General features: G+C 32.0%; 9 protein-coding genes and 1 long non-coding RNA gene across 13 annotated transcripts; 7 read left to right on the top strand and 3 right to left on the bottom strand.

The window, feature by feature from the left end:
• Positions 1 to 3,779: 3,779 nt before the first annotated feature.
• On the bottom strand, positions 3,780 to 10,091 carry LOC149094660 (metabotropic glutamate receptor-like). 2 transcript variants are annotated; one of them, XM_089265928.1, is made up of 3 exons: positions 9,494 to 10,091; positions 8,537 to 9,353; positions 3,780 to 6,283 (listed from the first exon to the last, which is right to left on the bottom strand). In XM_089265928.1, the coding sequence occupies exons 2-3, from the start codon at positions 8,742 to 8,744 to the stop codon at positions 5,889 to 5,891; spliced, it is 603 nt and encodes a 200-aa protein (XP_089122054.1). In that variant the 5' UTR covers positions 8,745 to 9,353; positions 9,494 to 10,091; the 3' UTR covers positions 3,780 to 5,888. The 2 variants fall into 2 exon arrangements, with proteins under 2 accessions (XP_089122054.1, XP_089122053.1); XM_089265927.1 differs by having other exon boundaries at positions 5,876 to 6,283; positions 8,537 to 9,130; positions 9,494 to 10,059.
• Positions 4,222 to 6,765, top strand: LOC107370281 (uncharacterized). Of its 2 annotated transcripts, none has more exons than XR_016197760.1 (5): positions 4,222 to 4,360; positions 4,450 to 4,754; positions 4,874 to 4,958; positions 5,285 to 5,425; positions 5,715 to 6,765. It is a non-coding gene; the product is annotated as an uncharacterized LOC107370281 (long non-coding RNA). The 2 variants fall into 2 exon arrangements; XR_001570586.3 differs by having other exon boundaries at positions 4,433 to 4,754.
• Positions 10,092 to 11,048: 957 nt separating the features above from the next.
• On the top strand, positions 11,049 to 16,147 carry LOC107370278 (uncharacterized). The gene is made up of 2 exons (XM_015938269.3): positions 11,049 to 11,732; positions 11,799 to 16,147. The coding sequence occupies exons 1-2, from the start codon at positions 11,355 to 11,357 to the stop codon at positions 14,931 to 14,933; spliced, it is 3,513 nt and encodes a 1,170-aa protein (XP_015793755.2). The 5' UTR covers positions 11,049 to 11,354; the 3' UTR covers positions 14,934 to 16,147.
• Positions 16,148 to 16,238: 91 nt separating this feature from the next.
• LOC107370279 (uncharacterized) lies at positions 16,239 to 22,323 on the bottom strand. 2 transcript variants are annotated; one of them, XM_015938270.3, is made up of 6 exons: positions 22,118 to 22,323; positions 21,895 to 22,059; positions 21,734 to 21,836; positions 18,329 to 18,612; positions 17,707 to 17,865; positions 16,239 to 16,896 (listed from the first exon to the last, which is right to left on the bottom strand). In XM_015938270.3, the coding sequence occupies exons 1-6, from the start codon at positions 22,311 to 22,313 to the stop codon at positions 16,352 to 16,354; spliced, it is 1,452 nt and encodes a 483-aa protein (XP_015793756.2). In that variant the 5' UTR covers positions 22,314 to 22,323; the 3' UTR covers positions 16,239 to 16,351. The 2 variants fall into 2 exon arrangements, with proteins under 2 accessions (XP_015793756.2, XP_089122052.1); XM_089265926.1 differs by having other exon boundaries at positions 21,734 to 21,827.
• Positions 22,324 to 37,439: 15,116 nt separating this feature from the next.
• On the bottom strand, positions 37,440 to 38,324 carry LOC107370670 (uncharacterized). Its single transcript, XM_015938639.3, has 2 exons — positions 37,789 to 38,324; positions 37,440 to 37,593 (listed from the first exon to the last, which is right to left on the bottom strand). Exons 1-2 carry the CDS (start codon positions 38,257 to 38,259, stop codon positions 37,504 to 37,506), a joined length of 561 nt encoding a protein of 186 aa, XP_015794125.2. The 5' UTR covers positions 38,260 to 38,324; the 3' UTR covers positions 37,440 to 37,503.
• Positions 38,325 to 45,803: 7,479 nt separating this feature from the next.
• LOC107370667 (ganglioside GM2 activator) lies at positions 45,804 to 46,683 on the top strand. The gene is made up of 2 exons (XM_015938635.3): positions 45,804 to 46,382; positions 46,459 to 46,683. Exons 1-2 carry the CDS (start codon positions 45,912 to 45,914, stop codon positions 46,546 to 46,548), a joined length of 561 nt encoding a protein of 186 aa, XP_015794121.1. The 5' UTR covers positions 45,804 to 45,911; the 3' UTR covers positions 46,549 to 46,683.
• A 499-nt stretch (positions 46,684 to 47,182) lies between these two features.
• On the top strand, positions 47,183 to 48,447 carry LOC107370273 (ganglioside GM2 activator-like). Its single transcript, XM_015938262.3, has 2 exons — positions 47,183 to 48,020; positions 48,135 to 48,447. The coding sequence occupies exons 1-2, from the start codon at positions 47,553 to 47,555 to the stop codon at positions 48,222 to 48,224; spliced, it is 558 nt and encodes a 185-aa protein (XP_015793748.1). The 5' UTR covers positions 47,183 to 47,552; the 3' UTR covers positions 48,225 to 48,447.
• A 669-nt stretch (positions 48,448 to 49,116) lies between these two features.
• LOC107370267 (uncharacterized) lies at positions 49,117 to 50,015 on the top strand. Its single transcript, XM_015938256.3, has 2 exons — positions 49,117 to 49,651; positions 49,792 to 50,015. Exons 1-2 carry the CDS (start codon positions 49,187 to 49,189, stop codon positions 49,879 to 49,881), a joined length of 555 nt encoding a protein of 184 aa, XP_015793742.2. The 5' UTR covers positions 49,117 to 49,186; the 3' UTR covers positions 49,882 to 50,015.
• Positions 50,016 to 52,104: 2,089 nt separating this feature from the next.
• On the top strand, positions 52,105 to 53,000 carry LOC107370268 (uncharacterized). Its single transcript, XM_015938257.3, has 2 exons — positions 52,105 to 52,636; positions 52,790 to 53,000. Exons 1-2 carry the CDS (start codon positions 52,169 to 52,171, stop codon positions 52,877 to 52,879), a joined length of 558 nt encoding a protein of 185 aa, XP_015793743.2. The 5' UTR covers positions 52,105 to 52,168; the 3' UTR covers positions 52,880 to 53,000.
• Positions 53,001 to 68,044: 15,044 nt separating this feature from the next.
• On the top strand, positions 68,045 to 69,637 carry LOC107364322 (uncharacterized). Its single transcript, XM_089270377.1, has 3 exons — positions 68,045 to 68,084; positions 68,466 to 68,698; positions 68,762 to 69,637. The coding sequence occupies exons 1-3, from the start codon at positions 68,045 to 68,047 to the stop codon at positions 69,434 to 69,436; spliced, it is 948 nt and encodes a 315-aa protein (XP_089126503.1). The 3' UTR covers positions 69,437 to 69,637.
• Positions 69,638 to 69,870: the final 233 nt, after the last annotated feature.

The following is a 69,870-nucleotide window of genomic DNA, read 5'->3' as shown; positions in this document are numbered from 1 at the left end:
GGTCAACTTGCAACAACATAAATGAAGAGCTGGCCACTCAGCCAATCCCGAATCAAGCTATTTGTTTGCTTGTTCAAAAGTGTGATTAATAGTTGGCCACAAAAGGCCAAAAATGTGATTCAATTTTCCTTTTCTCATCCAATTGTTTCCTCAACTTTTTTATTGCCTCTCACTTTATTAATAACTTTATTATTAACATTATTATTATCAATACAATAATATTATTGATTGGTGATTATATGTTATAAACGAGATAAAAGGAAGAATCAATTTTCTCGTTGCAACTCTTCACCAAACTCTTTGTCCAATCTATACCCGAATCTGAATCTTATTCAATTTTCAACTTAATCTTGGAATTGAGTGAAGCCAAGAGAAGGAAAAACAAATGATTAGATGTTGATTCAAGAAAAGACTTTCATTCAAGAAACATTGAAAAATTGGTGGATTGAAAGTTAAACACTGAATAAGGTCAATGAGATGAATTTGAGGATAAAAAATGATGAAAGAAGGAAAATATCTTTCAATTCATCTTCTTTTTCCTTTGCATAAACAACTTGTTCTATTTTCCTTTTGCATTCAAATATTCTTCAATGGTCAATTTCAACTTTCCGATGCTGATCCATGTTATTACCAAATTGAGGGTAAACTAAAAAGATGATAATATGGTGAAGTTTATCGCACCAGAAAAAGGAATAACAATAAATAACATTTTTTCTTCTTCTTCTTCTTGTGATAACTTTTCACTCCCAGTGCAACCGTTTTATCATAAAATTGGAATAAAATTCAATGATAGACTTGCATGATAACAAGTAGATTTAAAGGCAATTAAGTAAATTGTCAACTGAAAAGGAATTGATTTGTTGGACAGAAGAAGAAAAAGAAAAGGCAAACAGTTTGTAAAGAGATAGTTAATGATCTGGAATTGATTTAATAGTTCAAGTTGATAGGTTAAAATTGTGTGATTCAATTAGTGATTTATCGAAGGTTCAATCAACCAGAATAGATGAACATCATTATGATCAGACAATCAGGTAAAGTGTGTTCATTACAAGTTTGTCTGTAAATGGATGAAACATGATAATATTTTTAAACTTGAATAAGTTCGGGTTTCAATCTTTTTTTGAGCAACAAATGACCGTTAAAAGGTTTCGATTGATTAATGATAGGAAAACATGAAAAATGGCAAGAAATGTTAATTGAGTTCTATTGGGATTTCAAATTATTATATTTCAAATCCATTTGTGTTAATTATTTATAATAAGGAAATGCATTCGCAAAGAATAATCGAACAAGAACATTTTCTCCTCATCTCCATGTTTATCATTTTGTTGCTTTTTTTAACCATTTTTTCATCTCTATTGCATTCACTTTACCAATCAGCATTTGCAGAAGTTTTTTTTTCTCCATCCAATTCTCAATGGATGTTGATTAGTTTTTTCCACTTTGATTCATTGTAAAGAGGAAAGAAAAACATGAAACTCTGTGAATAAACTCGGAAATTAATGTTAATCGTGATGATAATTGATGTAATGCCATCATCGAACTGGTAATTCGTTAATGAAGGTTGAAAATAGATGAGAATCATAAGGGTATTTTGATATTCCTTCAAACCAGAGAATGAGTTATCAAAGAATTCACTCCGACATGATAACTTCATCTTGAATTAGGCAGCTTTACGATCTGAATTTATTGAAGTCATTCGATTCATCATTCAATTTCTTTCTCCAATCATGTTTAGGAATTTTTCAGTATAATCAAGCTTTTCAATTTTCGTTGAGAGCGTCGAGTTTGCTTTGTTTCAGAAAGTTGTGTTCAGGACCCGAAGATTTGCTGAATACTATTCTTTCAAAGTCTATTTTCTCGTGAAAATAATTCATGAAACTAAACCGAATTCATTCAATAATCTCTGTTTTCATGAGTTCTTTTTTTCAGTTTGAACAATTCAGAGTTTTGCATATTTTTATGAGATTTTTAGGCATTCAACGCTCAGAACAATCAAAGTTTTGTTTGCCAAAAGTCGAGTTAACTGCAAAATTTATTCATAAAAATGATCAAGATTTTTTATCCAAAAACTTTGAGACAAAAAGTTGTTAATAGAAACAATTAAGAAAAGAAACTGCAACATTGTTAGGTTCATGATGATAAGATAATAATGAGTAACCTTTGAGACTTGTTTTCGACAGATCAAAGTGTGAATACATAATCAGATTAACATCCATACAAACATAATTGTAACCTTAAAGGTGAATATTTTTACGGTTAAATCTGATCCGATGAATGTTTTTTAATCAGTCAAGTTTAAAAAAATGAAATTTCATTTCGCTTGATTTCATTACACATGGATATTGAATTGCATATTTAGCGTTATTTCGATGAAACCAGAGCACAAGAGATAAATTTCGACTCATTTTGTGATTAAAGTTGATTTAATTCTAATAAGCATTTTACTCGTCCAAATATTGTTTCCAATTTTCAAAGTTTCCAGAAATAATCGGATTACTTCTTCCATCTATTAACTGTAACTAAAATTTTCAGTCTATTACAGTTGATGAGTAAAATGGGAAAGTCCATCACAGAAATGAGTTGAATGTTATCTGTTAAAGCACACAAAAGACCTGAACTGAAAATCATTTCATCGTCCAAAAATGAACAGTAAAAGAAGAAAAAATTAGCTAAATTGAATTTTTTTCACACAAAATTCATTTGTTTAAAGAAGCTCAAAATAAAGCTCAAGTTAACCTTAAAATTTAGTTAAACCACAGTCAAGTTGGCACATGAAACTTTTTCACAACTCAGGTAACAACAAATAATGCAACATTATTAAATGTAAAAGAAGAAGAGAAAGTTATCTGAAAGAAAAGTGAAAAACAGTTTTCCAGTTCCATTCAACTCCTCTTCCATGTCTTGATCCTCATCATCATCCTAATCATCATTGAACATTTGAATCACTAAAGCAACAAAAGAAGAAAAGTTAACCCAAAAGTGTAAAATATAACGAAAAGAGAAAAGAAGAAGAAAAAACTAAAAAAAAAGTTGACGATCAAAATAAATTAGCTTGCAATATGTGATAGGAATAACATTGTTCATCTTGTTCAATCTTGCTCATCTTCTAATGCCAACATGTTTCAAAGTCAACTTATTTAATTCCAAGTGTTTCATGGGATAATCATGAAAAGCTGATAAGTAAAGATGAAAATATTCAACTGATTTTGTTCACTTTTCTAATCGCAATTACATTTATCAAGATCAATGTTTTTTCACTTTTCAACTTGCAAATGTAAACTCGAGCTCAACATTTGTAAATGACGTTATCATGATGAATCAACTCCCAGTCAATTCTTACTTGTCTAGTAAAGACAATTTAGTCAACCCATATTTGTTCATCATTTTTCATCTGTCGCTTTGTCTTCCTATGAATCAATGAGAATCATTATCGGAATCAACAATCATGTTCTAAGATTTATATGAATATCTTTGTACAGATTTACATCAAAAATTCATATTATTATTGTTATTAACATTTCTTTCTTGTTCATTCTTGGTACATTATCATGACAAGGTAAAAGGGTGATAATCAAAGAAATATTATCATTAGAAGAATGAAATTATCTTCTCTATTCACACTAATAATATATCAATATCAATAAGAATCAATTGAATAAGGTCAATGAATAAGTTGAAAGTTGTCATGATAATACACATTTGGACTCTTCACTTCACTTGCTTTGTTTTGTTTTCATCGTTTTCTCTTCTTCTTCTTCTTCTTCTTTCTTCCAATCTTGACATTCCCTATTAATAATATTAATAAATAATAACATGGATTACATTAACAAATGTCTATTATTATTGTGATCATTATTATTTCGCATATTATCAAGGATATCATTTTCATTTTGAAAGCAAAATTCAATTTGTCTGTCAACTTGAGACAACATTAGCTTCTTCATTTTGTGAGGACTCTTTGACCAGACAGATGGATATTTTCAATTAAAATGGTCAACAGTTTTATAAGTACTTTATAGTTGATTAAATTTATAATCGTGATGCAAATTATAATCAACATAATTTAAATTTACCTCATAAACCAAAAATTGATACTATCTGGTTTAGTATCTGATTAATCTTTGGTATCTGTAGTGGATATCTGTGTAAGGATTCGGATATTTACTTGCCGCCTTTTGTTAATGGTTGGTTTAGTTACTGTTAATTGTCTTTTGGTAAAAATTGGTAACATTTAAATTATTTCTTGATTCTTGTGTTTCAGAATTTGACTCTTTAAAAGATTAGTCTGGGCACGGTATCCAGATTGTCATGAAATAGCGAAGCGATGCTTATTAACAAATATATTGATTAATAACTGGTAAGTTAAACCATTAACAAGCCATTGTAAGCCTAATGACCAATTGTTTTATCTTATGCTTTTTGTGTTTAGCTTTCATATTTCTACAGGACAAGTTCAATGGTCCATTTGAGTCTTTTTTCTTGCTCATGTATACAATGCTGTCGTGAACTTGAATGACCTTCAACTGTACCAATGTGTCAAGCTGGATTATTGTTACACGAGTTGTCAGACGATTTACCTTCTGCTTTGTATCCAATGGATTTGGAACCTGATTTATATCTTTCCACATTTTTCTCCATCAATCTCAACCTTTAAAACTTTGAAAAGATGTCTTTTAAAGGCTATGTATCAGTTTTGCTATTAGACCCATTTCATGTTAAATTTTTATTTTTTAGCAAAAATAATCATTTTGGTAAGTAATTTTTCGTTTTTCTTAAAAATTGTTCAAATTATAATCCTATTGATAAACATTATTGATTATTTATAAAGGGTTATTCGTGTTTTACTTTTGTTTTCTTGTCTTCTTTCCAGATGTACATTGTGTGGCCATGAAATGAAAAGTCTACATGAAATTGGACGATTAACAAGACCAGAAGGAAAAGGCCAGATGATAGAGGTAAAGGGAAAATGATTCTTCAGTAATTATATTGTTGAACATTGTTGGAGACAAATTAAAACCTATTAATGTAATCTTCCGAGGGTAATATTTCATTAATAACGTTTATTAGTTGATAAAGTAAAGTTTATTCAAGTTAGTCTCTGAATTTTTCCAGTTTGAGTCTTCAGGTAAAGTAATCTTCAACAATCATTCAATAATATCAAGTCTTTTATTCCTACTGTGCCTGGTAAAAGCAGTAATTAAACTTTTTATCATTACTATTTCTATCATTTTTAACTTTCTATCTAATATATATTTTTCTTTCCCTTCTTCTTGCTTTCCAGCATAAAATTTAACCAATCAATATTATATTATCGATATCGATCAATGTTTCAAAGAGCTGAAGGCCCGAGTTTAATTTACTTTGGTAAAAGGGAAAAAAGAGAGAAGGATAAAGACTTGGAAAGGATGAAAAAGAAGAAAATGTAATAAAGTTAATCTTTTTTTTCGCTTTCTCTTTCAACTTGCAAAGTTGTAGATTGAAAGTTAAATTATTCAGTCAATTCAACACTACAAGAATGAAAGATAATATTCAAATGTAATAGATCATCATTCTGGCTAGAATCATGATTGATTGAAGACTAGTTGAAATTCACAGGAATCCAAAATAATCTAGTTTCCTTTTTTTCTTCCCTTTTTTTACCTTCATTTTCTCATTCTCATTCTGATTCTCTTCCATTTCAATTGGTTTCAATTTTCTAAACATGGCATCAGTAAGCCATCAAAATCAGATGACACCAAAAGGTGCAGGTAAAAGGTTACTTGGGAAAGACACTTGCCAAACCTCTGGAAAAACAAAAGATTGAAATTTATTGAATGGTACAAGTTCCCAACGAAAAGATGAATACGATTAAATAGAGTTTTTGGAAATTGAAGGAAAAGAAGGAATCAAAGCAATCTTACCTGAGGTATACGAAAAAGTCTAAGAAGATTGGCAACTTGAAGGGAAACTTCACTATATGAACCTCCAACAACACCATATATTGTCTTCATACCGTACTTTGGTCTTGGTGGAATCCCGTCCTTGCATTCAAAGGCTGAAGCCTCAAAGGCAGTGTTTATCGAGGCTCGTATAAATTCAAGTGATTGATTGAGTGCATACGAATCACTTGAACAAGTATCCAAAATGATGGCTCCCATTTTAATATTTGGTAATAAACTTGAATCATTATTAATCTTGTCTATGGCAAATAACATGGCTTCCACCCTTTGTACACCACGGTCCATGTTGAGTCCTCCACAAGCTGAATGATAATTACTTCCCGAGTTACCAGCTTTGGTCCCTTTTTTGGTTTGATTTTGGGTTAAAAGCAAGAGAAAGACAAAAAAAGGAAGAAGGTTTATTAATCATTAAACTAATTAATCAGTACAAGAGAAGTGAGAAAACCCGAAAAGAGAAAGACAAAAATGAATGGTTAAAAAGATCACATTTATCATTGTATTTGAATAATGACTAGGAAATAATTTGAATCATTTAAGTTTGATTACATTTTTACTCTTCTTGCCCACAATTTTGTCCTGCTGTTCTAGTCTCGTTAAATATTCAATATTATTATTATGTTATAATTATCATGAAACAAATGTTAACTCTTTTTTCCTAGTTTCATCTATAATTTAATGTATTGTTATGGTTTTTTTATTTTCAAAATTGCTGATTGCTTTTATGTTTAATTTTTACATTTGTTTTTTGTTTCTCGTTGATGGGAAAATGTTTGATGTCAAAATTGTTTTCAATGTAAATTAATATTAATTCAATTTGCTTTGACATTGATAACCTTTTAATGTTAAACATCACTCGTCTCAACATGAGCCTTTCAAAGCTCAATAAGTCATCATCGCCATTTAAAATGCCATTAACATGAAAGTTGAAGAAGCAAGAGTGAAAAAGATTACATCATAAAATTCCAATATAAAAATAATATCATCAACATGAAGTCTATCAGAATCAAAAGGAACCTTGAACAATGCCATTGCACCCATAAGGACATTCAATATTTCACAGTGACAGGGATTGAATCTTTTACCAAAAATGTAATTCCATTCTAACAAACCAACTAAATTGTGATTAGAGGGCAGTTTAATAAATGTAATATCAGCTGAATAAAAATATTTTCAAGCTGTGAATAAAAGAATTGAATTCTGAAGTTGCCTTCAGAATTCAATTCCGACAGTCAAGTAACTGTCTAAGGTTAGGTTACAATTTCATGTCACTTCCACAAGTCTTAGAACGGTTTCGAACCTGGTTCGCATTCGTTCTAAGACCATACGGCTCACCCATCTAAGCCATGGGCCTGGCCAAAAAATTAACTGCAAAAAACAAATGAATTTTGAAACCAATACAATCGATTCGATACATTTAAGGATCTATTGATTGTTTACACATGGTTTTATCTGTAAATTTTCAATAAAGTCAATCAAGTTAAAGTTACTGAATGGTGAATATAAAACTATTCATATTAACTCCGTTCTAACAAATCAACTAAATTGTGACTAGATAAATTGTATAATTAGAAAAGGAATAAAAAATATTTTCATGAAGCTATTGCATAAAAGAGGTGAATTCTGGAGGGACTCCAGAATTCATCTCTTTGCGAATTATAATTCGGCTTTAGGTCAGGTTACTCGTTATGTTAACAAATAGACTGGTGTCTTGGATAGGGCTCGAACCCGAGTTGTTTTAATGCCTTTGGCTTATCCAGCTTGGCCATTGGCTTAAGCCTAACAATTAAGCATTAAAAAAAATATATATTTTAGAACCAATACAATCGATTCGATGCATTTAATGCGTTATTTGTATTGGAAATTGGGTTCTTTAGATTGGGATAAGAGAAAAATTGGGTCAAATTAAGCTTATAAAAAGTATAAATTGAACAATTTTCATGAAAAATGCAAATTGGTTGTGAATTATTTGATTTTTTTTCGGGTAAAAGATACATTTTTACTGATTCAAAATAAACCAGCAAGTTGTAAGATAAAGAACCCAAATTGAAAATAGTCAATCTAATGCATAATCAATCTTGGGTAACAATAAAATTGACAATTGAATGTGTTTTGGTGAATAGCAGAGGAGTAGAAAGGTTAAACCATTGTAATTGTCAATTAAGATTAAGGTTTGTCTAAAGGACCAAAAAGCTAAACCCAAAACTAGATTAACAATTGGACAACAAGACGATCTGAATCATTTTTGCCCTTCAAACAACTTGAAAGCAATAAAAAAGGTAAACGAAGGTTGAAAAGCCAAGTAAATACATCGATTTATTGTGAGTGTGTGTGTCAGCAAGTCTTTAAACTGTCTCGAGTCTTAATTGATCTTTATCATGTCGAGTAAAGTTTGAATATGCCAAAATTTGTAGAATCAGACAAACACAAATTCTGGTGTCTATGGCTACCAACTATTGTAAGCATAGTAAGCTAAAGGAAGACAAGATTGGAAGATGCAATGAAGATTATTGTAATCAATGGGTTAAGTCTAGTGAATACAAGAGTTAATTTTTTGGGGTTTTGTTTCTGTTTTGTTTCTGGTTAAGATTGTTTACCTTTTTGATGAATGGGAAAGATTCCACCAAGAAGTATGTCACCATGAAGTGATATTTTGTCTGTTGATTGAACTACAATAACATTATTTCCGGTTGACAATATAAATACAATGGCAATGATGATTAGAGTTACTTGATTAGTTACTTGGTAACTGATCATATTTTTTGCTTTTGGCTTTACTGTTGAACAGTTGAACAAGTTAAACATTGAAGCGATTCAGGTTGCGATAATGATGATTTCAGGATAGAATGGACAGTCAACGGAATAATCAATGGCTGACCAATTAAGATGATGATAATGATGAATGTTGATCAGCAGCAGCTTTTGTCTTCATTTGCGTTTCACACTTGGCTTCATCTTATTCCTTTTCTTCAACTTGATTTGAAGTTGCAGTAGTTTTGCTTAAACAATAATCTATATTGATTAACCTTTCATCTTTGCCTTTAATTGTAATTCAATTGCAATGTAAAGATGACAAACTTGAAACACAAGAAATCAGGTAATGATTACTCTTGATGTACAGCTAATTCAATTAGAAGTTTATTTGAACCAACAATTTGGCTGATCATTGTGATTATGGTCATCTGATGGAGCTTTGATTGTGATTATGATGAAGATGGAGATGATGATGTTATTGAAGATTCATTGATGAGTAAAGATTGAGCATGTAAAACGTGAGAACACTGTTGATTAATTGATAATTATTCAACTATTACATTTGTTTTGGTTGCGACTCTTCAACAGTTTTAGCTCATTAAATAATCATTGTGATTAAATGTTGGTACAACAAGATGAAATCACTGTCAAATTGGTAAACTGATAATTATAATAATAATTAGGAAATGAGAAAGTTGCAATTGTATTTACAAGTGAAAATACAATTGGAAAAAAAAGATACGAATGAATGTAAAAAAGAACGATTTGGATGAGGGAAAAAAAGGATTTTACTGTCTTACCGTTTGCACTGTTTTGCCTCTTAATTTGGTTTGGTTAATCAATTAATTGTGAACAGATGCATGTTAGTTTCCTCCTGGTTTTTTGGGTTAAACAGTCTTCAAGTTGGTAACAGTTTAAATCCAGTGTTGATGGTGAATATGAGGGAAAATATTTTTGTTGTGAAAGTGAAGACAATTATGACACTGGAAATGTGTAAGATTATGAAATGAGGTGATGATGTGATGTTGATGGTAATGTTGATGGTTGATGGGATGTTATGAAAGGCTTTCAATGTAAAGTTTTGATGTTTTGTTTTGTTAGGAAAGACAACGGACTTGGAGTTACTCAGAGTTGAACTACCATGTAACTGTGACTAGGAGTGACAAATTATGAAATGAAAAAAAATATATGTTAAGCTAATTGTTTACCGGGTAAGATGATAAGAGTGAGATGATGAGAAGAAGGAAGATAAAGATAGAGTGAGTGAGAAGAGGGTGAGGGAGATAGAGGAAGGAGAGAAGGGATGAAATAGGGAGAAAGAAAATATCAAAACATTTTCAAAGTAGTCTGATCATATTCATTGTTGTATCACCTTTTTTTTAAGACAAGACATGATCAGAAAGTAACATGGACAGGGTTAGCTGAGAGAGAATGAAGATAACGAGATGATTTTGTAAGGAGAGATGAGATGAACCGGACATGTTCAGTCTTATTCATGGTTTCAATATCATCATCATTTTCAGGTTTAGTTTTCCAATTCCGAACAATCTGAAGATGAAATTGTTTCAACATTTGCAGTGTCATCTAGTGGCTGTAGAATTAGTTTACTCAAATCTTAAATCTTAATTTTCGACTTCAACTCAACTGTCATTTTTGAATTTATTAATTCTGTTTTTTGGTTATTTGGTCTCATTTGTGCAAAATAAAAGGGTAAAACCTAAGTGTGTCCTCTACTGTAGTTTAGATTTATTTATTTTATGATAAGAACAATTGAAAAATATTATAAATTGCAATAAAAGTTGAAAAAATCTACTTTACAGTAAATGCAAATTCAAGTTTAAATTTTCTCGTCAACCAGCCGCAATTGGATTTATTAATCGTCTCTTTTATAACCTGGCTACATACAGACATTTTTTTCTTGATATCCTTTAATATATTTTGATAAATTATGCCTGATTCTGTCCAGATTTACTCATGTCACAAAAAATTTACCGATGGTCTCCGAGGCCACTCCGTTCTGCATTAAACTGAACAATTCTTTAGTGGCTTGCATCCAAAGATGAAAGTGTAATTGCGAATTCGTAATTCTTCTTGATTATCGGCTATTAAATCAGCCACTTTACGTACACTTCAACACCTTCTTAGTCCAGTCCGACTTCATCAATAATGATACAATTAAATTGGTAAGGATTGTGATCAATCCTAACAGTAACGACAGCTGTTTAAAGTTGACAGAATGACATCAGCTCTTTTGAGGATACATTTGTATCAGTTTTAAGACTTAATCTTAAAATGTTAGTCATGAACCATTTTCTCTTAAATTGAATGATTATTAGCAAAATTGAGTTGAGTGCAGTGACCAAGATAATCGGTTATTAGTTTATCTTGGTAAATATCAACCATTAAGAAATAGACCCATGGTTACTTTTTTTCTTACTTCAACCATATAACCGGTTGCCGGTAACCAACATCTTCAGTTTGTTACAGTCTCTTTGTTTATAAACCGCGTAAATGTAACCATAGATACCAGTTTTTAGCCAAAAGCAACACTTTTATTTATATTTCTGTGAATTAATTTGAGTTTTGATCTTATTTTCGCTTATTTTGTTCTCTCTTTTTTTGATCTTTTTACTAATTGCTTCTATTCTTCACAGTGACCAAATGATTCGTTTGAAAGGAGCACGTGGTGATGGAGCATCGCCTTTTGATGTCATTCTTGAAAAAGAAGCAACTCTTGGTCGATCAAAACAATCCAAAATTCCACTCGTTTCTCTTTATATTAGCCGTTCTCATTGTAAATTTGAAAAGGAGAATAATGTCTGGTATCTCACCGATTTAAAAAGTTTCAATGGTACCTATCTGAATGGTGAACGTTTGCCTCCGCACAAAAGATCAGCGATCAAGTATGGAGATAAGATTAGATTGAGTTTTCCAGTCCAAGGAGATGACTGTTGTTTCGAGTTGCAAGTTATGAAGCCATCTAATGCCAATGAGAAATCTATTGAAGTTAAAAAAGAAAAAATAAACGAAAAACCTAATGTAAGCATCGTGACCTCCACCCCTAAGACTAAGACTCCGGATACTGAAAATGTTATTGTCATTCAGGATAATGCTGTCGATTCCTGTTTTGACCCTGTTGTAGAATCGCCTAGGAGGACTAAAATACTGGAAACAAAAAGAGCTAAAGACTTGAAAATGCATTACCTTAAACAAAAACTAGCTAGAAGTGCAAATGACAACTTTAACAAGAACAAAACCAAAACTGGTGGGCTGAAAAAACAAGTTGCCGCATCCTATGGTAATCGGATTCCGATTCCTGGTGGTGGCTCCGCTCGTGTCATCCCCTCTACCAACAAACCCGAGATAACAATCCTATCCACTAAACCGAAACAACCTGGTTCAGTGCAGCCTGCGCCTAAAATTAAAATAGAAAAAGACGAATCTAAAAAATCTAGTCTTGATATAGATTGTATAAATTTAGTTGGTGACGCGCCTACGGTCAAAAGGCAACCAGTTCCGACTAATGTGTCAAATCGCAGTAATAGAGTTACATCTCTTGTTGAGTCCATAATTGCAGCTCAAAAGAATAATGTTAATATTAAACCTGGACAGACTAACAGGCCGAAGACTACCATTTCTAAAGTAAGTGAAGAACCATCCGTTTCTGATACTACTAAATCAGCTGAATCCGGAGCTGCATCTAAATCAACGGAAACTGGAAGTGTATCTAAACCTGTGCCCAACAAAAGACCTGTGCCTGAAAGTGTTCCCAACAAAGCTACTAATCCATCTAAAAAAGTCAAAATTTCTGATGGAGGAATCGCACAAATGATTGCTGAGAAGCGAAGTAAACATGATAATATCACGGTCAGCCCAATGAAGCCTTTAGGACCACCACCAACCACATCTAAAAAAACTAACCAAATACCTCAACCAACTTCATCTGTATTACAAAACCATATAAGTTTGCTTCCAAAAGAATTGCAGGTCAAAAATTTTTCTACTGATAATGTACTTTTAAAAATTCTCGAATGGAGTGTTCAATGGATCAGGGAGAGCAAAACATTGTCCAACAAACCACCTCCTATTACAGATAAACCTCTCATTAAATTGAGTTTATCTTATTCAAGTTGGCAAAAATATTACGATACTTATGAGCCATTGGTGCTTCACGAAATCTGGTCTCAAATTATGCAATCTTATGAAAGTGAGAAGCAATCTAATGTTCTAATGGTAGCTGTCTCTAGCTATGAACTCATCGATGGTTTTCTCAAACTTGACTGTCAAGCTACAATGCTTCCTTCAGACTTTCGTGATCAATTATATTTGAATGAAGGAGATTTAGCTTTGGTCGAATTACAATCTGAAAGCTGTGAAAAAAGAGTCGTTTTTGGATACATCGAGACAATGATTTCAGAAGATATTACTGATAGGACGCCAATTCTACGGACTTATCGAGTGCCTCCTGGTCATAGAATTTTCTTAAAATACCAGATAAAAATAAAGTTCCGCCAAGTGAAATTGGACTGTGCTTCTCTGATGAGAGTCAGAAGTATATACTACCTCAAGCCATTGCTTAGAAATATTGAAGCCATTTTAGCTCTTCAAAATTCCAAGTTGTGTGAAGACATTCTTTCGCCTAGGATGGTTACTTGTCAAATGGCTGTTCCATCTATTAAATTTAGTAATCCTGACTATAACGAGTCCCAACTGAAAGCCATCTTAGCATCTGTCGAAGCTGTTCAAAGACCTTACACTATGCCTAAATTATTAATGATTCAAGGTCCTCCAGGAACTGGTAAAACAACAACTCTGGTAGGAATAATCAAAAAAATATTCGAAACTTGGGAAGAATCTAATTCTCCACCTAAAGTTTTGGTCTGTGCTCCTTCGAATGGAGCGATTGATGAAATTGCCAGGCGACTTCACAGTGCTCGACATTTTTTAACCTCAACTCAATGGAAAAGACCTTTAAGGTGTGTTCGTGTCGGAATGCCCAATCAAATGCATCCCTCTGTTCGTAAAATGTCATTAGATGAGTTGGTTACTGAAAATATCTCAAGACAAAAGTCTGATCACCAACGTGGTATTCAAGAAAAGATTGATAATCTGGAAAGAGATGTTGCTTGTAAAGACCGTCTAGTTGCTGACTATCGCGCTAAAAATGATAAAAATAATGTTGATAGATGTTTATCAGAAATGTTTATTTGCAATCGAGAGATTGAGTTCTTAAGAAAGGAATTGAAAAACAATAATGAGCAAATGAATGATATCAACAAGAAAAAAAGTCTTAGAGCTGATATCCTCAAAAAAGCTGATGTCGTTTTGTCAACTTTAAACAGCTGTCGTCAATCGTTGCTAGAAGGATTATATCTTACTGATCGAGATCCTTGCCAATTTAATTGTGTCATTATTGATGAAGCCTCGCAATGTTGTGAACCTGAGATTTTGATGCCTCTCACTTATACCTCAATTTCAAAAATGATCCTCATTGGAGATCCTATGCAGCTTCCAGCTACTGTCATCTCTCCTGTTGCCTCAGAATATCATTATGATAGATCTTTATTTGAAAGATTTTTCCATCATTTTGGTGGTTATTCATCTTCTAGTCCAGTATTGATGCTTGATACTCAATATCGTATGCACTCTTCAATATGCTCTTTTCCATCGAAAAAGTTTTACAGCAATCGTTTAAAGACTGCCCCAGATCTCGACAAAAGACCTTTTCCTCTCAAACCTTATTTAATTATTGATCTTAAAGGCACCACCTTTGATCAATCCAATTTCAAAAATATCCACAATGAACTGGAAGCCGATTTTGTTATTAACCTGTATTCAGCTGTTCGAGAAATTTGTCATCGTGATACAACAGTGGGTATTATTACACCGTATCAAGGACAGAAAAAATTATTGTCTAATAAATTGGAAAAAAATTATCCCAATGTTGATGTCAACACAATCGATGGGTTTCAAGGGCAAGAAAGAGATGTCATTATTATTTCTTTGGTTCGTGATTTTTCCAAGCGCGACTGTGGCATCGGTTTTCTCGGCTCAGCTAATCGTTTAAATGTTGCACTTACCCGAGCTCGGCATTCATTAATAATTTGTATATCAGACATTTCAGATGTAAATAACGATCTATGGAAAAGTTTAGTAGATAACGCCGCTTCCAGAAAATTGCTTCTTAAAACTTCATGTAGAGTCAAAAATGGACTCAAAAACCTAATCAAGGCTGAATGAGTGTTCAATTGTATAAAAACGTGATACCGAATTTTACCATTTTCTGATGTCGAACCTGTCTTTTGTCAATATTCAAAGTTGATTTTTAACTTTTTTTTGGTTATCCCCAGCCTGTTCAACAATTCTTGTAAATTTTTTATCCATCTATAGTATTCCGTCCTTCAAAGACTCAGAATTCATCAGTGAATCAAAGACAAATGCGATTTTCTCCTCAAATTTGTAAATTATTGACATCAATATTCAACTCAAGCGCAAACATTTAACCAAAGTTTCCCGATGAACACTGGACGACAACTGTGACTCTAGATGCCAGAAACATTTTTAAACACAAAGAAATGTAAAACACATGTCCTTCCATTAAGCCTTTAAACAATTGTGATTGAAAGAAATTGTGCTGTTTAAGATGAAACCTTAATCATCCTTTTCATCATTATCTGTCTCATATTTTTACTCTTGTTAAGTTTTGTAAATTGACTCACTTGAAAATAACTCATCGAAAAACAAAACTGTCGACACTTTTGCAAAAGAACTCCTATCAAGCTCTTCTTCCTTTCCGGCTAATCTAAATGATTTACACTGTTTTCTTGTCTTGAAAATGTATTTATAAATGGTTCAACACTCAACAGGCTGTACATGAGGAGGGCAACAAGAAAGTTAATCTTAGCCTGATTTCAAAATTTGGCGATAATGAAGATTGTAAAGCAACAGATTTAACTTTGTTTTCATTGTCTCTGTTGTCTTGTTATTATTTTAATCAATATAACCAAAATTTGTGATTAAGGTAAAATTAACTGCCTTGTTGCCTCCTTGATTTGGCATATGTTAAGTGTTACACTGTTTATCATGTGGATAAGTTGATACAGACAGGGATGAAAATGAAGAGAGTTGCTGATATGTTATTTTATCATCACAACCATATGGAAAAACAATTTTTCAAAGTAAAACATCGTCTTTATCTGCATCTTTCAACATCTTTCCAATTGTGATACCATGAAAACTTTCTTAAGTATTGGAGAGAAAGAAATTGAACCCGAATTTGCAGCAAAATTGATGCTTTAATGAACGGAAATTTCATTCTCCATTTAATCTTGAGGCCTTAACCAAAGCAAAATCAACTGTCTCTAACTATATTTATTGTTGAAACCCTCTTCACTTTTTTATTGTCTTTTATAATCACCTATTTATATCATAATAATAATAATCTTTAATAATCATGTTCTTAATGTTCAGTTTACTTAATTGATGATCATCAATCCATCTTAATATCTCAACGGCAATCTTGAATGAATTTTGATGATGAATCTGTTGGTTATTGGTGTTTTTTAATCTTGATGACGAAAAGAAGAGAGAAACGAAATCAAATTTTAATCTTTTCCTTCGGTCGAACAGGATTTAAGATTATTTGACTAGTCTAACAGTTAACAAGCTTGATAAGTGTAACTTGATTTACTCGATTGTTCATCAGCTTCCAAAATGGCTCTCATTGTTGAGCAAATTTCACTCAAACTCAAACTGGATGGAATAACACTGGATGATATAACATTGGATATGCGATTACCATTAGAGTCAACACAGAAACATCTTGAACCCGATTCAAAGCATTGGTTGGCCTTAAAGTTTCCATATAAATCACAGAGCAGTTTATCATACGGTTTACCCAAAGTTGTTATTTCATACTCTTGAATGGCACAATCACATTTCATTGTCCGATCATCATTGCCATATCTGTCGATGCGATAATTGGCAACATTTTCACCGACTGAATTTACACACGAACACTCTGAATCTGTGCATTGTCTATGAACAAAATTACCATCCAAATCACATTGCATTGAGTTCAAGCCAATCGCATCGATTCCTTTACGGCCCAAGAAGCTTGTTAGATTGGCCAATGGTTGTAACAGTTGTTCACACATTTTATTGTAATCGGCGCCAATCAAGTGCAATGACTCAATGTAATCGACTATATTATTCATCAGAATTCATCGGAATGAGGATGAGGACAAGAAGCGTCAAACATGACAAACAAAAGAGATAAGAGAAAAGATAATTTGAATTCATGAGAAAAACCCATCTTAAGAGCAAGTACAGGTATTCCTAAAGGAGGCATTTAAAGGAGGTAAAAGATGGTTGCGATTGCTTGAGTAATACAAACAATGAAAATGGAGATTCAATGTGTTTCATTGCTAATTGAAATTAGAGCTTCTAAAGGCCTAAATTTCAGGTCTAAATGACTAGACATTAGATCAAGGCTCTTACACTTTAGTTTAGGCTTGAACATTTAAGAAAAATTTTAGACTTTTTAGCCTTTTAGATGTTTAACCTTATGTCTAATTTTCAATCAATGAAATTATGGTTCCATTTTTAAACATATAAGCTTGATACACTAACACTGGTAATTTAACTCTGCATTAAAGAGTCATAGCAATTTCTTTGTCGTTTTATTCAAATATTGAATTCGTTTCGACTGATGAATTCAAAAAATAATTTTGAGGAAGATTGAAATGAGTCAATAGCAAAAAGAATGTCAAAAATTAATTCGCATTAATGAAGTCTAGACAAAAGTCTAAACATTAGACTTTAGCTTCAGAGCTATTTTCAGAGTCTAGATCTAATTTTCAAATTTGTTGACTTTAGACTTGACTATAAGTCTAATTTGACATGAAGCTAAAATCTAGACGTCTAATAATAGAACCTCTAATTGGAAGAATCACAATCAATCTTTTAACTTTTAACAATTGCTTTGCCTTTTGATTTACTTTGATTTACTTACAGCAAACTTTGAGATCGGCCTTAATCATTTTCCACTTTTGTCCACTATCATGGTCAATGCAATAACATAAATCCTTCAACTTTTTATTGCCATCGTCATCGGTATATTCAACTTTCTCATCACAATTAACTTCAACCTGTCGTTGGTAAGTATCATAATCTGTAAACGTGTTTGTGTTGATTCATATGAAATAATGGGAAATATCAAGAATAAGAAGAAAAAGAAAAACAATAAATAACTCAATCATCGATAAAAACTTGATCTTGTTTTCTTGTTTCATCTCAGATAATTTATTTTATTTTTCGTCTAATATCTTTCATGTTTATCTTTAGATTCTTTACCATGTCAAAGACTATGAGATAATTGGGAAAACAAAATCACAGTGGATTTCATGATGAATTGAAGAGCCTCCAAGATGACATAATTACGATTTGTGCATAAAATTAAAAACATGAATAATGATGAGAGGGAAAAAAATTGTTAAAGTACGATCAAACATGTTCTCAATGAGTGAAAATACTTTTTTTCACTCCAAACCCAGTCTTGGAAAATGAATATTTAAACAAATTCAATTTCATCTGCATTTCCCAATTGGACATTTTCTGACTTGCCTGATACTTACAACAAGAAAGACTCGAAACAGCATCAATAAGAACCAAAGGTGAAACCTGTTGTCCCGTTGATGGATCAGCACAAAAGCACAGTTGATCATGACATTGGAGTGAAGCAAAGTTGCCATTCTCGGAACAATGTAAATGTCTTGATGATTGATAATCAAGATAATTATCTGGATCACTCGTGTAACGGCTCAAGGCGACACTGCATGAACAAGTCATATTGGAACCGTTTACTGATTCCACTGTACCAAACGTCTTTTCACCCGAATCAGGATCAACGCAATAGCATCTATTAATGAAACCAGAAATGGAACATTGAGTAAATATGGGAAAAAAAGGTGAAACAGTAGCAGTTGAAAGGAAAAAAATACTTAAGGAAAAGGAATATTTCCATCAATTGAATCAATTTCAATCTTCCTACTCAATGACTTAATCATGCATAAATATTGCTCTTTTAATTATTCCAATGTTAATTAGCGATTCTCAATTTAAATGGAATCATCGTCTCCAGTGCAAGTTTAATTGGAAAAATTTAAATTTTAAAAAATCTCTAAAGGACCATTTCTGTGCCATTGAACATGCAACATGATTCATGTCTTGAATGAAAAGAAGAAGAAGAAAACTGGAATTTTCAATCACTTGAAAGTCAAGTTTACTTGTAAATTGTTAATCAATTGTTTAAGAGCAATTGGTGCTTCAATTTGGTGACATGAAAAACACGTAAAACAAAAAGCAAAGGCCATCAAAAAAATCAAAAGTGAAAGGAATGACAAAAACGCTGCTGTTGGCCTTACAATGTTCAAGAGGTTCAATCCAAAGTTGTTAATGAAAAATGTTTAATCCTGTAGCAACATTATGAAACTTGTACTCTGATCAACATGTCATCAAATCACACTTACAGATCAACAGAATCATTGATCGTCAAAATGAACAAGATGAAACTTGTCACCTCAACATGGTTACTGATAACACATAATAATAGTGATCAAGATTCCAAGCAAAAGTCCAAAAGGAAGGTTAAAACGTCGAGAGAGAGGCGCAATCAAAAGGATGATTACCATTTAATTGCTGATTAACATTGACTAATTTTATTTTTAGCAAAAACTTCATGCGTAATAGTCGTAATTGTGATTAACCTGAAATTGAAAGTGAAATGTTCACTTAATTTCTTCTTCTTTTGCTTGTCAACGTTATTACACCTTGCCCATGACAATTGTAAGGCAACAGTTGTTAACAAAGTCCATGGAAGGAGGAAACCATCAACCTGATGATCAGCAGCATGTTGAGTCTGAAAGTGTACTTTAGAAATGAAAATAATCAAAGATGAAGATGATGAATGAAGCATATATAAATCACGTACAAACATGATTAACATTAACTTCTATTAATGTTAATGTTAATATGTTGCTAGGCAGAGTTCAGCCCATAAGCAAAACGTCTAAGGTTGTTGTTTAAGATCGTACCTTTTCAAGAAACGGATACAAGTCGACCCTCGAACTACTCTTGATAACTCATCATTAACTTGCAATAACCTGATGAACAGCAATTTAATCTTATCCTTTGAGTCCTCAGAAAATTTGCTTTTCTTCTCTCTCTCTCTGTCTCTTCATTTAACACTTTTCAGTTTTATTACAAGTAGTCTTCAGATGTGAAAGTTGCTTGCAAAAAATATTACAATATAATTTATTGGAAAATAATAATAAAATGTTAATAGTAACTAGAATAATAAAATATGCTGATAAGTAAATGAAAATTACAATCTTTGGATACAATCGACGCCAAATGATTCCATCAACCTGATAATGGGCAACAAGTTTTATTGGCTTACCTTGGTTCCAGCGTTGTTTTTAGGTAAACATTAACTTTTTTTTGGACGCCAAGCAACAAGTTGAAACCAATAATTAACCAATTTAATCAAGTTACAGCCAAGCTTTACAGTTAAATTAACATTTAAAATCTAAACATTTATCAGATACTTTACTCTGTCTCAATGTTGTTTACAATATTTTCCGTTTTTCCAATCAAATTCATCAAGTTTCTCCTTTTACACTCATCATCCTCACTTCATGTTCAAACCTTGAAAATGCAATGTTTCATATTATTACAGAGGCAACATTTACTTCACTGACAATCATTTTCATCTTACATGATTTTCCAAATTTCAACATATTCCAATTGAACTTAGACAAAGGTAAAGGTTAAACTGAAAACAGACTCAATTTGGGATTACAGGATTAATTCAAATCAATTGTCAAGTATTTACACATTTTTAGGTGCAAATTGACTTTGAATGGGTTTACTATTGATAAGAACAAAAACTATGTTAATGATTCAATTGTTGAACAGATGAACGCGGATGAACATTCCTGGTTCAATCATTATCATGCTTGTTGTTGAATAAAAATTGAACCCTCGGAGCCCAAACTCAAGTGTTCAACAGAATTTATCACTAATCAACATAAAGTGATTATGTTCAAAGTTCGATTAAGTTGGATTATCGATTGAATAAGGTTAACTCCAAGTTTCCTTTTATTTTCACTTTTCGAGTAAATGTTTTTACTCTGATTATTGACCAAACAAGGTTGACTTTTCGATTCGACACAAAATTGCAATTCAATCTCTTTGATGGAAACCCGAATGAGGCCAATCATCAAGAGATGAATCTGGTTAGTGAGCAAGAAAGGTAATCTTGATAATCATGATTGAGATGATAAATGTGATGAGAATGACGTCTCAATATGATCTTCAATTGTATTCTTACCTTAGCATTGATTAATTATGAAAGCGGATTAATTGATGATTGCTATCTTCAGACCAATTAATCTCACCTTAAACCCACTTTCATTGAAGTAAAAAAAGTGAAAAAATAAACAGTTTTCCAAGTATTTCTCGGTTCTAATCACTTGCACTCGTTTAAACTAACAATTTTCAATTTCATTCCAACTGTTTCATTCAAATTGTATCTCACAAATGATTTATCTGGAAATCTTATTCTCTCATTATTATGCCAATTCAACCATAAGACTTGAAAAGTGAAAGTAAATGTTTATCAAACAAACGGGACAAATCAACTGATCGTCAAAGAAATATCACTTTTTGACTTTTCCTTTTTTCATCAATACTTACCTGTCTTGTCCCATTCAGTGATAAATATCTATCTTGTGTGATTGGTTTTTTTGGAAGAAAAAGTAAAATGTCTTTAATCAAATTTGAATGGCACAAGCAATTTGGGAATTTGATTGAATGCGATTCAAACTAAATTCATAAATATCAACTGTTTCCCTTTTGTTGAATTGGATTATAAGAATTTAAAAGTCAATAGAAATCACAATTTCAATGTTTCTGCAAACTTGCTTTAGATTTGAATTTAAAGCAACGACTGATGATATAAAATGGTACAAAATGCTTACTTGCTTGTTTTGCATTGTTTGGGTTTATATTGTCCAGTCTCGTAATCACATTCAGGTTGATATTCAGAGGTTTCAAATAGAAATCCAGTTTTTACTAAAATCCCTGATCAATGAAGAGACAAATTAGTGTTGAATGAAAAGTCGAAAGCACCAAGTCTCACCTGCTCTGTTTGAACAGAAGCTTTTCCCATTCAAATTGATGGCCTTTTCTCGCTGTTGAATGCACTTTGAAGTGGTTCCATTTTGAACACAAATTAATTCACTTTCATCACAGATTAATCCATTTCTACATCGAGATTCAAACGAATTGCAACTTTCATTTAAACCTTAAATAATACGTAAAAGTTAATTCAAGTTGCAACGTAAATGAAACAAAGCATTTACCTGAAATGTAAACACAACCAGGACAACATCCACCGATCCAAATGTTGTCCACAATCTCTTGCTGTGGCTCAATGCAAATGTTAATTTTTGGACACTCAATCAGTTCACAGTTAACATTGAAATGATCGTTGAAATAGACTGAAGCCGTAGCAAACGTACAAAATGTCAAAGTAAAATATAAATGAACCAACATCATATTGAAACAAAAATGAGACTAAAATTGTTTTAATGTGCTCTTATCATTGTTGGTATTTTATTGCAATGCAAACGTCTTTATTACATCAGTAAAGAAAAGCATAAAAATGTTTAGACTCTAGGAATCCATTTTGATTGATGTTGGCCCAAAATGCATTCAAATTGTTCAATGAATATCCAATTGTTGCAAATTGCTATGAGACAATGAAAGCAAGTCTCAATCTGTTGCCTGAAAATGGAAAAGGAAATATTGAAAGTGAATGAAATAGGAAGAGAACAGATGATTAGGAAGAAGAATAAGAAAATAACTGTAAAAGTGAGTGCGAAAGGGAAAAGATGAGTTTTTTGATTGATCAAAGGTAAGGAATGGTAATGATGATAATGATGAAGATTGGCATGAAAACTTGTAAAACTTGAGTTAATCATGAAAGAAAAGGAGAAAGACTAAAATGGCAAACTGTTGCTTGCCATTTTCTTGCCTTTATCATTTGTCTCTCTTTTCTTTCTTCTTTTCATTTTCTCTCTCTTTTCTCTTCTCTATCATGCTGCGGGAGTATAGATGTTCACTGATTCTGATGAGAACGACTGAAGCGCCCTTCCTGATATAAAAGCTTGTTAGACTATTTATCATGAATATAAAAACATTTCCAATTCATGTTGAATATGTTACTTTTAAAATACATGTTAACCTATCAACAAGAACGATATCATTAAAAGTTTTATTTTTCAACCTTTCCCTTTAATCGACAGTCAATTAGCCAACAATTTGCTTTGCATTTGCAGTAAAAAAAGTTACATTCCAAATTCATATGCATTATCAAGCAAAAAGAGTGAAACTTTTTCAATAAAAAGTCGGAGAAACCGAAAACGCGAGAAAAACATTTCACATTGAAATCTCACAATTGTTTCCATCAATTAGCAAAACAAAAAATTCTTTAACCTTTTCCTCAACTTTATCTGTCCAAGTGAACAGTCGATATCATGATCTCAGATGACAGTTTACTTCACCTTTCAACATGGAGTTATCACCATTCCAATCATCACCATCATCACCATCAATATAACTCAAGCAATAGGATATCATTAATAGTGTTAACCGTGTCCATGGTTTTTCTGCTAATCACAAGTGAATTAAAAGTAGTCTCATCTAATCCAGTTCCCTCGAGCAAGGATGACCTCGATGGGCCCAATGGACAGAATAAACACTCTATTGACAATTTACGCCGTGAATGTTTTCCAGGAAGTGAACTTCGTGATCTCTGTGAAATGTGTGCAAAGGTAACTCGCAATGTAAACACTTTTCCCTGGTGTTGCACCCGACAATTCAATGTAACCCAATGGTGTGAAGAGTATCTTTCATATACAATTGGACCCAACAAGTAGCACACACTTGAGCTTCACTAGAAACAACAAACAATAAACTATTAATAAATTAATTGGTCATCATGAAAAGTCTCATCATGATTCCATCTCATTCCAGTCATCATTTGCTTACACATGCGGGTCCAAGACGCACACACCAACACCCAAGTCCTGATACAAGTTCATCTCAAGATGAACAGACGATTATTTTCTCGTGCCTTTTCAAGTTTCGATTGTCGTTGATTCCTCATTAACTAATTGTATTATTACATTCTCTTCTCTCTGCAGACAATCTACTTAATTTTATCAATTAGTTCAACTTTTATTTTCCAATTTCAAAGATTGTTGATGAAACAGCAAACAGCAAAAAAAGGTTGAAACTGATTTCAAAGATTATCCTGCAGATGAACTGAACTCTTGATAATCTCACGAGATTTATTTCTTATCATTTTAACCCTTTTCTTTATTCATGACATTATTTTGAGAATTTTTATTCTCTTTTCCTCTCTCTCTCTCTCATCAATCACTATCAATCTTATTTATTTGTCTAAAAATTTTAATAACGATTATGCTAATAATTGTCAACACAATATCAATGTAAAACAAATGAGTTTTTTTAAACAAAAAAGCTATTAATATCAACGAACAAAAATCAATTTTATATTTAAACTGATATCACGTATTAAAGTATATAAAACAAATTAAAACAAAAGTCTCTAATTGATTTGAATGCAATGATAAGTTGAACAAAAAGTCGAACATCGCTTGTAACCCTTTAATACATTGTTTATCATCTTACGATTTGTAGGTGTGAAACTCTGATGATATTAACACTTGAATGATGGAATAGCTGAACCATGTTCTTGACCTCATTTTAATGATTAGTAATATGTATTAATATCTCCATCATTCACTTTCCCTTTTAATCTCATTTGTCAACCTTTTCCTTTCTCTTGATAGGCTCACATGATTATTTGAAACACTTTCGCATTAATTAGTATTGCTATTTATTGTTGCACTTATCGAGTACATGTCGGCTTGGCTTGACTTGTAACAACTTCAGTTGTCTTCATGTGACTCTAGATTCAGTTGTTTTCTTTTTTTTCAAAAGTTCCAACTTGTTTACTCTTTACAAGACTCCAGATTAATATCAACCTGGAATAGAAAAGGAAAATTCAAAGGGCTTATCAACTGTATAACCATGGAATCATGGACACTATCTGTTGGCACCTTTTGATAGGTTGAGATGAAACTAGATTCAACCATTTTCCCCGGTTTTCCGCCTTACATTTTTCCGTTCGCCTTCGGTTTCAATGAAGTGCAAGCAAAAAAACCAGAAAAAAAAGGTGAAACAAAAGATGAAAATAACTCGATGAAGAGATTGGTGAAGGTAAAATGCACACTAAAAAGGGTAGATTAATAAACATCTAGAAATGTTGCTAAAAATAAACTTGGAATCAAACAATTGGGTTTCCATCATTTGATATTTTTTCCTGTCTTGTTCAACATTCGGTTTTACCGTTTCTTTATTTCTTCGCCTTTTCACTTTTCTCCATTCTTTTCCTTATCTCATGTTCAATCATTCTTTTTTTGACACTTAATCAATCCAATAATCTTTAAGCTAGGATTCAATGTTGAATCTCTTCTCTACCTGTGTAGCCTCACTTCTTCCGGTGAAGTCAATCAGATAAATTGAATATCATGTTAAAGATGAACGACAACAACACGCAAAGTGTATCACAATTGGTATCAAAACTATCGCTCAACTTTGAGTTCCATGACTTTTCTTGGCTAAAAGTTCAACATCAATAGGTCTGGTTAGCAATAAAAATGATAAATGGTAACAGAAAAGGTAGAAACAGATAAACATGATAGACTCAATTCAGATTGTTGATCATTTTTATGGATAACAAAATAGGCGAGACAATCATTAATGAAGAGAAGAAGAATGTAATGAAAGAAGAAGAGAAAAAGGAGTAAGAAAAAGAATTGAATTTCAACTGGTTTCCATTGATGCATCTTCCTCATGCAAATGTACAGTTTCAAGGAAATGGTCACTTGTGTTTCTTGACTCACTCCACTATTAGCTTTTGTTGGCACAATGGCCTTTTCAATATTCAATTTCATTCGGTCTCATGATTGAAAGTGACTTGAAATAACAGGTTATATAACCTTTACTTCCTTGTTCCCAATCACTTCCTCTTTTGCGCTTCCAATCCAAACCGGACTCATTTAAAATCCTTTTGTTTCTTTGGTCAACACTTTAACAACATTCCCTCGAGTTCATTATCAAACCATTTCAAGGTTCATGACTTTTGCTTCTTTAACGGGAAGCAACTTGCGCTTTCAGCCACCTTGACCTCAACTCACCGTCTAACGGTGAATCAACTGGCCATCAGTTTTCTTCCTCATCTTCAGGTAATTCAGGAAATCTTGTTCACTTTTTTCCAAGAATCAAGACACTTTCATCAAATATTTACTCTGAAAGTGATGAACGGAAAAAATCAATTTCGAACTCAATTTACTCTTTTTTTTTGCTGATCTGAACAAATCTGTTTTTTTTGGGCAATAAGGTTGTAGGCTGAGCTCGTAATTGAATTATTCTGATCTTGTTAATTAACTCGATTGACAAGTATCAAAGTTGTTCATCAAATTAATTTCTTGTATCAACCAATAAGCTCACCTTAAGGCTGTCTACTTTCAACCTACATTGATCTCAAGTTTAATATGAAGATGGAGAAGAAGATGAAAGGAAAAAATAAAAAGGTCAATCGGTAGTTGGAGAGGTTAAAAGGAGTAGAGATTGAATTTCAACATGATGACGCTCAAGCTTATTGTAATGACGAAAAAAAATGTTGAGGGAAAAATAATGAACAAAACAGATTTCTTCTTCTTTGCTCATATAAATAATAGCAGAAAAGAGTTGAAAGCTAGTTTCTAAATTTATGAGAATAAAGATTGAATTATTGAACAAGTTATCAGTTTCAAGAAAAGTTCTTTGCTTGCTATCATTAAATTACAATTGATTGCTGTAATCCGTTCAAGATGATGCGAAATGAGCAACAAAAGTTTCCCCGAATCAAACAATGAATAGTGAATAAAACATCATCATTATTGATACAATATTTCTCAAACCTACTCAAAGTTGAAAATTTCATTCAATAAAAGATTAAAACTTTTTCAATAAATGCCTGAAATGAGTCTATTAGCATTGATAACTGATAGTGTAAGTTTCCAGTTACATCAAAAGAGGGCAACAGTTGAATTGTAAACTTTACGTCGGAGCGTCAAGTCAATATCATGGTGCGGAATAGTGTAGAGTTAATTGCCATGAGTCTTTGCTAATAAACTGAAACTTTTCCTGTAAGTTGAAACCATAGACGAGAAAAAGAAAAGGAATAAAAAATTAAGTTTTTGGATTGAATCATCGAAACATTTCGTCTCTAGAGCTTTTACTCAAGAAAGATTAAACTCATTATTTTTCATAACTCAATCAATTTGCATTGAAGTTTGCTTGTAAAGAAATTCAGCTTTTGAATAAACTCAGAGTAACAGAAATAACTGAATCAATGAGAAAACTCAACCTTTATTTCTTAATAGATAGTGAATCTTAACCTTTACAAACAAAATAATTTTCATAATGAAAAAGTCGCTGAAAGTTTCCTCAAAGTCGAAAAATTTCAGTTTCTCTGTCTTTTCAAGTTATTTCATCGAGACATGTAAAGCATTTATGCATCTATGAAGTGAAAATGCCTCTGTATCGATACGAACCAAACTCTAGATTTTTACCCAAAATTTATTCGATCATTTGTTCTAATCATGAACCATTTTTCCTACTTTCTGGTTCATCTTAAACTTTTCTAGGCTTAAATTTAAAAGTTTTATCGATTGAATGTTGCTTCACATTAAGCAAGTAAAATTTCAAGTTTCCCAGTTTCGAGTTGACCATTTGTTACCTCAAATAATGACGGAAGTTAAATTTAACCATATCTTTCCTTGGACAAGATAATCAAAAAATATTGATCTGTTTTTTACCTTTCATGTCATAATTATCCTTTGCTGTTCTCACACCAATTTGGCTTTTGAACATCGTCGGTAAAACTAATCAATCTTGCTGATTAATGAGAATCTTTAACAAGCATTTCAATAAAGTCTAGTATTGTTGCAAAGTTTTGGTAAATAACAAGCAATGAATGAACCAAAATTGGCTATCATTGAGTAATACAGAAAAGGATCATTTCTGGTAGAGTCAATGTGGTCAAGGACTGGTGGGCGAAATGCCAATGAAGCTAATCCTTCAAATGTATTGAGTGTTTTACATGATGGTTATGATACATTTCAATTGATTAGTAAACATGGTTTGATATTTAAAAATTGAAATGGATGATAAAGGTTAGTTTGACAATCAATAGTTATCCAGTCAGAATCATTGGTAATATCAGTAAATGTCAATAAAGGTTGCCGTTAATTTAATAATAATTTATATTCTTGAGCTATTTTTAGCCTATCAATAGCATCATGTGTAAACTGAACTTTTATCAAGATTGATAAGCACACTTGGAATGTTAATTGTGAATAAAATGAATAAAATTGTAAAACAATTTTCATTGTGACAACAATTACTCGTTGAAATGAACATCTCGTTTATAATCGAGTTTCAAGTGTTTGATTTGCCATATTCTCGCCACTTGTCTTGATTGTGCTTCAACTGAACTTGCTGTTCAATTTCATCAACTCAGTTTATCTGAATACATCTTCAAGTCTGAAATAAAAGAGTTACATAGCGTCATCTGGTGTTTACATTTCCAACTATTTCCTTGTTCACAACTTTTCAATATTTTGCTCGCTAAAAGCACCAAATGATCAAATTGTTGTCCATGACTGTGTTAACAAAAGACAGAAAATTAATGAAACTTAAAAACATTTATAAATTTTCAATTTTTTCAATCAAACATTGGTATTAATGGAAGTCTATTTTGAAACATGAAACAATTGCTTCATTTGTTGCTCCAGTTTCATCGGAAATTTGGACAATCATTTGCATCCTCTTGCTTATTGACTTCAATTGTTGGCAAAATTTTTCACTATTCAATTCATGGTTTTCTCAAATAACTAACTATAATTATAACTTCATAAGAGTTTCCGAGTTAATTGATTAGTTTACCAAGCTGAAGTTACAGAGTCACAATGTCAGCCTTTACTGTAACACTTTCAATGCTACAATTTGAATTTTGCAAAGTCTTCCAATCCATAAAATCTATAATAAGTCTTATAAAGTCAATGTAACAAGTTTTTGGGTAAAAATTTTCACTCAACTTAAAGGGTTTTAAAGGGAAAATTTTGCACAGCTTGAAAGCCATGATTGAACTACATGTCCGAAAGTAATCACAGCTAATCAGAATTCAGGTTACTAAGAAATTCAAGTTTAAACAGGTTGAGGGAAAAACTGTTTAATTATTCTCGTTTTGACGTAAATTGTTATTCATTGTTGAATAAGGCAAAACTTTATCTTTCGATTTGAAAGTTGATACTTAGCATTCTGCCGATGCGATTTTCATTATGAATTAGAGTCTTTTCAATGTGGATTGTCGAGTCAGTAAAAGTTTACGATCATGATTGGAGTATCCGCTCGTATTAGTAATGAAAGACTTTGAACTATTTGAAATTCGAGATACTCTTAAACTGAATGTAACATTTGTTTTTGTCTTCAAAACTATCGAGCTAATTTTTCCACGGATTTGCATTCAATCTTGCGAAGACCATTTCATTTTAAAATTGTAATTTTTGCCATATTATCGCTTATAGATTCGCATGGAAAATTTCATCACAAATTTGTGCATATCTTGTTGAGTTGCTTATCAATGATTGAATAAATTTTGATTTAATCAGCCTTTAATTTACAATAAATGCTAATTAGTTTGATGCAATTGATGAAAGAGATTAAAATTCAACAGTAAACGACATTTTATTTTCAGTTTTACCATTAATTTTGTGCTTCTTAATGATCATTTCAACTAAACTTTTTCGTTACTAAAGGGTTGAGAAGAAGCAAAAAGTAATTAACAATTTTGTCCGTTTATCAGGTTTGCTACATTGTTAGTCATTTGTTGATCGTCCTTGTCATCGTCAATCAAGATCATTAATTAAACAAGCTCAGCCTAAAGTGAGAGTGAGAGAGTCAAAAAGGGAGTGTGACTTTTGATAACAAAAATTGAAGTATAAATTTTCAGTTCATTTCAATCATTTGATTCATTGTATACATTTGTCCTGCTGCCGATCACTTATCAAGTGATCAAGTCTATCGTTGATTGAGCTCTGAAAATGAAACATTTTAAAATATAAAAATTATCGTCTCTAATGATAATTAGATTGAAAAAAAGAGTCAACCGACTCTTGAACTTAATGGTTCATTTTAATGTATGCTTTTCATACCTTTTCTTGTTTCAACGGAAAACTCAATCATTAACATTGCTGTATTCATAAAGTTTGATCAAGGAATTTACCTTTTCAGTGAATTCAACAGTTTTGTCAAGTATACCATTTGATTGGCATCTCTCGAGGTCAATCATAAATGTGAATCATTGAATAAATTTGATTGCTACCTTTTTGATTTCAAATCAATCAGTTCAAGCTATCAATTTCAAATTAATGAAATCAATGATTTCAAAATCAGATAAGAGACATCAAAAGGACAAATAAACAACTATTTTCCTTAAAATCAAATCATTTCTTATTCAATGTGATGTGACAAATTGAGAATCAAATAAATAGCTCAAAATGAACTTTTAAGTTTTGACAATTTCGACTATTTGCATCGACAATCATTTCTGTGCTTTATTTTTCATCAACTTTTTGCCAGGAACATTCAAGTTTGAATTTATCAATTGAAAAAAGTCGAAATGAAATCATTCCTGGGATTTGCATTTCATTTTCGGGCAAGTGAATGAAAGAAAAGTGTCAATAAAATCGGTAAAGTTGATGATGGGTCAAACGGAAGCAGATAAGCGCATAAAAAGGCCAATCAATGTCCGGTTTCTAATGATGTTACAAGAGATGCGTTGCTAGCCAAAAGTGAATAGATGTAAAGAGAAAGGAGAAAGTAACATCAATATTGAAGGTAAAGGTTAGGTTAGGTTGCGTTGGAAAAAGAAGAAGAAGAGAAATGAAATAAAAAAATATGAATGAAATATGAAGCTTAAATAGTAATGTCGAGTAAAAGTAAATGAGAAACAATATTAAAGGTTGTTTTCCTTCTCGTTTTCCTCACTTTCTTGATACAAACAAAGACCAACTTGCTCCACTACTCGGTGCAACATTGAGGGATTGGTTGACTGTTTGGTGGCCGGTGAATACACGATTCCAAGTAGAGAGTGAAGAGAGTAAAGAAGGCGATTGGCAAACATTTATCATTGACTCAAGAAAAAGTGATGTGTGTACGTACATGTCGCTCTGTTTTGGGATGTGAATAGGTAAAGTATCGAATAGGTAAATTTGAGGTAATCAGAATAATATTTATGGGCTTCGGTGGTTACAAGGAAAGCAAAAAAAAAAAAGTTAGATGGAAATAAAAGAGCAAGAAAAGACTCGACTCTTGTAATGAAAAAATTTACAAGTAAATATAAGAATCGTTATAAGGACAATAACAATATTATTATTATATTTGATAGTTAACCAGAGTTTGAAAGGAAGCATGAAAAGTTTTTGTAGTGACAATGGGAAGAGGAGCGATTCACGAACAAGAAGAAGAAGAAGAGAAACCAAAGTTACTAACCATTTTTGTTGCTCGAAAAAACAGAAGAAAAGCGTCGCTGAATCCAACCTCTCAGACAATATTTTTGTCCTCTTTATCGTCTTCTTCGCCTTTCACCTTTAAATGAACATAAATCAAAAATTTCGGACGCATTAATCTTGAACCTTTGCTTTCCTTGAGGTGGACTCCTTTCAACAACTTGTTGCACTTTTGCTCAACTTGGATGAACAAGAAAATGAAGAGAAGCAAAAGAAGTAGAGAAAGAGAAGATAAAAATTGATCTTTTTCTTTGTTTTCCTTTTTTTCTCGAGTCACTCTTTTTCCACTCTTGCAAGAAACTGTCAATAGATGAACATCATTTTGAACAATCTTTTCATGGGTTTGAGTCCATCAATTGATCATACGATTTGCGTCAACAAAATTCACAATCATTTGTTACTCAGTCAATTATTGATATATTTTGACTTTGAACCTTTTCTTGTCAACAGTTTTGCTTTTTGCGGTAAATATTTTACCAAATTATCAAAAGCGATTTCAGTTGAAAGTTCAATGGAACCTTAAGATTAATAGTTTTGACACTTTACACTCTTTCAAAGGTAACCTTTTCGATTGGTGAAAATGTGAGAAATTTTCAAAATGTTTCAAGACAAAAAGCTTTAAATGGATTTACATAGAAAACTGGAAAATGCTTCTGAACCCAGTCCAGTCATTGGGTAAAATGATCATGAAGAGGGCAAAAACAATCAAAGTTGGACAAGAAAATGGATTGAGGTTGAGCCCAAGTCAGTGTTACTCGAAGCTATTTTTTTTAACACTGCAAGTGTTAACCCTATTGAAGAGGGTGAAAAACCCTCATCACACAGTTTCTGTTGACCATCAATAACCTTGTTTCACCTTTTGCCTTTACACCTTAAGTTTACTTTTTTAGCTTGACTTGGTTTTACACTTTTGTGCACACAAAAAGCGAGTGTAACCACCAAATGGAAAGATTATCAATCATAATTTGCTATTATTTAGTGTCTTTCATTGGAATTTGAGATCACAATTATTTGACCATTAGAAGGGCATCGGTAAACAGAGAAATAGTGATCATTGGAATTTTGAATCTACGCTAATTAAAGTCAACAAGATTTAATTAACTGCAAGTTGAAAGGTTAACAGAAAAGTTGTTGAGATTCTTGTTAGAGTAAAACAAAGTTAACAAAAGGTAACCCATCATTTTCACCTTGTTTACACGATCATCAAGTGATATCTTCAAGTTGCCCAATGGACAAAAGTGTGTAATTCGGGTTAATCAATGCTGGTAACATCATTTTCGCTACTCGGCACACCTCGTAATGTTTTTTGTTTTATTTATTTTCCTTTGCTCGCTCCGTTCCAAACAACTTTCTTACCTTTTCAAATGAATGTCATTCATTTTCATGAGTGTTTAAACTAATAAATAAATCATAAAAACAACAAGTAAAGTTAATTGCAGAAGTGAAAACATTCTCACTTTGGCTTTACACTTTGTTTCAATTTTCAGCGTTTCTTTTGGAAACTCTGGTCGGTCTTAAGTATTGACGGTTCAAAGTGTATGATGAGCTAAAGAGCGTATAAACTGTCTTGCAATCGGAAAATTTAGACTCGAAAAGGAAAACAGAGAAACAACAAACTGACCTTTCCTCAAGTCGAAAGCAAAAGAAAGAAAAGGTAAAAGGTCAACAAGGGTCAATGTTTTACCTTCCTTCCTGTCTTTCTTTTTCTTCATCATTTTGACCTTCCATTCATTTATACTTTTTCAACCTTTTCTTATAGACTCTTTCGCTTGAAAGAAAAGACTTGACTTTTCAAAACTTGGAAAATTACATTTGAGTTACAAACAAATATCAAGTCGACAAGAACATTGACGAGTTTAACCAAAATCGAAAGCCCTGCAATCCAAAAAATCAACTTTCATTTTCAATATCATGAAGTACAACTTTCTCGTTGAACCATCAAAACATAAAACAAGAGCTAAAAATTTTCATTCAGCGACAGAAATGCTTCAAAATTTTGCTCTTGTACTTGTTCATGTAAAAATGAAATTAGTTAAAATCAATCAAAATGAGCAATAATTTTTCGAAAATCAGTTCAAGCATTTAAAGCTATCAATATCATCTCAATCAACCAACAACGGTAAACATTAATCTAGCTCAAATGTAACCTTAATAATAGGAAGAAGCAGTTTTATTAAATTATTGGTCTGATCGGCCACTAAACACTTCACAAACATCAACCTCCAAAACCCTTTTCAAGCTTCAATCTTAATCTCTTTTCCTGTAGATATTACATTGTCTACCTTTTCCTCTTCGTTACTCCCCCTACTCCTCCTCCTCCTCATCCTTCGTCTTTTCTTCTTCTTTTCCACTATTCTCTTTGTCTTTCTTCCTTCCTCTTTTTTCACCTTCATTTCAATATCAACCTTGATTAGTCTTCTTTTCCTTTGGCTGGTAGTCAACATTCAACTTTACCATGTTTATCTTTTTCTCCATCCTCCCCACTATCATCATAATTATCATCATCTTTCCATATCATCAGCTCATTTAACTCTTATCCTTCTCAATTGGTGTTTTCATCTTGAAAGGTAAATTACAGTTTATCAGGAAAAAGTGGCCAAAAGAAATGATGTTCATCTACTTTTCACAAAATCCCTCACACACTGAAACCAAATGGAAATAAGGCGCAAAAATGATCCACAAAAACACATTTTTCTTCCTTAAACAGTAGACCTTTCAATTGTTGAATTTTTGTTTTGTTTTCCAAAAAAAACGAAGAAAAAGAAACAACTTATAATTGTTAACATTTTTCTCAGTCACATCTTTAACTCTACCTTTACCAACTAAAGGAAAACAACTCAAACTGTAAATCTAATTTATCATGATTATAGCCTGTGGTAAAAGTATAGTTCAACACATTGTAATCAAACCAATTTTCACCCTTGAAATATAAACGTAAAAATGAAATATTTACTCAATGAAATTGAACCAGAAAAGTCTCAACTTTTAGTTTTCAATTGAAAAATGTTTGTCAGTACATTTCGATACAATAAAAGAGCCAAGATGAGCAACCGAATCGATAAAAATTTAAAACTTATTTTCACATTTTATTTTCCAATTCGTCCAATTTGAACTGAAACGTTTATCTGTTCACTCTCGACTTGATCACGACTCAGCCTCTCAATGACTCAAAATTGTGATGTAAAGATTTTACATGTTCACCAGTTGTTGAATTAGATGTGGAACTTGTTTTTAAATGAAAACTTAACTTGTCATTAGTTTCACTAGAAGTGCACAGTTAGTACCTGAGCATTTGTAATCATTTTAAGGTGAATTAATGCACGATATTCGAGTAGGAAAATGATTGTGTCTTCTCAGCATTTAGTCAACCTTGAACCATTTCCTTTTTTTGGCCAAACTTCGATCATTATTGTATTCAATTTAGCCTGGCTCATTGTATGGTGCAAAGAGGTTTTGTGTCATCGATATGCATCAATGTGTTGAACCGTGCTGAGCCACCAACACCACATCAATACAATATATTCCCATATGCTACCCACACACATCATAAAAACAGAGTCAATATTCCATTATTATTATTATCATTATTATCGCCATCAACAACAATATTGCTTGTAACCTTTATCTTTAAAACGAAGGCACAGAGAAATCGATTGACCCAGTAAACACTATTTTTATAATACAATATTTGCTTCCCTTTTGCTTGTTAACCTGAAAGGTAAAAACACATTTTCAAGGTGAACTCTCTCTCTCTCTCTCTCTCTATCTTCTCTCTCTAAACATTTCAACAATAATCATTGATCATAATTATAAAGTGTCTTTCAAGTGCAACAAGGAAACTAAACTTGAACCTCAAGTTGACAAAAGAACCACAGGAGTTCAACGTGCCAACACACAACATCGTTGTTTCTTAAAGAAACAACGAAACTACATTTTCTTTTCTCGTAACATAATCTTGATTAATTTTCCATTTTTTAGAGAAAAAAATTCTCCCCAATCAAATTCCATCACGAATGAACATTTTTATCAGAATTTCAATTTTACAATTTTTCCGAAACTGCTTTACCTTGTCAATGTTTAGAAATGAACATTTTGCAAAAGTAAACAGATTGTATTGAAATGGTGAAACCACAGCATAACCTCCTTACATGAACACAATGACAATGATACTAAATAAATCACCAACTCTCTCCTACTCTTTACCTTTACCTTTGAGTAGCTCAAAAGAGCCAAAACCAATTCTAATAGAGTAACTTGCCAAAGGTAATATTTGATAATAAATTATCAATTGACGCTCCAAAACGAGATAAAGGGCAAGAAAGAGAGAGAGAAAAAAGAAGAGAAAAAAATATATCAAATAGTTATTCTTGACATGAGTATAAACTGGGATAAAGTGGAAAAGGATAAATATTTTTTTTCTTTACATTATTTTGTCCAACACTGAAAAGTGGTAAAAAAAGGGCAACAATATTGTTCTGTTCCGGTTGAAAATTGAGAAAAGGTAAATCGGCTTCCATTGGCACCTTTGTCATGCATTGATATTATTTTGCATTTCAATCGATTGAACAAGCCAACCAATGTGATATTAAAAGAAACGATTAAGAACCAATGTAACAAGAAATATGTAAAGAGAGCAAAAAAATGCATTTCCAAACTCACTGCTCTTTTGGTGCCAATATTGAGGTGAAATTGTTTCTCTTAAAGGTAAGCGAAAATTGAGACTCGAAAATTGGCCACAATGGACACACTAAAAGAAAAGCGAAAATAGAATAAAAAACTGAGTCGCACTTTTACGGCTGAACAAAAAGCGAAACCAAAGCATCTCTGAGAGAATCGAAAAAAAGGTAAAAAATTTTGAACCAATGTATTTATAAATATGGAAGTTTGAAAATTGATTTTACCGGAAAAGGTGTTGAGAAGAGAGGCAAAAGAGGATAATGTTTACGGTCCAAAAAAGTGGGTAAAGTGTAAGTAGGAAAATAATGCGCCAAAAAATGTCTTCTGTTACGCTTGTCCAATCTTTCATTATCAATAAGATGAAGGAATATTTTTCTTCTTCTTCTTTTCTCTCTATCTTCTTCATTCTCAGTGTCCTTTGCCTCTTTCATTTATTCCTCGAATTTCCTTTTTATTCTCAAAAAATTGACCTTTTAAAGCTTTAAATTTCTCCGTCTCTTCGGGCCACCTTCCGTTTTAGAGTACAAAAACGTCTAAACTAATCGGGCCAATATATATTTACTAATAGAGCATCTTTCAAGTGGATCCTTCATTACAATGAACAGTCTCGAGTATTTATCTTTTTTCACTTCATCTTCGCACTCAACTCACTTATCTTTATATATCTTCTTCACTAGCAATATTTAGTCGTCGCTATTCATCCCAAGTGTACTCTTTTTGTTGTAGCCTTTGAATAAATAGATAAATGATTAACTTGAATTTCGATAAACTCGACTCTTTATCGAGGTCACTTGCGATGTTACACCTTGAACAAAGACTTAACAAATGCTATTATTGTATGTTTATTACCTTTCAACTTTTTCTTTTGCGCTTCATTACAGCTTCTTTGTTTGATAAAATTTGTTTTCGTTTTTCTTACAACTGAATGTCGCTGAAAGTGTCAAAGACAATTAGAGTTGATTTACCTTTTCCTCTCTGAAAATGCAACATTTTCTCATTTTCGAGGTTTGCTTTAATGCAACTTGTGATAAACTTGTTTATGTTGAATTTTTAAATGAATAGATTTATCATTGGTTCAATTCGTTACTAAGTGTTACCAAATGACAATATTTTTATTTCATTGTTTCATTTTCAATGTTGATTCAATCATGCGGTTTATAAAAAAATTGTTATTCAATATAAATTGTCGATTCAGCAATCGATAAATTTTAATCTAAATTGAAACTGCCAAAATGATAGCTTAGACACAATCACGATGAATTCAGAGTTGAAGGAAAAATTTAACAAGTTGTTTGATTCAGTAACATTTATTGCATTCTTTGGTAATGATTTTAAAAAAAGATTCAAGTTCGATTTAAATAAGTCTAGAGTTTGAATTCTACATCAGCCATGATTGAAACACAACCAATTTCAGCATCCCTGTAATACCAGCGAATGACCAACCCATATTTACCCTGAAAAATTTGAGAAAGAAAGTATTTAGTTAATTCTGTTTGGTGCAGAAAAGGCAAATCATCTTATTTAGCTCAATGCGTCAAACTTTTGCTATTCAAGTTTCAAATATATAGAATTAGCTTTTGAAGTTTGTGGCAAAACCAGACTTCTTAATTAGAGTTTGCAATATTGAATCTTTAATTGAAATAACTTACCGAAGCAGCAAATTGAAGGGCTGCTGACATAACATGTCCGATATCTTTGAGTGGAATCGGATAAGAGACGTTTCCCATGTAACGTCCAACTTGCATTTTGCAACTTGGTGGCACCTTGAGTTGAGCAGCAAAAGTATTGGCCAGATTTTTATATGAATCTACAAAATAGCAAAAAGAACCAGAACAGCTTCCAACATCGCTCCTACATGGAATTTTGACACTTGCTTCAACACCAAGAATTGAAAAGTACCTTCTGAATTCAGAGCTCATTGTAACTTCTTCGTCTAAAGGATCGAGAAGACTGAAGTCAATCTCAGCTTCAATTGAATTGTTGCCATCAACGAACACTTTGTCACCTTTGACATTGAACTTGCGCAAAACCAATGATCTATCAGCTTGACCACAATCTTCCCAGTTAATGGCACCAAAGGTTAGCAATGGAAGTAAACAGTAGATGATTAACCGAAACATGATACAGAATTTTTTCCTAAGCAACTCAAGTTTTCAGCTATTCAGATGCAATGAGTCAACTGAAGTAAAAGCAACAATAAATGAATCACATTGTGGTTAGTTTTATACTAATTTTAGGATTCATCTTTGATTAAATAATCACGGCTTTTCAGCAGTTAATCTTTCATTTCTCTGATATTTCCACCATTTTTCCAATAAAATAATCTAAAAGCAGGAGATGAATATAAGATAATATTTTCAACGACCTTGCGAAAATTTTATTTCTTTTCAATAAATTCTTGAATATATGAACAGCATTATATCATTGATAATAATTTTTGAGCTTCCAGTGTTGATAGTCTATGATGTATCTTCTGTTGCATCATGAATTAGTCCAGTTTTCCAGCTATTCAATCTTGAAACAATGCAACAGTTGACTGAATAGCTTTTCAACTGGGCTAACACATTGTCTTGTCCGATCTGAAATGAGATTAACGAAAATCTTGTAAACAATTGAGTTCCAATTAAGTCTATTTCGTTCTAAAAATAAATTAAATTTGATTATAAAGATATGATTAATTTTTGTAAAATAATGAAGATAATAAAGCTTAGTGCAAAAGTATCGGGAAAATTCATTTTAATTACCAATCACAACGATTTATCAGGATTGCGAGTACAAACACAAATTGAAAACTCACTCTGACACGTTAATTTGAATGGAAATGTCCAATTGAAATTTCTTTGTTAATCAGTTAATTGCCATATTTCAACCATTAACACTGAAAAATCATAAATTAAGTTAACGATTGAATAATTAATATCTCACAGTGGAAATAAAGATGTCTTGAGTTATTCATTTTTCAGCTCATTCAAATTTGGAAAATATAAACACAGGTCTAATTGATCTTCAGTAAATAAACAATGAAACTAAATTACGGTTGTCAAATAATCTCTTGATTCAGATTCAGAAGTGATTTTAGCATTCTTTACGAATTTCTATTTCTCATCTCATAGTGCAAGCAAATCTGAGGATAAAATAATTGAGAATTGAGCCCATTTTAGCTTTGAAATGAAAAGAATATTTCACGATCATAATTTAGTTTCATTGTTCATTTACTTGTGAGTACTCTACTAAGGGATGAGAAGTAAAGCAACACAAAGTGATGTGATTCAGTAATAAATTCACCAATAAATTACTTATTCAGATCTTTGATGAGAACAATTCACTTTAATTATATTTGCGCCCAAATATTGAAGGCACAAGGTAAAGGCACAAATATTAGAGGCTCAAAAATATGAGAGAGATGCTCATCAAACACTGAAAAATTTTCTTGATTGTTGATACAATACCAAATTACACATAAATTAAATTAACTTACTGTTGACCATTTAAAGGGTGATTTTTTTAGTTGTCCGAGAGGTAAACACTGAATGAACACAATTGGATAAAGATAACTGCAGTGATTGATAAAAAAATTGAAATTAAAGCCCATCTTCTGATCTATGTGATTATTTAGGTAAATTTATTGACACAGCGATTAGTATTAATTGGTCAGTGATATATTGATCAGAAGATGGCGTTTATTTTCAATTTTTTTTATCAATCATTGCAATTATCTTTATCCAATTGTGTTCATTCAGTGTTTACCTCTCGGACAACTTAAAAAATCACCCTTTATATCGAAATTAAAGGAAAAGGAAAGAGCTAATGAAAAGTAAGGGAAAACTAAAGGGTGACTGATAATGACAAACTGTAAAAGGAGAAGAGACAGTTGGTGAAGAGATCCCTTACATACTGAAGAGCAATTGGACGTGAGCTTTAGTTATTCAAGTTTACATGAACTGAAAAATGAATAACTCAAGATATACACATGTACTTGTTTCCACAATGACTGATCCAGTTCATTTAAACTCGCACTCCTAAATATCCTAAACTCAGGCCATTATCATTGAAAAAACAGAGACATAAATGAAGTTCAAGTTTGCGTGGACTGAATGATGAATATCTTGTGATGAAAACAAGACCACCATTGAAATCTGGTCTTATTCATCCTCAGATAATAAACAATGAAACTTAAACATGATGTTTGAATCATCTTTTTATTTCGAAGCTGGAATTCATTTCCCAATTATTTTGTTCAAAGATTTAGACTTTGTTCCGCCTGAATAATATTCAAAATGGTTTCAGCATTCTTTAGGAATTCTCACTTGAGCCATTCATTTACATTTTTAGCTTCCCCTAGCTTCTGGACTTCGACTAGCTTATATGGTACAAAACTTTTTTTAGGCTTTCCATCACACTGTTTGTGTTTACTTTAACCAATTTTACGAACGACTGTGAGTCATCTTCTGTCACTCAATTCATGATACGAACAATGGATACTGTTTTGATCGACTCTCCTTTTAGCACTTGCAACCAAACCAAAAAAATTGATTCAATAAAATGCAAGCTCACTTTAACTTCATATTTTCCTCGAATCATGTTGTCTATTTGATTAAACAAGGCATTTCTTTGAAGTATGGCCAGCCCATAACGAAAAAGCGGATGCAGTAAAGGTTCTTATTTCTCAAGATCAACAAAGAAAATCAAGAAAGCCCAAAGAAAAATAACGGAAAATTGAAAAATAAAGAAGAGAAATATAAACGAAACAAATCAACAAATTCAATCAAAAAATTATCATGTTGATCTAAAATTTGAATTGACATATTTTATTGAAAAATGTGTATTTTTTCTGCTGAAAAAATGGTGTTGAATATTTATTTTCTTTTTATCCATTTACCTATAGTCAATAGCTTTCATTATGCTTCCACCTCTGAACCCAATTATTTTTGTCAACCTTTTGTCTACAATTAGAGCAAAGGTCCCATTGATTTCTAGTGATTCATTTATTTGAGTTCTTGGAAATATCTATCAAATAAAATTTTATTAATCATATTCCCTGCATGTGCAACTCCCTCATTAATCACATCGATGAAATTGATTGCATGTTTGCAACAATAACTAAATGCAATGTATCTATTACTCTAATATTTACCAAACAAATGAGTCAACTTTTATGAATCACAGTCAAACCCTTGTATTACACATACTTTAGACTTAGTTGCAAAAAAAGGAAGCAAAACTTATTACTCAGACCTTCGTCAGAAGTGTGACTCACACATGGTAATTCTGTTCTTTTGAATGAAAAAATAATATAAAATTCAAAGATCTGCAAGATGGAAATGGGAGCAATAGAAATCATTATTGGTCAATATTAAGTATTATCTTTAAGAATCAAAGCAGACTTGTCAATCGTTACAAAATCGAGAAGGACTTTCAGCACTTATAAGTGTTAAGTTTGCTGCTGAAAATTATGTGTTCAATTACACAGAAAATTTAGGTGCATTTAGATCATGAGTGTAAAATGTTTGGAGTACTTTGGCATGCAAGAAAACGTGGATAAAATCAAAGGAACGAGCAAAAAGTCCACAAGTCAAAAGTTAGAAATTTAACGAATGTTGAAATGAGCCTCAGAAAAAGGAAATGCCGTCTAGAAAGATTGTCTCGAAATTAGAAGTGAAGCCACCGAAATATAGCAAATAACTCAAGTACAATGATTTTCTGCTAAAATCGATACTCGAAATGATCACAAGGTCCAACATCTTGTTTCTGGATACAATTAGTAACCAATTATTTCCACTCTATTTGAACAGCATGAAAGCCATTTACTCACTAATTGCTAGTGTCCAAATTTAGTTACATAGAAAGTTAGGATGGGTTCAGAAGGTGAAATCGAAGCAAAATTGTATTCGACTTCTTTCATAAGATACTGTAACAGCACAAAAGTAAGTACAAAAATACAGTAAGAGTTATGGTATCAGACCTCAATCGATGAAAACCAAAAATATTGGTTCTTTAACTAATCCGGAAAAGTACTCAGTACAGCAATTTGTGTCACAAATGCTAGTTTTAACTTTGATTTTTGGAGTTCGAATTGGAGAATCTTCGTTTTTGGTTTCTTTCACTTTCACCTTGACTCCATTTCAATGAAAAATTTTAGTTTCGATTCTAACCAAAATTTCGCATTTTCAATATTTTCTAGTTTTTACTTTACAAAGTGATAATTATTGTTGGACTGTTTCGAAAGGTCTTTCCGTGAACATGACGTGATAATATTATAATCACTTAGAAATAACATTTTGAAAAATTAACCAGATTCTAAGATAGCAATATCATCTTGAATTCAACCATCAGCTTTCCTCAGATTGAAGCAAGTTGAAACTCACATGAAAATCTATAAACCTTAAGACCAACAAGAGCGCATTTTAGGATAAAATATGGAATTAATCAGACACCCAGCAATCAACAGTTTCAACGTTAACATAGCGCCATTTAGCAGCAAGTTGAAAGCTTGAAGCTTCACTTTTAGAAGATTTATAAGCATAAGAATAAAGGGAAAGCTTGAGGCGTCATTATTATCATCATTAAAGCCATTCAGTTCATGAAATTATCTTGTTCGAAGGTAATGATGATATGTGGTGGGTGATTCTTTGATTAAACGAAAAGTGGTCAACATGGAACAAGAAAAGTTAACTTTTCTCTTTACCTCAACATTACCATTTAATGATAATACCTTGCAGGTAACTCGAATAGCATTTACTTGTTGAAAATGTTGCTTTTCTTATTCACGTTGTGTGAGGTTTTCTTGTACAAACCTTTAATAATCATTATTCATTATTCATTATCATTATTACTTTTCACTTCTAATTTTGTTTTATCACATTTACCTTGTTATGATAATTTGATAGGAATCACCAATCATTGGTGTGTTAATCACATAATAAATGTTAACATCGTAACCAAATCGTGATGGAAAACAATTTTCCCCATTTTTAGGTGATTTGCCTTTACCGACCTTTACGATCAGATATTTTCTTCCAGAGTTTCCATCATTTTGCAAGTGTTGCCATTAACTTTAATTTTGCACTTCAACAACACCAAGCCCAAGCCGACATTAGATTACACCTAAGCTCATTATGACCTCAGGTCTTAATACAGTAAGGCTACAAACGTATAGAAGAAGAAAAATGTTACTCAACACAAAAAATAGAAAACAATCTTTTCTCTCTTCTCAATCAATTTCATCGATCATCTTCATTACTCATTGAACTCTAGAGACGTGCTTAGTGCACAGAAAACGATGAAACGCCACTTAACATGGACACACACTTCGAGACTTGGGTGGCCTTGGTTTTCACTTTTAATCACCTTTTCTTTGTGCTTTTACAGTTTAAATTTGATTAATTTTTTGCGCCTTACTTTGACTGTTTCATTTACCTTTGTACAAAGTCAAGTAAAAGGTTCATTTAAACTCATAATGATCACAATTACCGTTAAAAAGATTACGATTAACTAACCTCAATTACCTTTACCGGTACAAAGAATCACTTAACTGTTATTTTCCAAGTAACATTATTAATCAGTTATCACCATCCATATCAAATTAAAAGGAAAACAAAATGATATTGTGATGAGTTTTTTGTGTTTCACGCTTTTTCATCACGAATTGATGCTTCACTTTTAATTGTTATTTCAATATTTCAAAACATTCAAATCTCTGGAATTAGTTTTTTCTCGTTTCTAGTTTACAATCAAATACAAATCCTGGTCTTTCATCTCATCAATAGCATTGATCTAATTCATTTCTGTGTTTGTTTGAATCATCGAATTTCCATATTTCCTGTTCTTCATGTTCCTCGATTTTCGTTCAAATTAAGAACCATTTCATTTCCAATTCATTACTACCGACTATATTGAAATTGAATAAATATGACTAATTTCACCCATAAATGGATATAAATTGAAAGCTAGTAAACTAACTCTATAAACCCAGATCTTGTCACAAATTTTTGGGCGTAAATATAGAATGGCGCGTTTCTTATCGCATCACACCACCAGTTAAATTCATTTCATCATTTTTTGTCAAAAAATCAATTTCGAATGTTAATCAAATGGAAAATTTGCCAAATTATCAATTTATTGTCGAGTTATCGCTAAGGAATGCACTTCGACTTTTGATAATATTTTAAAAAAGAGTTTCTAGGAAAAAACTGTTGATGTGTCAATTGAAATTGTATTTGAAAATTGATGAAAAATCGCCTTCCATTGCCAATGATAACTGGAAAATATTGCTTCAGATCAACAGGTTGTACAAATTATCTCAATTTAATGCGTTTTTGTTTTCCATTTTTTGTTTCGTACCTTGTTATTGTTGTTGAAATTTTCACCGTCTTAACCAATTTAAAGACAATTAATTACCCGAAAAAAAAGGAAAATGAAAAAAAGGTAAGAATCGGGAATCACGAAGTTTACCTTTTCTTGTATTTTTCATCTCTTTACTGAGGAACCTTCATCATTTACCAATAATGATGATGATTGCTGATTAACTGATTATAATGAATGATAATGCATTTGAATGTCACGATTTGTTTACAAGTTTAGTGAAAACTCGCTCAACACCCTTTGGTGTGTGTTTAACTGGTCAAGAAAACGATAAGTTGCTGATTCGTTTTAAATATCAATCTTATCTTGTTTACTCAATTTCAAATCAAGTAAACATGATTGATATTATTCAGAGAGAAAAAGTTGAGAAAAATTAATAACTTCATGCTTACATTTGATCATTATTTGCATCATTATTTTCAATTCTCATTTCTTCTTCTTACCTTGTTCTGCTATTAATAGCAAGCTCAAGATAATTACCGATTGCTGAATCGTAAGAAAATATTGACCTTTTTTCAATTAATGTCAACTCATGAAGAGAGCAACAACTTGTTACAATATAACAATGCAAAATATTGCATAAAATTATCACTGATAACAGCACCTCAACCTGAAATCAGATTGTTACTCATTCAAAACAACTCATTGTTATGAAAATATTTCTTTAGTTGATTACACAAACTCAGTCAACTATCAAAAGATTAATCATGAAATCATCAAAATAATTATCGATAACCAGAGATGAAAATGAATATCAAAATACAAATCATTCAAATTAACTTGGATTTTTCTTTAATGAGTTACTGGTTTGAACATTTGAGATCTTCATATTCATATAAGATGATTTTTTGCACAGAAAATAAGTTTAGCGCTAAATATTAGTTGACTGACTTGAAGCATTTCGATGAAACGAGAAATTGCCGAAAATGCTCGCTATCATTTCTAGAGCTTTTTCTTACCTGACCTCAGTTGAAGGAAAGAGTTTGATTGTAGATCAAACTCAATTGCAATCAACTCAAGATCAATTGCATTTTTTTAACCAGATGAGGTTCAATCCATATTGTTTAATATCATGCAAATACAACAATGCAACTAACTTCAAGGTTTTGGCTTCGATTAATGTTGTTGATTGCACTGATTTACTTTCATCAAAACAATGTGTCATTGAAAAATCAGCCTTACCTGTGTTGATAATGCATCATTAAAGGGGAGATGGAAGCTATCTGATGTAATCATTACTCACATCCTAGAGTTATATTGGTATTTAAAGAGCATCTTTAATGAACAAAGTTACAGTCATCATTCAGTGCTTCAATTGTTTAATTATAACACTAAAGCATTCCTGTGTTTACACTTGAATCTGAACCAATTTCATAATTAAAGTTTCAAATCAATCATAAAGTCTTTCATCATGATTCTCAATTTATTTGTTTACTGTTTACTTCCAGCATTAATCTCTTGCGCTGTCAACTGGGAAGATTGTGGTCAAGCTGATAGATCGCTGGTCTTTCACAAGATAAACTTTAAAAGTGATGCAATCGTCATCGATGGTCATAAACCGATCGAAGCTGAAGTCGACTTTTCTGTACTCGATCCATTCGACTATGAGGTTACAATGAGCGCTGAACTGAGACGATACTTTTCAATTCTTGGTATCAAATCAAGTGTTAAAATACCTTGTATTAATGATGCTGGAAGCTGTTCTGGTCCATTTTGCTATTTCGTCCAATCCTATTCAAACCTGGCTCGTTCCTTTGCTGATCAACTTCATGTGCCATTCGACTGTGCGATAGAGAAAGGCCGTTATAAAGGCAACATCACCTACCCTATACCGACCAACGTCTTCAATAAAATTCCTACTGTGATTACAAATAATCTCTCAGTAAGTCTTTTATTGTCAGTTATGAATAAGCTCATTATATTTCTAAATCTTATTATATATTCTCTTAATTTTACAGGGTAAATATGAGCTCGTAATTCGTTGGTACTTTGGAGACCAAGAAGCCGGTTGTCTTGCAATTGGATCTGCATTACAAATTAATCCTTAAATTATTTTTTTTTCTATTCTTTGCCAAAATATCTCACTCACTTTAACTGAACATATCACAAAATATATTTTATTAATTTGCACCGAGTTGCTGTAAATTTTTAATAAAAAGTACAAATAATTTTTATCTGCAAAACTTTGATTCTGAGTTTATTTTCATAATAACGGTTTGCTTCAAAATCAATTTGCATTGCCAAAAATATTCCCATTTGTTCGTAAGCAACGAAAAGAACAAACCTTTTGTTTTTCTCCATATTATCTTCAAAATGGCCTGAATTTATGAATGTCCAATCATTTCCTTTATATGGCTCTATCTGATTATCATTAGTTCAGATCAAAGGAGTATCTCATCTCAGAAAGAAAAGGTGAAAACCGCAACGATGTCGAGCACGCATTTTGTCTTCAAAGACACAAACTTGAAATTGACTCATTGATTCGACAAATATTTTTAATTCAGGACTTTCAGATTAGATTGTTTTAAATGCAATTTTCATGCTAAAATCATCTAATTAACATGATCAACATTTTCTTAGAACTCAATCCATGAACCATTTCAATTTGGTTAGCAATCAATGGTTGAATAATGATTTATGATGAATCAATGATTAAACTACTGAAGTTTATTTAAATCTTCGTACACCAAGAAAGTACATGATTGAGCTGTTGAGGAGCTAATGTTTCAATGTCAAAATAGATCAATATTGCAAATTTTAAACTGTTTTTAAATTTAGATCTCATGAAGCAATAAAATTATACAGAAAATAACCTTGATGTGCATCACTTGCTTTGGAAGCAATACTTCTCAGAATGAGATTTATTTTCCTGGAAGCTAAATCAAAAGTGGTTATTCTGTTGAATTTGATAAAGCATTCTAATCTGATAAGTCACATTTAAAACTAATGTGAGTTACTATTTAAACATCATTCAAGTCTAATTCATCTCATAGTTAAAATCGTAGAAATTTCTCCAATTCTAGAACTAAGTTTCAGTGAAAGTTTTCATATAATGTTTCAGTTAATCGTCTTCTGTTTACTTCCATTATTCGTTTCTTGTGCCATCAACTGGGAAGATTGTGGAAACGCTGATAGATCATTTGTCTTCAGAAAGTTGAACTTCAAAGATCAGAATTTGGTCATCGATGGCAAGAGCCCGATTCAAACTGAAGTTGACTTCAGTTTACTTGATCCTGTTGACAAGGAAGTTACATTAAGTGCTGAGCTCAGAAGATACTTTAACATTCTTGGTGCTGAGCAAAGTGTTAAACTTCCTTGCATAAACGACGTTGGAAGCTGTTCCAATAACTTCTGTTATTTGGTTCAATCTTACGAAACCGTGGCTCGAACCATTGCTACTCAACTGAAAGTACCTTTTAACTGCGAGATGAAGTCAGGTCGATATTCAGGAAACATTACTTATCCTGTTCCATTGGATGGATTCAGACCATTGCTTTCCGCTCTTAGCTGGGCAGCTTCGGTAAGTTTCATTCCGTTAACAAAACTCTTTCTAGAGAACAAAGTAAAGATATACAATTTTGTTCACGATATTTCGCCTTTAATTCAATATTTTCATTTAATTTTTGGATTTCAGGGTAAATACGAGTTTATTGTTCGATGGTACTTAGAGGGTAACGAGATTGGATGCCTTGCTGTGTCAGCTGATTTACAAATCGATGTATAACCTTTTTCATCAAACTTCATGTACCATGGATAACAGATAACCGTAATTCAATTTTCAATTCAAGCAAGGCTTAAATGAATGTAAAGACTTGAGCTTCAAAAATGTTGTATATGTTATTCAAAAAAATGATGCTCGTACCCTAAACTGTATCATTATTAATACTCAGCCTCAGATTTTTTGTAAAATCATTTGAAGAAATTAAAAAAATGTTCATAAAAACTGATTTTGCTATGCTTACTCGATTTGCATTCTTGAAACTAAATTGCTGCAATTAATTAGCTATAAATTACTGAAAAATGGAAAATAAACAAAAAAATCCAAGATGACATTTTACCTACACAGTCAGGTTGGATGGCAACTTCGAGAGATGTGTAAACATTTGAATTTAAAACTTCGTGGCATTTGGATAGACAATGACTCTTTCATTGTCTTATCGAATAGAATCAATGGGAATTTTATTTTGTCAGAATGAAAATTTTGCACCTAACATGATAAAGACCTTTTCCTAGAACTCAATCTCATTTCAATTTTGTAAGCAATTCATGAACACGTAATAATTAATTGATTAAAATTGATTGAAACAATTGTCCATTAAGAAAGCTCATTTGTTTCTTTGAGTGACGATGAGTAAGCAAAGAATCGTAACTTTATGGAAAATGTTATCATGCAATTCGCCACGCGCAAACCTCATCGCACCACATGTACATGATTATGAATATAATTATCTTATATTTATCACTCACTATCAAATCGACAAAACTGATTTCAATGAAACAAGCGATTATTCAACAAAAGATTGAAACATATCAATTGTGATTATTCTGTTGAATTTGATAAAGCATTGATGAATTACATTTAAAACTAATAAGAGCTGTTATTCAATCGTCATTTGAGTCAAATTCACTGGAAAATAAAAAATTCAGCTGAATTGGTAAATCTTCTGCAGGGAAAAGTTCTGTATCATGTTTCAGCTAGTCATCTTCTGTTTACTTCCATTACTCATCTCTTGTGTCAACTACGAAGACTGTGGTCAAGCTGATAGATCTTTGGTTTTCCGAAAGTTGAATTTTAAAAATGAGTCTTTACTCATCGATGGAGTCAATCCAATCCGAGCTGAAGTTGACTTCAGTCTACTTGATCCTGTGGACAATGAGGTTATATTGAGTGCTGAACTCAGAAGATACTTTACGATTCTTGGATACGAAACCAGCGTCTCTCTTCCCTGCATCAACGATGTTGGAACTTGCTCCAATAACTTTTGTTATATGGTTCAATCCTACGAAACCTTGGCTCGCTCCTTCGCAACTCAATTGAAGGTACCTTTTGACTGTTTGATGAAACCAGGTCGATATTCAGGCAACGTTACTTATCCAGTTCCAATTGAAGGGTTTAGACCATTGCTCTCTGCGCTTAGTTGGGCAGCTTCGGTAAGATTTACTCTATTAATGATTTTAACTCTTTCTAATTGTCATTTGACCCTAGGAAGGATTTAAGCTTCAATTCAGTTCAAGACTGATATTCTCAGTGTTATACTGCAACATCCAATTGAATATTTTTTTATTTCCAGGGTAAATATGAGCTAACCATACGATGGACCTCAAATGATATTGAGATTGGCTGTCTTGCTGTTACAGCTGATGTAGAGATCAATGCATAATTGTAATCCCTCCTCACTCACCACAATTTCATTACTCACATGCTGATGAATAACAGTTAAATGTAATTCAAGGCGAATCTCGATTAATTAAGCTTGTGATACAAACACAATAAAGTTTCAATAAATTATCAGAATCATAATTCAGTTATCAAACTACTTTTATAACACTTTTGTTTAAAAGTTTGGACTTTGATCGTGGTTCGAGGATGATCGCATGATGATCAATTCTTCATACAATAATCATCCTAAACTTTTGACTGCTATTGTGGTTCAATAAATTATCCTTTGGTTTTAAGATAATATTGTACATGGACATTTAACATCGCGATTGTTCAGAGATGCATTGATTTGTATGATAGAGAGATAATGGAGATCATAATGTAATGATAAATATGATTTAAATTAGAAGGTAACTTTTTCATTACCTCATAACTGAATCAGTCACCACTCGAATTTTATTTTATCAGCAGAATTGAAATCTTTGTTCATCCCTTGTTTTGAATCAATGTTTCTCAGAATGAGATTTATTTTCCTGGAATCTAGTTTTTAGATTCAAATCACATCAAAAAATATAATTATGAATACTATTATCTGAATATTCATCGATCGATAAGATTGATTTCATTTGAACTTGAACCAATTGTTATTATTCTGGTGAATCTGGTTAGCAATATAAAGAATAATAAGAATTGTTATTCAACCCTCATTTGTGACTAAACCATCTGTAGCTAAAAGCCTCAGATTCAATAAGTAAAGGAGAGGTACGAAGAAACTCGACAGTTTAGTGCAATTTGGTAATTCAATAAGGAAAGCTGATGAGAAATGTTTTTTAGTCAATTTGATAAAAACGAGAGATGAAATATTTTAGAAATTTGTTACATTATTGACATTAGTTGATTTTATCGAGCATTTCAACTGGACATATGTGAGCCTGATAAGCTCGGAGGGACAGTACGGTGAGTCTGGAAGCAGTGCCTTTCGAACCCATGCTCGAATGAGAAACATTTGTTTTGCTATACAAGAAAAGGTTGTCCAATCTGCCAATGATACGGAATATGATCGAATCATTGAGAGTCTTAAGCGCAAGGGTAATATGAGCAAGTTAGTTATTCGATGGTTTCTGCAAGATGACGAGATTGGATGTCTTGCTGTTTCATCTAGCGTGGAGGTCCATTAATAATCGTTTTCTATCACACATTACTTATCATACTTATTAATAAATGCATTGCATCAACTCACATGTTGCCGAATAATATGTAACTTCGATTCAAGGCTAATCTCGATTAAATAAGCTTGTGATACAAACACAATAAAGTTTCAATCAACTAATTAATTTGGGTAATAAGATCATTGAATCCTGTTTGGTGTGACTAAAGATTGATAGTTATTCTTCAGGATAGACTTCTTTTATTCTATCAGAATTATAAGATTTGATTCATCAGAAATATGACTAGGCTATGATTTGTACACTATTTAAAGTCAATGTATCAAATTTTTGTGTCGAAATTGTGGCCAAACTGAGTGGGTTCTAAGAGAAATAATTAAAAAATAGAGAAGCTCCTCTCAGGATCCAGATCTCGGAGAGATTCATGAAAATAGAAGACGACAGAGAGATTCACTATATTGTCCTAAATGCACCGTATTCAATGACATTGAGTGAGTGCTAAAACTTGTTGATGATTCAGGTTGATGTTTCATTATTGGTTAAGGATTTTATGCAAAACTTTTCCTTTCAAGTAAAGAGTAAAGAGTTTTCTGTGAAAAATCTGGTGTCTCAACTGCCCCAAAAAAGGATATCGAAGTTTCAATTTTGTAAAAACTGCCGATCAGAAATAGACTTAATTTTATGAACCTACAATCATCAATTCGATTTGAATTATGACTAAATTTTTGGTGCCATTACCTTATATGGCTCGTTAAATGGTGAATCTTAGGCTATTGTTCTTTGCTTTCAAGATAATGTTGCATGGAAATTGCTCAGAGAGATGAAAATACATTGATTTAAAGAGATAATGATAATGTAACGATAATAATGATTTAAATTGGATAAAAAGTAACTCTTCTATTATTTTACCATTGAATGAATCACCATTAGAATATAAATACTACATCAGTACCAAAACTTTGAACAAAGGAACTTGAAGCAATCATGATTATTCTATTGAATCTGATGAAGCGTATTTAAAACTAATAAGAGTTGTTATTAAACCCTCATTCGAGCCTAACTCATCTCATAGCTAAAGTCCTCCAATTTTAGAAGTAAATTTCGTTGAAAAATTTCAGCAAAATGTTTCAGTTAATCGTTTTCTGTTTACTTCCATTATGCATCTCGTGTGCCATCAGCTGGGAAGACTGTGGAAACGCTGATAGATCTTTGGTTTTTAGAAAGTTGAACTTCAAGGGTGAAAATTTGATTATCGATGGCAGGACTCCGATTGAATTTGGAGTTGACTTCAGTTTACTTGATCCAATGGTCAAAGAAGTTACAATGAGTTCTGAGGTCAGAAGACACTTTAACATTCTTGGTTATAAAAACAGCTTTTTGCTTCCTTGTATCAACGACGTTGGAAGCTGTTCTAATAATTTCTGCTATATGGTCAATTCAAACGCAATTTTCGCTCGTGCCGTTGCTACTCAATTAAAAGTACCTTTTGATTGTTTAATGAAGTCAGGTCGATATGCAGGCCATGTTGCTTATCCAGTTCCATTGGATGGATTCAAACCATTACTTTCTGCTTTTAGTTGGGCAGCTTCGGTAAGATTTATTTCATTAATAATCGCTACTCTTGTCAATTGTGATTGGGTCAAAGTAAAAGATACAAGCCTAAATTCAATCCAGAATTGATATTCTCTATGTTATATTTTGCCACTTCAGCGAATATTCATTTTCTCATTTTTTCATTTTCAGGGTAACTATGAGCTTATTGTTCGATGGTACTTACAGGGTGCCGAGATTGGATGCCTTGCTCTTTCAGCTGATTTACAAATCGATGTATAACCTTTTCCACTTCACCTCATTTGCCTCACTAACTTACATGTCGGTGAATAGCAAGTAACTGTACAAGACAAATCTCAAAAATCTTGTGGAATAAACACAATAAAGCTTCCAATCAATGCAATCAGATAATTGAATCCTGCTTGTTGTGATAAGATGGATAGTTGGTGGTTCTGAATAAAATGACTTGATTCTACCAGAATTATGGTATCTGATGAATCAGTTTGAATCTGTGCTTAAAGAAAGACTTTTCTACTAGAAATTGTATTCAATGAAAAAAATTTGTAATCATCCATGATCGATCGTCTGCTTGTAGAGTCAACTGTTGATAACAATGTAAACATTTTACTCGTTTCATGTCAGCAATCAAGATATTTAAAGTACAAAGTTGAAAGGCAAATGTAACTCACAGAGTTAATTTAATTAGCGCATTTTCACGTTTTATCAATTTCAACAGTTTCCTCCATTAATTTTGAATCATTATAAAGAAGAAGAAAAAAGTAAATCAATTTGCATATAATCATAGAACCCTTGGAACTGAATGAACAGCAAACCATAAAAAATAGATTAATGTGAGCTCGTTATCCAAGAGTGTTCAGAGTCTATTAAGTGTGTGATTACCTGTGATTTAAAAGCCGGTTCAATCACGATCATGATTGCTGTTACATAAGTGGATACAATTAATGATAAGGTGAGCAGTAAAAAGCCCGGAGGAAAGTTTTACCTTTAAATTTTACCATTAGAACAAGAAAAGTTTTTTGTTTTGATTCAATGAATTGTCAAATTGAAGCTCAACATTATCTCAAGCTTAGCCACTCAGATTGACTTGAAGTGTCAAGAGCAAGAGACTACAATGGGAACAAGAGCAAGAAAAACCAGAAAAGAGGAAACAATCATTTTTCATTTCTCATTCACTGTGTCAATCCATTTCCTTATTAAACCAAATCAAGTGAGTTTGATATATCTTTGCACATTACAATGATATTCATATCGATGGATGCCTAAGATGGACAGTCAACTTAGCGTTTCTTAAATGAACATTTCAAACAAATTATTTCATTCCATTTCCACTTGGCTCTTTATCATCTTCAGTCTTTTGTCCTTGAGTGAGTAAAGTTACAAGAATAACAAAAAAATGTTGCCAAATTTTACCATCAAAAATTAAGGTGTGTAAATTGACCAGGACAAGAAGATGATGATTAGGAGAAGAGTGTGAGAGAGAAAGAAAGAGAGACGAGTTTCCAGGTAAAAATGAAAAGATTTTAAGTTGACAGTAATCCTCATTTTCCTCTCACCTTTTGTATGATAACAAGCCAGTAGTTGATATAGAGATGAGTTAACACCGTCCATAAGATGTTAATCATGTAATACCTTCAACATTTCAACGTTAACCGCATTTATTGACATCTATTTTATCCTTCTCATTTGACTTAAATGAATACTTCAAACTTTGAGCATTGAACTTGATCCTTTTCCTTCCCTTTCCCGACATTGTAACATTTTTCATCTTTACACCCTTCAAGTGGACTCACAGTTAACCCATGTTTTAACAAGCTTAATCATTTCATTCAAATTGCATTTCAACATTGATTCAAATCGCCCTTGTAATGGCTGTCACTTTTGACGCAAGTTTTAGACAAATCTCATTACATGGTCAAGTTCAATACCTTTCCAAGTAAAAAAGTTACGTCCCATTGCCAGAGTCTTCTGAAAAGTCTTTCATTTCGACTAAAAACGGAACATCAAATAATGTTCCTTTCAAATTTTTGAACCAAAAATATTTTGAACACAAATTCAAACAAAGCTAACACATGACAAGTTTCTGTCATCAAAGTTTGCAAAACAAAAGAAAGAAATTTCAATTTTCCCTTTTCATTTCAATCAAAACTTGATATTCTTTAGACATAAAAAATCGAAAATATTCGAGTTTGTTTGCAAATAATCGTCATTTCACTCCTAACTGTGAATCGCTAAATTGATTCCAAGTTTTCCAATGAATCAGGTTCGCTTGGTTGCAGGTTCGACTTTTCATCAAGAAAATGAAAAAAATGTCGAACTAAAAAAAGAAAATTTTCAAAGGTTGGATGTTATGCTTTGGAATGAAAAAGCGAATCAAGTTCATTAATTAATGAGAAATGAGCATTGTAAATGGGCCGATTAAATGACTTAATAAATTGTCGAGTTGACATTTCACTTTCCTTTTGAGTGTAACCTAAATTCACATTAACATTCATCATTGACTTGCCCTTATATTTTATTGCACAGAAACATTGATAAAGTACTTCGTTCCATTCATTTCTTTTTATGTGCAACACTGAAAATTGAACACAACACACACACATACGCATCAATAGACCCATCACAACAATGCTAGAAAGAAGAAGAAGAAGAAGAAGAAGAGCACAGGAAAGAAAAGGTAAACTTTATTACATTCATTCTGCTACAAAAGAGCCATTTATTTGGTGCCTAAACTTGGTAAACACACCTCGTGTTTTCGTCCTCATTTCACTATCAACTTGTCAATCCTTTAGCTTTCAGTTTCGTCCCTTTTTCGCTCCCTTTTTTTCATTCAAAACTCACAATGCAATTTCATCTCTCTAATCATAATCATCACAAGTTATCAAGCAAAGCCAAACCAAAATTATTGGCCCAACATAAATAATATTAACCAAAAATTATCTTGTTAAACTGTTGGCCAAACACAACCTTTTCGCACTTTAAAAGTTTAGTTTTTGTCTTAGCGTTTCCATTCACATTGAGGTGTGCCAAGGTTCAAAGCAAGCAAAAAAATCTCCAATTGAACCCTTTTCGGCTTCTAAATTTGCAAATCCTTGAACCTTTATTTCGAGTCTTTAACAAATTGATTCAATAATAATTGGGTGCTCAAAATGCATCTCAACAAGAGTTACAAAGTAACAATTTGAAAATGAGATGAAACTTAAATAACTCAAGTCTTGTTAATATCTTGTTAGTTAAATTACATGGTTTCAACGGAACCATTTGTTTCCTTGAACAAAATGCTTTTGTTCTGAAAATTCATTCCAATTCTTTTGCTTCATCCAACGAATGCAAATGAATTATGATTGACAACGGGTTAACCCTTTAACCGCAAAAACCATCATTTGTTTAAAGCCTCAATGAATTACAAATGCCTTTCATTTGTTGAGTTTCACTAACAACTCCATAATTGCTGGTTAACTGGTCAAGTTTATATTTCATCTTGCGTTAAACGGTAAATTCAAATTTTTAAAATGAAAAGTATAAATTAAAAGATTAAAAAGTCTTCAAGTTGCAGTTGGTCAACATTGAGTTTTCAAAAGGTTAAACTTTGCATTTCAATTTTAATGAAAATCGAGAAAAAAACAAGACAAAAACTTGTTCACCTTGTGATGAGCTCATGAAAATTCAATTGAAACATTTTCATTATCAATCATATTTAATAGCGCCATCAATAATTATCAATCTAAACAGACAAATGATAAGAATGAAAATTCAAAAGTTGATTAAGTTAACATGATCCATGATAAGCTAAGAATCAAACTGTTAAATTGTTTTCATTGTCCATCGATAGCCAATTGATAGCAACAATTGAACTTTAATCTCGATTCTTGTGTTTGAATGAACAGATTTGGCAAGTTGATAAGCAACAATTTAATCAATTACAAGAAAAAATGGCAAAAAAAGTTGATTAGTCGAAAGTTTTTTTTCAATTATCACACAAAGTGAATAGAAGGTCAAATTAAATTCCAGAAAAAAATCTCTTTATACTTCACCCTTGGTAGCCATTGAATCACCTTTTACCTTTCAACTGGAGAAGCCAAAAAAGGTAGAAAAATTGACGTGATAAACTTTCCTTTTTTTCACACAATTTTCACATTTAAACACAAAGCTGCAAATGAGAAATCAATTTACGCTTTTATTTCATTTTTTCACCTTTTTTCTGTTCATTTGTTTCTTGCAAGTTGATAAGTGTGGCAAGGTGCAATGACGATGTCGACGGGAAAATAATCTCATCCATCTTGAGATTCTTTTGCCAATCGTAATGAGATGAACTTCATTATCAGGTTCAACAAAAGAACACAATTTTTTACCTTTTTTCTTGGCTTGTTGTTTTGTGAATGCTAATTGATTTGGGAGAAGAAGAAGAGAAATGAAGAGAAACTGAAAAGTTGAAATATAAATCATCAGCTCTTTTCATCTTTCCTATTATCACTTGGCAAGTTGAACGTGTGTTGAGACCAGTGTTAATGTGTTAAGTGCATTTGAAAACAAAACAATGTAAACGTGAAAAGCCAAATTGATTAACATTTTAGACCTTTAATTAAGCCTTACCATTTCAACTCTATTTTACCTTTAACTATCAAATGACTATCAACATTTCGAGCAACTTTTTTCTTGTTCATTCCTTTTTTTCTCAATTTTTAGTTTCTCATCTTTGGCACGTTACATTGACACGTTTTGTTCAGTGGCGATCAGTCAATTATCCTTAATTAACAAGCATTTTCAACAGCAAATTATCAAAACTTTTCATCTCAACAAGAAACACTTCTTTTTTCCTCTCTCTTCTCTTATCATGTAAAAATCTTTTTCACCCTAAACTCATCATGAAGCTGATTATCGCATCAAAGTCAACAAGATTGTTTCTGTTTAACTTTTTTTGTTTCTTTCATTTGCTTTTGTTTACTTCATCCTTTTAATTCACTTTGATTAATCAATTCTTCTTTTCATTTTTGATTATTTAATAAGAATGAGAAAAGTTTTCAAGTTTTACCAGTTGATCATCATTGTTTATCTGATTAACAGAAAACTGTGCAAATATTATTCCTTTTCGTGCGAATTGATGACTTGTAAAGATGATGATGATACTGGCAACAAATCGTGAGATGAAAAGTGAAGAAAACTTAATTTGATTTGAGGAAAGAAGAAAAGAAAGAATGAACAAAATAGTAAATCTAAATTAATACAATTGATTGCAATCAAACATAACACCATTAGGTTGATAGAAACGTTTCAACGTGCTATTTAGCCGCACATTCATTTAGATCCAACAGCTACTAACAAGCATTCAAACTCATTTCCTTCATCAGTTTCTCATCTCATGAGAACTCTTCAAATTTTTTATTCCAAAAGTAGAAACAAAAATCGAATTTTTTTTAAAATCAAACTACAAACTCTAGAAGCACCAATTCAATTAAAACCAACCTTACACACATCGAGGTGTAAATTAACGGTTAGACGATTCTGATTTACAAAGGTTTCTGCAAAACTTAAGTCTGCAAGTTCCATCAAGGTGTTGCGATTAGAAACCTCTACGTCTTTTTGAGGTCGAATCTTGATTTATTCATTTTTCTTGTCTGATCTTTTCTGTTCTTCTCTATCAGTATCATTATCGATTCAATGTTTAGCAATATAATTGACCGCAATACTACATCACTGTGCATATATTGGAATGGCTCTGAGCTTACAAGTTATTCAATCAATATTCAGCATTGAAAAGTCAATAGAAAGAAAATGTGAAATAGAAAAGGGCAAATCTCATTGATATTCATGTAAATATTATTTGATAGAAACATGAATAGAAAATTGATAATCAAAAATTGTTAATCTTGTTATTGGTCTTGTAATATCATTATTCTGGCTGTGTCAATGTGCAAGGGTAATAAGAAGCAAAAAGTTATCTCACCTCACATCGGGAGGTTTTGTTATCAATAACAATTCAATTTTCATTTTCTTTTTTTTCGTTTTTACCTTTTTCTCTTCTTTTCACTTCTCTTGCCTTGTTCAACATCATCGTCTCTGTATCACATTAGCCCAAGGATATTACACTTTTCAAGGAGTAAACTTGATTCTTACCTATCGTTACACGGATAATGATATCTTGGACTGGAATCTTGTAAAGTTAACAAAGCGTCAAATATGGAATTAATATTTTCTCGCTTATTCTCTTCTTATTACACCCTGTAGATTAAGATATTGATCATGTTGTTGGATATAAAACTTACCTAAAGCCAATAGTTTTCATCGTTAACATTTCAATAGCAACAATGAGAATATAAAAATAGGCAAAAAAATGTATTTCATTGTGTGATATGAATCAAGGTGAGGAGAAGCAAAGTTTGAAATGAAAATTGTGATTACGATCAGACCATTATTTTCGAGTTATTTCGTTAGTTTATTAGTTTTGTACAAGTTTTTCATTTACTTTGTTTACTGTCACCTGAATGGTAAAATTGAAAGGCGCTTTTGTGTAAAGGCATTATTCCGTGTTGAGCAAACACAAATGAACACACAAAAATTGTATTCTCAGCTAATCTGTTTAATCCTTTCTCATTCATTCTGCCCTTTTCCTTATTAAACCTTAAATCAGTGACTTACAACGCTTTAATTAAAGTCATTGTAACACCAATAAGCCGATGTAGCATCCGTGCTTATCATGTTTCACTTGCATTTGTATCCAATTTTCATGTGAATGGGAAAAGAGAAAAGTTGAAAATCTTTGCTTTCAGTCGTTTCTTTCAATACAAGGATTTGTACTAATGTTATCATGTTCATCACGAAACTCATGATATTTGTTAAGCCTTGATCAGCAACAAAGAAATTAATTTAAATTTGGTTTTCCAAAAAAAGTGAAATGTTGGTCGAAGTGACATCTTTTTTTACGGTTAAGTCGAAAAGTAAAATTTTTCGATTTCAAGATTTCTTTGTTTTCTGATCTCAGGAAAGTTAGATTTGCTCAATATTGAGATTTTAGTGCAAAGAAATGTTGAAAAGTCTTTGGTTCTTTTGGTAACATTTAATTTCAAGGTTTCCTTTGCTCAAAGACCTTTGATTTTCCTCAAGTTTACAATTGAAAATTTAATTAAGAAGCGTCATTGGCACATTTGAGCTTTCAAGCTATTCTGGTTCTATGACAAAAGTTGACTCGATGTGTGTCAAGGATTTAGGCTATGTACTAAGCATACTTTAACGGTGACTAAACTGTGACTGCTCTTATTGTTGTCTAAGCCTTTGATTGTACCAGTTGAAAGCCACCAATAAACGGAAGCCACAATTCACTTTACAAACCTTTTTTGGCCTGAAATGTAAATCTGAACTTGTTTGCACCCTTTTCATATTTAAAAAAAGACCATGAAAAAACCTATTGATTAGATAGTCTTTCATTTGTCCCAACAAATGGCATAAATCAAATGCCCTTAATAAAGGCAAAAATATAGATGTTTCCCAATAAACTCAATAAATAAAAAACTTAAGTTCTTCCGCAACACGGAAAACAATCTTCCAGCCGAGCAAAAAATCCTTTCATCGAATCATCACAACATTTAGTTACCAGATTCTTCAGTTCAATTCAACACTTGATTCGTAACTAAAGGGTGAATCAAAAGTAGGGACACAAAATTTTAAACGGGATTTCTCAGTAAATATTCGACGTAAATATTTCATCTTAACATATATAATAGAGTACAGCTTGGACAATAAGATGATTATTTCATTATTGATGTAGGACCTTCCCAAAAGATTTTACGTAATATTAGATTCATGCTTACAATTGAATTTTTGCCGGAGTATTAAATGATTTTTTGTGGCTAGTTTTTATAGTTTTTTTTGAAATAAAATAAATTTCAGATAAATTTCATTATGTAGAAGATTTCTAGCGGCATCAAGAGCAGAATTTTTGTAAACAGACAAGTCTGGGGAGGTTTTTCCGCTGACATTGTCTTACTTTTTTCTGAATCCTTTGCATCTTCAACATGGGGAATGGCAGATTCGAGCTTTGTAAAATGATTTTAAACACTAATTACTGATCTTATTTGTTTTCCAAAATACAAAATTTTAGTATTAAATCGAACTGAAAAATCTCTCTATCCGTTTATGCTCTTTAATTCTATGGGGGCATAATAGTTTTTTAATTAATCCACTTAAAATTTTTGTGTCCCTACTTTTGGTTCACCCTTTATTCATTGCTGTTTCTCTTTAAAGCGCAGTCCATTTCATTTGAAACACTTCCATTCGATCCACTTATAATTTTCTTTGGTCAAGTTTTCTTTGCGTTTGTTTTTCGTTTTATTGAACTGGCTTTCTAGCGTCTTGATTCGTCTAGATTATAAAATATGGAAATTTGAAGGAAAAAATGTTGATCAAATGTCAACTTTGATTATTTTGATCTCTGCTCAATGAGCCATCAAATGCGATTAAATATTATCATTCGCAAGGGTTGAAAGGAATGAATAGGCCGCAATGTCCCTTCTCGAGGGCAAAAGATCTGCAAGGTCAAAAAGGTCTCGAATCAAAGATAAATGGGAAGACAATGAAAGTGGATGAATAAATTGAAAGTCAGTCTCACTTTCCCTTTAGATGTTGTTAGTACATAATAAATGTCTCTTTCACTCCAAACAGGTAAGAACGTACTTGAAAGTAAAGGTTAACCTGGCGAAGAAGAGCAAAACACCAAATACGGTTGGGTAACCTGTGTTAACATGTATAAATAGTGCAGGTAAAAAAATGTGACAACAAAGGCAACTTTGAAAAGTTTGATCATTTAAGCGAAGGACAAAAAAAGGAATGAAATGGAAAGAATAAAAGAACCAAATAATCCGTCGACGAACCTCTAGATTTTGGAAGAAAGAGAAAAGGGAAAAGAATGGCGAATAAAGGTGAATGTTGCAAGATTTTACCTCCTTCCTTTCATTCACATTATTCTTTTTCTTCTTCATCATCTTCTTCTTCTCTCTCTCTCTCTCTTCATCTTCTTACTGTCTTCTCTTCCATTGGCACCTCACCTTTTCATCCAGTGACAACTCAATAAACCCTATCTTATAAGATTAAAAGGCATCTCATTTGATTCCCTTTGTTAACCTCATCATCATCAGCTTTCTTCATCCTCATCTTCTTCTTCCTCTTCCTCTTTCAAAGGCAACACAATAAGTCTTAATATTACCTCAAAGGTATTCATCCATTGCATTCTTTGCGAATAAAAAAATTGGCGAAAAAAAGAAGAAGACGAACTTGTTCTTTTCCTCCTTCTTCCTCTTCCAACATCCTTGCAATGAATTTTATTCCTTTCCGTGTTTCTAGTTCAATGTAAATCTCATTCATTTCCTTCTCTCAGCACAACATCTTTGCCTCATCATCATCATTACCATCAACCAAGAGCAAGAAAACATTGAATTGAAATTTTTCTAGTTTTTGTAGCCTCTTGTCCTTTCAAAGAGCCTTTGTGCCAATCTGGAAAGTTATCACTTAATAATGGTTCAAGTGGCTCTGGTTAAAATAGCCAATTGTTGACTTTTATTAAATGATTATAAGTGTCACCCAAAGTGACCAGTACAACCTTCAAGGGTAACCGATATTATTTGAAAAAATGGTGATAAATTCATTGGTAAAACGGCGAGTTGTTGGGTGAAACAACGAAAGTAAATAAAGATTATTAAAGGGTCAATTACGAGTTTAATGGCCATAATAAGTACAACTGGTTGACAATGTAATGGGCTATTTGAGTAAATTGGCTCATCTTGTTTCCGTTTTTTCAACTTTTTTGACACTCTATTCTTATTGACAGGCAATGACTGGTTCATTTCATCCCAATATCACCTTAATTTTACCTCATAACTAGAAAAAAGTATTACTTTAAATGTTTTCTTTCTCTATCCTTTCATATTCTCCCAATCATTATTACCATTGACCTTTTTTACTTTTCTCTTGACAAGTGATCAACACTGACAGATAACTATGTTTTCTAGTGTTGATAATGATTCTTTGATGGACAGATGAAGGTGACCAGTTGAGGTGTGCTGGGTAACAAGGCAGATCAAAGATCATTGAGTGATCTTCAAGACAAGCAAGTAAACATGTTGGTAAAGTACGCCTTTAACCTGAAGAAGGCAAGAAAAGGAAAATTATTCCGATCATTGATTGCCCGAGGAAAGGTAAGGAAAAATAATGTTGCAAAGGGTTAATTAGTAAATTCAATTCCTTTGACAAGCTCAATTCCAATCGAAAAGGTTAATTATCAAATGAGTAAACAGTTGAGGCCGAATGAAAGGCGCCCAACAAAATTTGATTAATGAACTTTTTACATCAAAGTCATTATCGTTGAAATGCATTCTCAACCCTTTTTCAACACCTTTCAATCCAAGGTAAGTTAAGTTAGCAATATTCAAGGTAGTTCAATATTGAAAATAAACTTTTCATCAGATCTTGAAAATTAAATTTCTATTTGAGAGTCAACTTTAGATGAAGAAAAATTTTGTCTCAAAAGATGAGTTGTGAGCACCTTTTGTAATGATTGAGCTTTTTGGAAACTTGGAAATTCGTTTATCAAAATTTCTGCAACTTTTATCAATTTAATGATGTTTTCTTGATCAACTATTGATGTTGCCTAAAAGACGTTCAACTAATTTTGAGTTTTTCATCTTAATCAAGAATGACAATTTGAATAAAATGTTCATTAAAATGTTGATTCATTTACTCATCTTTTGTCCAATTGAGTTAAAGACCGTTGATTAGGTGTTTCAATAATCATTTCAATTCTGGGTGAGGTTAAAAGGTAATCAATGGAAAAGTTAATCCAACAATTATTCAAGAAAGTTAATGAAAAGGTTGCAACCTGCACAATTAGTTTGCTTTTACCATTAATCGAAACAAATAATTGAAACGATAATTATGTTAATCTTTCATTGAAACCATTTAATTGTGACTAGTCAATTGAGTCACATCATTAAATGATTAACAAAGAAGTCGCAATGAACGCAAATATCTATTGGGTGTAAACCCAAAGTGGACAAACCAAGAGACGAGAAGGTTCATTTTCTTAGACTTTGTCAACATGAATAATTATGTTAAATGGTATTCAATTAGTTGAGCCAAATGATTGAGATGATTTAATTGCTATAAAATGAACTGTAAATGACAATGATAATGGCCTCACTTTGGTTAGCCTCACTTTTGTTTCCTCAATAATTAATATCTTTTTCCGTTTTCGTTGAAAGTCATCAACGCATTTCAACAGAATTTCAGTTTCTTCTCCTTTTGAGTTCAAAAATATTCAACTGGCAACTCTTGAAATTCAATAGCAAACATGCCAATTATCTGTTGAAAGATGATTAAGTTGCAACGAAAATAAATAATCAAATTGATCCGATTTGTGAGACTAGAATTTGAATTTAATTTCATGTTTTCAGTTGAAAGTTGACAAACTTTTTCACTCTTTACATTAGCATAATAAAAGTATCAACATCTTTTACTAGTGATGGGTTTGCATGTAAATAGTAAAATAATAAAGACCATAATTAACCGTCAATTAAAAGCAAATTTTATCCAGTGATGAGGAAAAAATGTTGAACCTTTTTTTCTCATCATCACCTTTGCCTTCTTCCTATTTTTAGGCTAAAAACTGTTGAACGGCCGATAACATTGGAATACCAATTAGATGATGAAAAGGTCTACAAATGAATGAAAATTAACAGAAATCAGTTTCACCATGAAAAAAGAAGGCCAAGCGAAAGGAAAACGGAACTGGGAAGAAACTTGTTTACCCTCAACAACAAAAAAGAGCAACAGGTTGAAATCAAGTTAATCCAAGTAACATCTTCATTTATCCCAAGTGACATTTAAATATTAGACTGGTGAAGGTGTTTGCATAGGCGACGAGTTTACCTTGGATGATGACGATGATGATGATGAGAGGTTCTCTAATCCAAATTGATGCTTTGGTAAGCAAACAGACGTAGCAAACCAGTGCAACTTATCAAAAGTCAAAAGGGACAAAAATAATTGACGATCAAATAGATATTAAGCGAGAAACAGTGAACCGTGAAATATTATGCAAATTTTCTTGCTACAGGTTAACATTCAATTTGCTTTTTGTCCACATCAAAATTCAGTTCAATCTCAATCATTGATACTCTTTTACCAATCATCATCTTCATCCTCTTTCCTCTACTTTGCCCGTCTTTTTGTGTCAACGGTAGATGATGATGATGATCTCCTTTAAATCAACCTTTACTTCATCTACAACTGTGACTATTCATTTAACGTTTAATGAAAGAGTTTTGTGATTTTCCCATCAAGGGTCAAGTGTTTTTGGTGGTCTTTGTTTTTCATTGCGTTTTACCTCAAATCAAAATGTTTATTAATCTCATTAAGTTGTCATTATTGATGACATAATTGTATTGCTTTGAATCATTTAAATTTGTACTCAAAGGTGTACCTCAAAGGCATTAAATGTCACCATGTAATCAAAGAGGCTCATCTAACTGATTGTCATCTCTTGTGAGGCTCCAAACATGAACCTGATGCAATTGTGATAGTCTTTTGGTGTGATTGATTGATTTATATGTCAATCTATATTTATTTTTACCTCTCAATTCAAATGATGGCAATGTTGATAGTAATAGTTGATGGTAATCAAGAGCAAGGGTTGACTACTTGATAGCATGTAATTTAATTGATCCAAAATTTGATTAAATATGCGATAGCGAATGAATGTAAAATGAGATAAAAAAGAGATGTTTTAACATTTTATTAAAACGATGATGTAGATCTGTTGCTTCAAGTTTTCATGTTCATCAAAATATTCATCAAAATGGCCTTTTCGTTGTTGCCATGAAATTTTCATCTTTTCATTAATTACAGCATTTGGAGAATCTTTTCCAATTCCTTGAAAGATCGATACAGAATCCAGGATTTCCAAAATGCTTGTTCTTGTGCGATCTATTCTGCTCCATGAAAGTTACAATATATAGATAAAAATCAAGAAATTTCAACTTTTTTCTCATTTCGAAACAAAAAGAATAACGAAAATTCAAAACATTGGAACAAAACAAGAGGAATGATTTCGTTATCTCATGACTTTTCATTTAAGTCTCTAGTTTTTTGCCTTTTCCTTTTCAGTTTTTTCTTTCGCCTCTTGAAATTCATAAAATTTTAAACAGTAAATCACAATATTCGAATTGCTGTATTTCTACTCTTCACCAATAGCAAGGAAACTCACGACTTTCACAGCTTATTAGAAGCAGAGCTTTTGACTTGCTTTCCTTTTCGCAATATTTACCTTTTACATTGATTTCTTTTCTTTACTAATTATCTTCTTCTGAAAATTGAAATAAATTAAGGTGTGATCAAGACACAAATGGACATTTATTTCGGCTTTTGACCTGTTAAAAGGTAATGCAATAAAGAAGGTAAAAGATCATTTATTTTATAGTTTCAAGGGTCGATTCTTTAACCTTCCAAAGACAAAGTTAATCAATTAGTGAGCAACTCAGAGAGGAGCGTAAATCTTGACATAATTATTGAAACTAATAACATACAAAAAGATTAACCTTGATTTAAATTCAATTTTCATTAATGAATAAACTAATGAATCTAATAAAGGCAATGAAAGTTGGCGAAAAAAGTGGTACCTGAAATCGCAAAAAGTAAAAGTAACTTTTTCCTCTCTTTTCTCCCTTCTTTTCATCACAACCAAAGCTTTTGATTTGCTGGTAAAAGAGGCACAAGAGTTGCAACCAAACCAGGAATCGCAAGGTGAAAAGTCACAGAAAACGTTTGAACATCTTTTGAATTTACAAGTCAACTCATCATTACCATCGAGATAATTATCAATAAATTAGTGAACATAAAAAAGGTCTAATTCATTTGAATCTCGACACGAGGCAAGTTCAGGGCTCAGTAGATGCTGACAAATCAGAAAAAAGGTGAAAAAAGGACAAAAATTCATTTTCCATTCACGCCCATGCAGAGTCCCAGGGCTTAATGATGAGACAAATGGACGTTTCAATAGAATTTAAATTTTCTATTTCAACATCATTAATGAAAAGCTGTAATTTATCTCGTCTATTCAGTAGTTGATGCAAATTACTTGAATAACTTGTTCAAATGTTTATTGAAAGAAAGGTTTGTTGCAGCAAATAATTGCATAAAGCAAATTGAATAAAGAAACCAGAAAATTGATTTTGATTAACATTTTATTGTTAACATTGACTTAATGACTTTAACTTTTCATTTAAAATGAACGCAAAATAGTTTATTGATAACATCTAAACGTGTTAACGAGCTCAACGTTTGTTTCAAGTAAAACTCAGGATAATGATAATGCTAATAAATGAGCAAATAAAAGAGGTTAGATAATAATAAATGTTGACTGATAATTATTATGTTAAACTATTTAATGATAATAGTTTGGTTGAGGTAAGAGTAGATTTGAAAAAACAACATTCATTTCGTGTGTTAATCTTTTGTTCATCACTTTGAGTGTTGATTTTGTTGGCCATTTTTCAGCTTCACAAATGCAAACTACAAATGCCACTTTTTCAGCCAGTTAAATGGTGAAATTGTTGTCCACTTTTTTTTATTACCTTTGTGGTAATTTAATAATAACAGTGATAATCATTTGGTGTCTACAATGTGCTAACGATGCTGGGAAAACTTGAGTGCAAAAAGTTGAAATAACAAGAGAACCTTGAGAAACTGAAACATTCCTCTAATCCGGTTGAGACTCGGAATGGACCAAAATGTTAACTTTAATTTCATATTTTGCTAGTTTAGTTGAGATTTCAAGGTTGACGAAAATTCTGAAGTTCTGTAATTCTTTGATTCCAATCGTTTCAATAAATATTTAAAACGGCAACAGTGAAAATGAGATTCAGGCGATGAATGGAAAGTTTCTCAACAGTTTTCTGTTTTCATTCAAAGGTTCAAGCTCTTTATAAGAAACTTTTGTTTTCAAATCATCACAAAAACCTTATAAACGATCTCGTGCATCAATTTTCAATTTGAATTTTGTGTTTTAGATTTGAATAGTTTATCATAAAAATTGGTTTTTAATTTTCTTCTCAAAATTTTCACCAATTTTACACCATTTTTATAGACTTTTAGACTAAAATTCATCATTTCTGTCTCTTTTGTATCTTGATCTGCTATGAGTAGGAGGACCTTCAATTCATTTTATAGGCTGAAGAAAGTTGCTCAGTGAATCTTTTTTTCCTGTTACATCCTTTTTTGGGTGAAAAACAGTTTTAATTGTTTCAATGGTTATGCTTGTGATGAAGAGCTGAAAGCATGAGTCGAAATGTAATGAATAATTTGCATGTAATGAAGTTGAGTTTAGTCGAGCTTGAGTGCATTTAATTGACACCTTTTCGCCCTTCCTTTGCCACTTTATGCTTCCAAATGAGATCAACCTTTTGTCCACAAAGCTATTTGGTGTCCTGTAAGTTCGCCAATTTTAAGCTTTAAAACAAACAAAGAGTCCAATCCTTTTACCACTTTAAAGGAACATTGACAATAATTATTTACTGCTTTGGCAAGTAAATTATCAATTTTGATCAAGATATTCGTGTACAGCGATCAAGCTCAAGCTGAATTAATTCAATGTTATCATTTTGGAAGCTTGTTGTAACAGCTTGAAAAGAGATGCAATGTCTAGTGCTTTTATTGGGCAACTAGTCCGAAAGAAATGTCCAACAGGATAGTTCTGTTTCAAGCTAAAGATAGCCGAAAAATTATTGGACTGATACAACAAGCTTCCAAAATGATAACATTGAATTAATTAATTCAATGTTATCTAATTTTCTTCTTTCATCTTAAGCAGATCGCCAAGACACGCTTGAAGAAGCTGTCAAGGATCTAACTCAAAGAGTCAATCTTTTGGAAATGATTATCCAGCAACAGAATCTTCGACTAGTTAACTTGGAAGCTGCTAGTCAAGGACACGCCATGGCCATGATTAACCCAGAATATCCAGTTGAATGGTCGTTAAAATCACCAAATGATTACATTCGTTACGCAGAGAAGAAAATACACAATTTACAGCGCGATAATGAGGTATTTATAGCTATTATCTATTGATAATTTTGAATAATTTCAATCTTATATTTTTATTCTCAGTGGCGTATGAATTTTCTCTCAATTCAATTCGATGGATTGACAAATAGCTCTAAAGAAATAATTTTGAACGCGATAAACAAAACAAGGATTTCTGTTTCAAGCATTGTCAACGTTATAGCAAAAGAAATATTAGGAGTTAGTCAAATTACAGAATTTACTGTGGGCTGCCATGGAATGCCTGTGGCCACAGGTACACCTCAATCTCATTCACGCATTCCACTAGATGAAAAGGAAGAAAATAAGCTACGTGCGATCTTAGGATTTATCGACAAAATATTTGTCTCGAAAAAAGGATGGGAGTATTTGGTAAGACGACCAGTGAATCAGATGGGTCGTGAATTCAAGTCTGGTAAGCGTTCACAAATTCAACCAAATATATCATCATATTTTCAGCAAAAGTCAACAAGTCTTCCAAGCTTGAATTCACCAAGACCCACCATGGCCATACATGCTCAAAGTTCAACAACTGAGGATAACTCAAGCGAGAATTTTTCATCTAGCGACGCTCTCGTGACTTCAATTACGCCATCATTGCCAAATATCAACAGAGTTCAAAGAAATGCACCCTACCCAACCAGTACACTAGACTCCTTTTTAGGCCTTACTCCGAGACGACAAACAGCAGAAGCTGCGGAAAGGGAAAAACGAATATTGGGTTTGATTAACCATTCTTAGGACGAAGATTACATTTCCATGATGTCTACTCAATATGGCCATGGCTAAAGAATATTTTTTTGAACAATTTTATCAACAGGAGAAAAGCAGAATTCTTACAATTTCATGTTAAAATGTAAACCAAATCATTACAAGTTCATATCAAATCTTTTTATTTTTTCAACGCAATTCTTTTCATGAAAATAAAGAAATTTTAGCAAATTTATTCGATCAGAGTGCTAATATCGTGATTTATTTTGAATAGCTTGTTTTCGATTCCCTATCAAGATAATCCAAAAAATTTACTATATTCAGAGTGTGTTCTTATACAATTTTTATCCCAACTTTTTCAATTTCATTCATTTTCTTCGGTATTATTTTATTCAACTTTGACTGCTTCCTTGTTAATCATCATCTAACCTGAGTTATGAATATGATATGATCATAACAACTAA

This window comes from Tetranychus urticae, chromosome 1, assembly GCF_039701765.1.
Source record: "Tetranychus urticae isolate SD_2017Ah chromosome 1, NJAU_TeUrti_SD_1.0, whole genome shotgun sequence".
Lineage (NCBI taxonomy): Eukaryota > Metazoa > Arthropoda > Arachnida > Trombidiformes > Tetranychidae > Tetranychus > Tetranychus urticae.
Note: the sequence above shows the minus strand (reverse complement) of the source record. Positions and strands in the feature narration are given on the sequence as shown.

What these genes read in the sequence shown, in the direction of transcription:
- LOC149094660 (XM_089265928.1), bottom strand. Translation starts at nt 8,744, where the DNA reads ATGTTTAACTTGTTCAACTGTTCAACAGTAAAGCCAAAAGCAAAAAAT. An exon ending in CTTTCCCATTCATCAAAAAG is followed by an intron (nt 6,284 to 8,536) that starts GTAAACAATCTT and finishes AAACCAAAAAAG; the next exon opens with GGACCAAAGCTGGTAACTCG.
- LOC107370670 (XM_015938639.3), bottom strand. Translation starts at nt 38,259, where the DNA reads ATGTTTCGGTTAATCATCTACTGTTTACTTCCATTGCTAACCTTTGGT. An exon ending in CCCTTCAATTTGCTGCTTCG is followed by an intron (nt 37,594 to 37,788) that starts GTAAGTTATTTC and finishes CAAATTTTTCAG; the next exon opens with GGTAAATATGGGTTGGTCAT.
- LOC107370667 (XM_015938635.3), top strand. Translation starts at nt 45,912, where the DNA reads ATGATTCTCAATTTATTTGTTTACTGTTTACTTCCAGCATTAATCTCT. An exon ending in TGATTACAAATAATCTCTCA is followed by an intron (nt 46,383 to 46,458) that starts GTAAGTCTTTTA and finishes TTAATTTTACAG; the next exon opens with GGTAAATATGAGCTCGTAAT.
- LOC107370278 (XM_015938269.3), top strand. Translation starts at nt 11,355, where the DNA reads ATGATTCGTTTGAAAGGAGCACGTGGTGATGGAGCATCGCCTTTTGAT. An exon ending in AAATAAACGAAAAACCTAAT is followed by an intron (nt 11,733 to 11,798) that starts GTAAGCATCGTG and finishes ATTGTCATTCAG; the next exon opens with GATAATGCTGTCGATTCCTG.
- LOC107370273 (XM_015938262.3), top strand. Translation starts at nt 47,553, where the DNA reads ATGTTTCAGTTAATCGTCTTCTGTTTACTTCCATTATTCGTTTCTTGT. An exon ending in CTCTTAGCTGGGCAGCTTCG is followed by an intron (nt 48,021 to 48,134) that starts GTAAGTTTCATT and finishes TTTGGATTTCAG; the next exon opens with GGTAAATACGAGTTTATTGT.
- LOC107370267 (XM_015938256.3), top strand. Translation starts at nt 49,187, where the DNA reads ATGTTTCAGCTAGTCATCTTCTGTTTACTTCCATTACTCATCTCTTGT. An exon ending in CGCTTAGTTGGGCAGCTTCG is followed by an intron (nt 49,652 to 49,791) that starts GTAAGATTTACT and finishes TTTTATTTCCAG; the next exon opens with GGTAAATATGAGCTAACCAT.
- LOC107370268 (XM_015938257.3), top strand. Translation starts at nt 52,169, where the DNA reads ATGTTTCAGTTAATCGTTTTCTGTTTACTTCCATTATGCATCTCGTGT. An exon ending in CTTTTAGTTGGGCAGCTTCG is followed by an intron (nt 52,637 to 52,789) that starts GTAAGATTTATT and finishes TTTCATTTTCAG; the next exon opens with GGTAACTATGAGCTTATTGT.
- LOC107370279 (XM_015938270.3), bottom strand. Translation starts at nt 22,313, where the DNA reads ATGATGTTGGTTCATTTATATTTTACTTTGACATTTTGTACGTTTGCT. An exon ending in TGTTTCGAGTCTTTCTTGTT is followed by an intron (nt 17,866 to 18,328) that starts GTAAGTATCAGG and finishes ACACGTTTACAG; the next exon opens with ATTATGATACTTACCAACGA. An exon ending in GGCCGATCTCAAAGTTTGCT is followed by an intron (nt 16,897 to 17,706) that starts GTAAGTAAATCA and finishes TGAATAATATAG; the next exon opens with TCGATTACATTGAGTCATTG.
- LOC107364322 (XM_089270377.1), top strand. Translation starts at nt 68,045, where the DNA reads ATGAGATCAACCTTTTGTCCACAAAGCTATTTGGTGTCCT. An exon ending in ACAAAGCTATTTGGTGTCCT is followed by an intron (nt 68,085 to 68,465) that starts GTAAGTTCGCCA and finishes CATCTTAAGCAG; the next exon opens with ATCGCCAAGACACGCTTGAA. An exon ending in ATTTACAGCGCGATAATGAG is followed by an intron (nt 68,699 to 68,761) that starts GTATTTATAGCT and finishes TTTTATTCTCAG; the next exon opens with TGGCGTATGAATTTTCTCTC.